The sequence below is a fragment of the Panthera uncia genome (assembly GCF_023721935.1).
Source record: "Panthera uncia isolate 11264 chromosome A3 unlocalized genomic scaffold, Puncia_PCG_1.0 HiC_scaffold_12, whole genome shotgun sequence".
Classification (NCBI taxonomy): Eukaryota; Metazoa; Chordata; class Mammalia; order Carnivora; family Felidae; genus Panthera; species Panthera uncia.
Window position 1 is genome coordinate 4,679,157 of NW_026057579.1, and position 72,089 is coordinate 4,751,245.

Here is a 72,089-nt window from a genome sequence, read left to right on the forward strand (position 1 = left end):
AGAGGTGGAAAATGCCCAGTGCTCACCCCACCCCCCCAGTTCCCCTGCAGCTAAGGCATTGGCAAGCTGCACAGTCCTAGCCAGTGAGACCTGAGAGGAATTTAGCGGAGGGCTTCCGCACAAGGTTTCTGGAATGTCCTCTAAGATGCAGATGAGACCACCCAGGAACCACTCCTGTCACTGGAGTTGAATGCTAGAAAGAGGCTTGGGCCTTAAGGACAAACAGGCCACTGAGTCAGCTCTCGGGTTACCATGGAGGATGATACACGTTCTTATGGTGTAGACCATGTTGGTGTGTATTCTATTACACCAGTGGGACTGGTGTATTCTATTACCAGTGGGACTGGTAGCCCCACTGGCAGCTGGGTCCAAGTTGAACTCCCTGACTAGTTTGCCCGTGTTCCCCTGTACAGGGCTGCTGCTGCTGTCCCAGGCCTTCTCAGCCCCATCCTCCAACCCTTGCCTCCCCTCCGGCTCCACACGCTCATATCTGCCCCTTGAGGCCAAGTTTCCCTGTAGTGCACCACACACGTGTCCAGCTTCTCCTGAAGTCCACCCCCTAACAACAACAAAATGTCCACTGTAGTTGGAAGAGATATTACTGGTACACTTATTTTCTTCTATTTAAAAGGTAAAGCAACTGGGGCGCCTGGGTGGCGCAGTCGGTTAAGCGTCCGACTTCAGCCAGGTCACGATCTCGCGGTCCGTGAGTTCGAGCCCCGCGTCAGGCTCTGGGCTGATGGCTCAGAGCCTGGAGCCTGTTTCCGATTCTGTGTCTCCCTCTCTCTCTGACCCTCCCCCGTTCATGCTCTGTCTCTCTCTGTCCCAAAAATAAAATAAAAGAAAAAAAATCTTTAAAAATAAAAGGTAAAGCAACTGAAGTTTTAAATCTGCAGCAAAAGAAATAAATGGGAATACGGAGAATGTTAAAACGAAACAAAAAAGAAACACTATGAAGTTTTCTACATCTTGAGTAAGGCACAAACCCCTTCTGAAGGAAAACAAGAATTCTCCTTAACCCCCAATGTTGACTTAAGTTGTTTCAAATTATAATGTTCCTTAAACATGTTCAAACATTTAACCAGATATAAACACCTTATGTTTGTGGCTCTTGTTCCATTATAAACTATGAAATGAAATACAAGCAAAACTATAAAACTAATGAGATTCACATCAACAGACCTAATAACATGTGGCAGACTGTTTTGCAGCATGAACTTGGCCCTCCCTGGCCGTGGGGGTTCCTATGGATGGGCTATGCCCCATGCCACTGGGGGCTGCGGGGAAAGGACCTTCTCCTTCCAGTCTCTGACTACGAAACCTTCCGTTAACAGCACATCATACCAACCCATTGGCCTTCACCTGGCACAAAGACCTTGTTTTAGTCATAGAAAACCTACACCGGTTCCTTCTTCGTTGGTTCCTGGTGACCAAGGTGAATGTTATTTGGTGCCAAAGGGCTTGCAAATATGAAGATGAAGGCCAGCATCCCCTGGCAGTCTCTGGTTTTGTGGTTGTTATCCAGACAACTGACATAACTCACTTAGATTATTTCTGTTTAGAGTATCATCAGAATTAAAACAAATAATTAACACATTCTTGTAAAGTACTCATAGATCCCAACTTGAAAAACAATGCCAAGACCAATCTCACTGTACAGAAAATGAAGTCACTTTGGGGAGCAGAGAAGGAAAGACAAACAAGTAGGCCAGATTCAGAAGGCTCCCTTTCTTCAAAATCTCACACGTGGGGTCCTTGAGGACAGGGTTCAATATTTAGCTGCTAAAACATCTGGTTTTGAAAAAAAATGATGCCAGCTTTGTGTATTGGTCATTGGATTTAAAAAAATAGAAAAACAGAATGCCTGTTCAAATTACTTTGGTTAGCTTTTCTAAGAGGGCATCGTCCCCAAGTCCCTCCAAGTTCCCCCTAATGATCACATTTTGTAAATACTTCATATCAGTTCTATCCCCTAAGCAGATCTTCAAGCTGTCCTCCTCACTCCATTTCAATGCCACCACCCTGGCCTGGGCACCACCACCTTCCTAGAGGGTGACACTTGGTCCCAACCCTACTCTTGGCTGCCCCACCCATAACCTTCACATCCTTCACTAGGCAGCCTCTGCCTGCCTCTCTGGTCTCATTTCATGCACTTCCCCTTAATTTTTACTGCTATCATCAGAGGTGATTCTGGGCACAACCCTATCTGCAGGTCTTGGGGAAGATCTCTTGAACCATTTGCCCCTGATTCTGCTGGGTCCAGCAGGCCCTCAGCCTACCCCTTTCTTCTTTCTCCCCAAGAGCCCTCAGAATAAGAAGGCAGCTGATCCTTCAGGTAAGCAGACGTGTTATCCACAGCCCCGTCAACCCCTGTACCAGCCGCTCCTTAGACCCCTGCTTTTGCCATCCAGATCTCAAGCCCTTTAGAACTGGTGCTCCATGACCCTGCAATTGGGTTTGAACCAAATTTCACCTTTGATTTTAGGGGTATCTGCACTTTTCTCCTTCTGTCATCTCAACCTCACCACCTGCTGCTCAGCTACAACCAGAAGGTTGGGACCCCAGAGAGAATGTTCTTTCCAGTTTACTGCATGGGTCCTTCCAGGAACAGGGGGAGTCCAGGTTCAGCCAATGCTCTATCCTCATCTAACATCATACTGGTCCCAAGGCCCCATTCTAACCCCCGAGGTCCCAGCTGTCTAGGAGAATGTGGAATTCTCTCCAGTGGTGGAGGGGGGGGAGAACACTAGGGCTGGAGGGTAAGGGGTGTGCATGCATGTGCGTGTGTGTGTGTGTGTGTGACAGAGAGAGAAACACACCGGCCTTTGTTCTCTCTCTCATAGAGGTCTTCCTTTTTTGTTACTCTTCATTCCTTCTCTTTCCTCACTTCTTATACTTAAAGGAGGGATTTTTTTTAATGGTTTTAAATATACCCAATTTTTAAACTTCAAGCCATACTAAGTGGTCTTAAGTAAAAAGTAAAAGTCTCTTGCCCAATCCCTTTTCTCTAGGGCCTCACTCCAAAAACAACCATTTTTAAGTGGGTTTTGTTCTGCTAGAAGGAGAAGCTTTCAAGTGTCAAGGTGAAACAGATTCTCATGTCATGTTTTAGTTTGCTTCGTATCTGGAGCATGCTTCTTTTGAGTGGTTTTATTTTTCCTGGAATCTTAATGGATTTCCCCCCACCCCATCACCTTGTTTCAAGAAGAAACATATGCCTTTTCCATCATATCACTAAGATCTTCCTATTTCTTAATCATTCTATTTGTTGAACCGAAATAATTTCCCTCTTGAAGCCATTCTTTTGATCCCTCTGACTTCCTGTTCTAATTTGGACTAATCGTGTTCCAGACTTGCCACACAACTACTATCCAGGTATTTCTTTATACATACTCCCCTGGGATTAGCTCCAGAAGGCACACATTTCTTTATAATTCTTAATTCCTTTTATGCTTTTCTGCAGTTCGTCGACAAGTAATACTTTTCAGGAAGTACATGGCAGGTAAACTTACTGAGCAACTGAATATCTATACGTCTTTATTTTGCTTCATATTTGATTAATAATGTGGCTACCTATGAAATTTTACATTCAGGATAACTTCATTCCAAATTCCTTTTTTTTTTTTTTTTTTTAAGAAATCTCTACACCCAACATGGAGCTCAAACAACCCCAAGACTGAGTCACATGCTCTACTGACTGAACCAGCCAGGAGCTCCACTTTCTTCCAAATTCTAAAAGCATTGTTTCATTTTATTTTAGACTCTTGCCACTCAAAATGTGGTCTGCAAGCCAGCAGTCTCAGCTCATACAGAACCCCAGACCCACCCCAGAATCTGAATGTCAACTGGATGTCTAGGGATGTGTGGCTGTGTTAGACTTGAGAAGTAATGTTTCAGCCTTCAGCACTGCTGCTAAGAGGACTGAGTCAATCTGCTCTCTTTTCTTGGTAAGTAACCTGAAGTGTTTTTCAGTCTAGGATTTAGGGACTTTCTCTTTGTCCTTACCTGGTGATCTGAAATTCTCCAGGCTGCTTTTAGGCTGTGACCTTTTCCATTAGGTCCTGCCAATTTCAAGACTTGTGCCTTTCTTCAGATCTGGGGGATTTTCTTCTTTTATTTCTCTAATTTTGTCTGCCTCTCTGTCTTCTCTTTCAGGAATGTCATTGATTTCTCTGTTTGATCATCCGTATCTTTTAGCCTTTCCCTTTTATTTCCCTTCACTGGTTTTTATGATCTTCATTCTGAAAAAAATGTTTTTTCAATTGATCCTTCAGCCCTTCTATTGGATTTTTAAAAATTTGCAAACATCTAACTTTAATTTACTGTGTTTCTCTGCACTGTGGTTACTATGGTTTAATGTAATGCTCATTTTTCATAGCAGGCTGTTCTTATTTCACGGATGCAGTGTTGTCGCACGTCTTTAAGGATACTAATTCATTTTCATTTTTCTGTTTTGTTTCTTCCAGTGCCAGCAGTTCTGTTTGTTGATCTTGCTCCTTCTTTATGATATTGTTGATTTTCCTTAAATGTCTGATCATCCTCATTAGATAATATCACAGAATTATTGTTCATTTGCTTAGGTATGATGATGGCATTGTGCTCATGTAAGTAACTGTATTTTAGAAAATGAATGTTGAAGTTTTTAGAGATGTCTGCAATTTACTTTCACAGGTTACACATGCGCGCACACACACACACACACACACACACACACAGAAGAGAGAAAGAGAGAACACTTAAATATAGCAAAGTATTAACACTTGGCAGTGGAGACTATACCCAAGTGGAGAATATAGTCCAAGAGTTACTGTACTAGTCTTTCAATTTTTCTCTTGAAATTTCTACTTGGAATTTTTCTAAGTAAAATTTGGAAATAATAAGAAAAACAAAAGAAAAATATCTGAATATGTTTGGGAGAACACCTCTGAGGGGGCCTAAAATCTCTAAGGAATCTGTTTTCCTATAGGAAACCAGAAGCTTACATGGTCTTTAAGCAAGTTAAACTACAAGTTATTTGCATTTTTGCATATTTGCTCTGCTTGCAGAGTAATGAACAATGTATGCAAAGCCTCTGAATGATAATCTTTAGGAAATCTGCCAGAGCGGATTAGGAAGGCACCTGTCCTGCTGTATCTCTAATGAAGCAAAGGAAGTTATAATGGGATTTCATGGGTGTGGGTAGTAATTGGATTTGGTGGAGGATGTAATTAAATTTCACCAAGGGCCTACAACCTCTGCCCCAGGAAAATGATGAAAGGGTCAGAGGACATTCCATCTTGCTTAAAGGGAAATATGTAAAGCCTGTAGAAACTCTATAGTGCATGCCTACTCTGTCCCCATCTCCTCAATCATGGGAGGGCAGCCCCACCATTTTCAAGATCACTAGAGTCTCACCTTCAGGCAGAGGGCTGAAAGCACTGTAGATAAGCCTGGTATACTGTAAAAGTCCCTGACCACTTTCTGCTGTCCCCTAGTCTCCTGAATTTTCTATTTCTACTTCAGGAAGTAGAATCAGAGCAAAATCCAGCCCAGAGGAAGGTAGCCTCCCCAATATGAGCAGATTCCAACACTCAAGTCGAAGGCGGTCAGGTTGACCACTGCAGGCAGCTAGAGCCACCTTCGCCATCATTGTGTGGTGCCAGGTAGCCTGAAAGCTCTGGGAACAAAACAGGACATGTCGATTGATAGGTTTCCTATAGGGTGTTTCAACTGGTGGCAAGCAGGCAGGCTGACCCTCTCCCTAGCACAGAGCTAATGTGCTTAGGGGTCTCAGTCTCTCACCCCAGGAGACCAAACCTTCCCTGGGAAGGCTATCAAGTGTTGTTTCCGGAGCAGGTTTCCAGAGTTGTGGCAGATGTTACTGGTGCAGTCAGGTGCTCTGATGTGGGAGCCTGGCCACCTTGCTGTGAGGCAGGCCTTTACAGAAATGCCTGGCTCTCTGCACCAACCCCTCTTCTGCTCTCAATCCCTGTGACTCAGTGTCTCTCCAAAGACACCCCAAAGTAACAGCTCTCACCTCAGGCCCTCTCCACTTCAGTTGACTCATCAATTCCATCCCATCTGCTTTCCATTTTGCAGAACTATGTCAAGTTCCTTAAAACGACCTGGTTTGAAGGTCATTGGCTATCTCCTTCCTAGCAGACTGAACCATTCCTGGCTTCCTTCCTCGGCCTGGACCTTGAAGTCTTTCTGTGGGTTCTTACTGCAAGGATACTCTGCCTCTTTGTGCTGGCACACAGCCTCCCTCTAGCGCAGCATCCCTGCGTTACTGCCCACTGTTGTCATCAGACCATCCCTCTCATTGCTCATGCACCCATTTACATGACAAATGGCAAGCAGTCCCTATTTCTACCTATGCTTCCACTTTCATTCATAGTGAGAAACTGTGATCATCCCATAAGTAAACTAAAACAACCTGTCCACGGTGCCCACAAGCTAAAGTTTGCAGTTAAAGCACTGAATCATAACTTCAGACTCAGGTGATGCTGAACCACATGCTAAGGTTTAAAACATACTCCCCAAAGAGAAGGTTGTTGAAAAACCTCACACACTTGGATCACCAGCTGAGATGGAGAATGTGGATTAGTGCAATGTCTGATTAGTGAATATTCTGAAGGAGAGGTTTGTTTTACTTTGTTTTGTTTTGTTTTTAAGCAATGTTTAGGTAGGAGGGAGAAAAAAAGAGCAGGGAACTGTCAGTCTATCCCAAATTAAATGGCAATTCTTAAATAATTCCCCCTAAATTATTTGCTTAACTATAGATATCTCTGAAAGCTAAAAGGGGGCAGGGGAGAGCTGCCAGTACGTATCCTGTAACATTTTAGTTTTCAACAGACTAAACTTATAACTGAATAGCATTCCAAAAACTTCTGCATTACTCTTTAAGTTAGCCATTTCTTCATTGTAAATTTTATTTATTATAAAAATTCATTTCAATATAAACAATTTTTCAATCATCCAGTGCCTTTACAACATAATGATCTCCAATATTTTTATTTCTTTTTAAACTTATTCATGCAGAGTTTTCTATTTGTTTTCTTCTTTCATTTTTTGTTTTTTCTTTACTTTCTATTGTCATGTAATTGTAAGAATGCAGTTGTAAGAAAGGATTCAGAGAGACCCCATGTACCCTTTATCATAACATCTTACAGAACACTGTATTGTTCACAGTTCAATATCACCAGGAAAAACGATGCTGGTACAATCCACAGAGGTCACTCAGTTTTTGCTACTTTTACATGCAGTTGTATGTGTGTGTATGCGTGTACGCATGCATGTGTGTGTGTGTGTGTGTGTGTAGTTCTATGCAGTTTTATCATGTATGTTGATCTATGTGACCACCACCACAAGCAAGATACAGAAAATTTCCATCCCAAAGATCCCTCATGCTACCTTTTTATAATTACAGCCACTTCCCTGTCTTTTCCCTCCCTCACCCCTGGCAACACTGACCTGATCTCCATCACTGTAACTTTGTCATTCCAAGAATGTTCTAGAAATGGGATCCGGGTGCCTGGGTGGCTAGGTCGGTTGAGCATATGACTTCGGTTCAGGTCATGATCTCATGGCTTGTGTGTTCAAGCCCTGCATCAGGCTCTATGCTGATAGCTTGGAGCCTGGAACCTGCTTAGGATTCTCTCTCTCCCTCTGTCTCAGCACCCCCCCTCCCCACCAAATAAATAAATGTTAAAAATTTAAAAAAAAGAAATGTTAAGAAATGGGATTATACAGTATGGGACCTTTTTGGATTGGTTTCTCTCACTCAGCATCCAAGTTGTTGAGAGTATTACAATTCTTTGTTTTTTTCTTGCTGAGTAGTACTCCATGAACATACCACTGTCAGTCTGACTGGTCACCCAGTGAAGGACATTTAGGTTGTTTCCAGTTTGGCATCACGACGAATACACTGTCTATGAGCACTCATGTGCAATGCAGGTTTTTGTGTAAACAGAAGTTTTCACTTCTCTGAGAGTAACTGCCCAAGAGTATCACTGCTGGGTTTTATGGTAAGTACATGTTTAGTTTCTTAAGAAACTGCATACTTTTCTAAAGTGGCTGTAACATTTCATGTACCCACTAGTAAATGGGTATATATGAGTGATCCAGTTTCTCTGCTTCTTTTGGCATTATAAAAATATTAATATTTTTAAGATATTAGCATTTTGATAGGTTTACCGTGGTATCTCATGGTGGTTTAAATGTGCAATTCCCTGATGGCTAAGGATGTTACCTATCTTTTCATGGTCCCATCTGTCATTGGCATTCCTCTTCAGTGAAATGTCTGTTCATGTCTTTTGTCTATTTCATAATTGGATTGGTTTTGGTTGTTGAGTTTTGAGGGCTCTTTCTATATTCCGGACCCAAGTCCTTTGTCAGATATATGGCTTGCAAATATTTTCTCCTAGTCTTTAGCTTGTCTTTTCATCCCTATTCCTAGTCTTTCACAAAGAAAAAGGTTTTAAGTTTGATAAAGTCTAGGGGTTTTTTTTTCTTCCATTTATGAATTGTGCTTTTGATGTCAAATCTAAGAATTTTTTCTGGTCTGAGCTCTCAAAGATTTTCTCTCACGTTTTTTTGGAGAAGTTTTTATAATTTTATGTTCTATATTTAAGTAGTTTATTTTGAGTCAAAACTTTTATAAGGTAGGAAACTTAGGCTGAGGTTCATCTTACTGCCTATGTATGCTCTATTTCTCTAGCACTAGTTTTTGAGAAGGCTATCATTCCTGCATTGATCTGTTTTTGCAACTTTGTTAAAAATCAGTAGGGCATATTTGCATGGATTGATCCATTGATGGGCACTTAGTTTCCATAACTTAGCTATTATGAATGATGCTACAATGAACATGGGTGTGCAGATGATCCCTTCGAGATACTGGTTTCAATTCCTTTGGACATATACACACGAGTGGGATTGCTGGATCATAGAGTGGTTCTATTTTTAATATTTTGAAGATCCTCCATACTATTTTCTATATTGGCTGTACCAACTTACATTCCTACCAACAGTGCACAAGTGTACAAGGGTTCTCTTTTTTTTGCATTCTTGCCAATATTTTTTATCTTTTTTTTTTTTTTAATAAAAGTCATCCTAACATGTGTAACCTGTTATCTCATTGTGGTTTTGATTTGCATTTCCCTGGTGATTAGTGATGTTAAGCACTTTTTATATATCTCCTGGCCACTTTTAGGTCTTCTTTAGAAAAATATCTATTCAGTATTTTGTCCATTTTTAAATTGGGTTATTTTTTTTTTTTTTTTGCCATTGAGTTGTACAGTTTCCTTGTGTATTTTGTATATTAACCCCTTATCCAATATATGGTTTGCAAATATTCCCTCCCATTCTATAGGTTGCCTTTTCATTTTGTTGATTGTTTCTTTCTGAGCACAAGCTTTTTAGAATGATGTAGTTCCATTTGTTTACTTTCACTTTTGTTGTGTTTTGGGTATCATACCCCAAAAATTGTTGCCAAGACCAATGTCTAGGAGACATTGGTTTTCTTCTGGAAGTTTTACAGTTTCGGGTCTTATGCTTACGTATCTAATCCATTTCAAGCTAATTTTTGTGAGTGGTGTAACACAGGGGTCCAATTTCATTCTTTTGTATGTCAATGTCCAGTTTTCCCAGCACCAGGTATTGAAGTGATTTTCCTTTCTCCACTGTGTGTTCTTAGCTCCCTTGTCAGATATTAGTTGACTGCACATGCATGGATTTACTTCTGGGCTCTTGATTCTGTTCCATTGGTCCACATGCCCTTCTTTATGCCAGTACCACCACCGTTTGACTATATTTGTAATAGAGTTGGAAATCAGGAAGTATGAGGCCTCCAGCTTTGTTCTTTCTCAGGACTGCTTTGCCTATTCGGGGTCCTTTGTGGTTCCCTACAAATCTTAGGATTGTTTTTTCTATCTGTGAAAAATAACATTGGAATTTTGATAGGAATTATGTAGAATGTATGGGTGGCTTTGGGTAGTATGAACATTTTAATAATATTAATTCTTCCAATCCACGAAATGGAATATTTTTCTATCTATTGTGCCTTCTTAAATTTCTTTCTTCAAAGCCTTATAGTTTTCAGTGTTCAGATCTTTCACCTCCTTGGTTATATTTAGTTTTAACTATTTTATTGTCTTTGATGCTGTTATAAATGGGATCGCTTTTCTTTATTTCTTTTTCAGATATTTTGTTGTTAATGTACAGAAATGCAACTGAATTTTGTATGTTGATTTTGCATTCTGTAACTTTACTAAATTCATTTATTGGTTCTAGAAATTTTTGGTGGATTCTTTAGGATTTCTATATACAAGATCATGTCATCTGCAAACAGAACAACGGTAATTCTTCCTTTCCAATTTAGATGCCCTTTCTTTTTCTTGCCTAATTTCTCTGGCAAGGACTTCCAGCACTATGTACAGTAGGAGTAGTGACAGTTTGCACCGTCTTGTTCCTGACATTAGAGGAAAAGCTCTCAACATTGCACTGTTGAGTATGTTATTGATTTTTAGTTTCATACAATTGTGGTTGGAAAAGATACATGGTAGGATCTCAATTTTCTGAAATTTGCTAAGATTTGTTTGTGACCTAACATGATCTATCCTGGAGAATGTTTCACGTGCATTTGAACAAAAAAATGTGCATTCTGCTGTTGTTGGCTGGAATGTTCTGTATATATCTGTTATATCCATTTGATCTAAAGTATACTTCAGGTCTAAAGTTTCCCTATTGCTTTTCTATCTGAATGACCTATGCATTATTAAAAGTGAGATGTTGAAGTCCCCTACAATTACTGCACTATTTCTCCCTTCAGATCTACTAGCATTTGCTTAATATACTTAGGTACTCCAATGTTGGGTCCATTATATTTACAATTGTGATAACCTCTTAATGACTTGACCCACTTATCATTACATAATGACCTTCTTGCCACCCATTAGATTTTGACTTAAATTCTATTTTGTCTGATATAAGCGTAGCTACCCCTGCTCCCTTTTGGTTTCTATCTGCATGGAATATCTTTTCCATCCTTTCATTTTGAGCCTTTATATGTCCTTAAAGTTGAAGTAAGTCTCTTATATGCAGCATGTACTTGGGTCTTGTGGGATTTATTTTAATCCATTCAGCCATTTTATGCCTTTTGACTAGAGAATGTAATCTGTTTACATTTAAATAATTATTTATATGTAAGGACTTACACCATCTTATTGTTTTCTGGATGTTTTGTAGTCTCCTTGCTCCTTTTTTCTTCTTGCCATCTTCCTTTGTGATTTGATGATTTTCCATACAGAAAATCACTTTGCTTCTCTTCTTCTTACCTTTCGTGTCTACTGTAGGTTTTTGCTTTGTAATTACCATGAGACCTACGTAAAATATTTTGAGCTAATAGCAACTTCAATCACACACAAAAATTCTACCTTTTTGCTTTACATTTTTTTAGAGAGAGAGAGAGAGAGAGAGAGAGAGAGAGAGAGAGAGAGAGAGGATCCCAACCAGGCTCCACACTCAGCGCTGAGCCTAACAAAGAGCTTGATCCCACAACCGTGAGATCATGACCTGAGCCTATATCAAGAGTTAGACGCTCATCTGACTGAACCACCCAGATGCCTCTACATCTTTTTATGTTGTGTATCTCTTAACAAATTATTGTAGTTATACTAGTTTTTAATACTTTGTCCTTTAATCTTTATACTAGGGTTGAATGATTAACATGCCACCATATTACAGTATCAGAATATTCTGAATCTGGCTATACGCTTACTTTTACTATTTTTATGTTTTATGTTTTCTTACTAATCATGTCCTTTCATTTCAGCTCAAAGAATTCCTTTCATCATCTCTTTTAAGGCAGGCCTAGTGGTGAAGAACTCTCTCGGCTTTGGTTGCTTGAGAAAGTCTATAGTTCTCCTTCATTTTTGAAGGACAACTTTGCTAGGTTAAATATTTCTGTTTAGCAGGGTTTTTTTCTTTCAGCATTTCAATATATCATCTCACTCTCTCCTGGCCTGCAAAGTTTCTGCTGAGAAATCCACTGACAGCCTTATGGGGGTCCCCTTGGATTTGAGGATTTTTTTTCTCTTGTTGCTTTTAAAATTATTTGTCTTTTAATTTAGACCATTTGAGGGGCGCCTGGGTGGCGCAGTCGGTTAAGCGTCCGACTTCAGCCAGGTCACGATCTCGCGGTCCGTGAGTTCGAGCCTCGCGTCAGGCTCTGGGCTGATGGCTCGGAGCCTGGAGCCTGTTTCCGATTCTGTGTCTCCCTCTCTCTCTGCCCCTCCCCCGTTCATGCTCTGTCTCTCTCTGTCCCAAAAATAAATAAAAAACGTTGAAAAAAATTTAATTTAGACCATTTGATTATAATATACATTGAAGAAGATCTCTTTGAGTTGAACGTCTTGGAGAGCTTATGAGCTTCTTGAACTTGGATATCCAAATCTCTCCCCAGATTTGGGACATTCTCAGCCATGATTTCTTTAATAAACTTTCTACCCTTATCTCCCTCTCTTCTCCTTTTGAGATTCCAATATGCATAGACTGTTCCTCTTGATGGTGGCCCATAGTTCATGTAGGCTTTCTTCACTTTTTTTCCTTCTTTTTTCCTTTGTTCTCCTCTGACTGGATAATTTCAAATGATCTGTAGTCCCCTTCACAAAATCTTTTTCTGCTCAATCAGGTCTGCTGTTGATGTTCTCTACTGCATCTTTCACTTTATTCATTGTATTTCCCAACTTTGTAATTCCTATTTGGTTCTTTTTAATGATTCATATATTTTTGTTAAATTTCTAATTTTTTTCATGTATTGCTTTACTTATGTCATTGAATTATCTTTCTGTGTTTTCTTGTAGCTCATTGAACTTCCTTAAAACAGCTATTTTGCATTGCTTATCAGGAAAATTGCAGATCTCCATTTCTTTGGGGTCAGTCACTAGAAAATCCGTATGTCCCTTTGGTGGTGTCATGTTTCCTTCATTTCTCGTGTTCCTTGAAGTCTTCCACTGCTGTCTTCACATTTGAAGAAGTTATCACCTCCTCTAGTCTTTACTGACTGGCTTTGGGAGAGAAATACCTTCCACCGGTCCTCTTATGAATTGAAGCTTTCTCAGACCTTCTATAGATACACATGTTCCACACCTCTTATTCCCTCTTAGGGAATAGTTCTTAAGACTGTATTACTTTTTTTGATCCTGCAAAACCAGGATTCGTGCTTATAGCTTCTCGTTTGCTCCCCCCTTGGGTGGTACTGAGGGCTCAAGTTTGTATGCTTTCTTCTAACCCCACAGGGTCAGGCTGGCTTTCTTCAGGCGCTCACTAGCTGTCTGCAGAGGCTGGCTCTTGCTGCCCTTGGGAATGTACACTGATAACTGGCCATGGAGTAGCAATGAGTGTGACTAGGCATGTAGAGTGTTGTGGGTGTCCGTGGACCAAGCTGGAAGATCTGTAAGTGAAGGGTCCCCAGTGGTTCATAAGTGGGTTTCCTGAAGGAGTCTGCAAAGCAGTTAGTAGGATCCATATCCGACTGATGTCAGCCCTGGCTGCTATTCTCCCAGCTACTCCTTGCAGTCCATGTCATGCAACACACCTCAGAAATCTGGGTAAGAGGAGAAAGAAATGGGTCTCTTGGGCAATGTCCCACACATCTGGGGAAGCTGGGTGTTCACTTACACACTCTCACTTTCCCCTGTGAGGAAAATCACAGGCCGAAAGATCTCTTTTGTCACTGAGCTGTGTTGCCTCAAGGGAGAGGTAACATGGCTAAAGTGAAACTGTTCCTCTTACTCTCTTCAATGCATCCAATCTCAGATTATTTTTTGCTCCAACAATGTGCTGGAACTTGGTGGACTCATGGACTTATACAAAGGCACTGTTACCCTTGGATGATTATCAAAATTGGTGTTCTCTGGGGGTAAGATGGCAGAAAACTCCTATTCCACTGTTTTGATGTCGTCAATAAACTTGTCTATGTCTACAAAAAACCTTTGTTGTGATTTTGATGGGGATTTCACTAAACCTATAGATCAATTTGGGCAGAACTGACATCTTCCTACACAGAGTCCTCTAACTGATGAATATAGTATATCTCTCCATTTATTTAGGATTTCTTTGATTTCTTTCAAGCATTTTGTAATTTTCAGCATATAGATCCTATGCATGTCAATTGAATTTAAACCTAAGTATTTCATTTTCTTTGGGATAATTGTAAATAATATTGTGTGATTAATTTCAGTTTTCATGCTTGTTATTAGTATATAGAAATGAAATTGATTTTTGTGTATTGATCTTATATGTTGCAGTCTTGCTGAACTCAGTTATAGGAGTTTGGGGATAGCTTCTCTGAATTTCCTATGTAGATAATCATATAATGTGGAAACAGGGACAGTTTTTATTTCTTCCTTTATAATATCTAGGTCTTTTATTTCTTTTTCTTGCCTTATTGCGCTGGTATAACTTCCAGCCCTATGTTGAATAACAGTGGTGTCAGTGGACATCCTTGACTTGTTCCTGACCTTAGGGGAAAAGCATCCAGTGATTCACCAGTAAGCATGATGTTGCTTATATTTTTTGTATACACTTCTTATCAAGTGAAAGAAGTTCCTTCCTAATCCTGGTTTGATAAGATTTTAAACTGTGATTTCGTCAAAAACTTTAACTGTGGAAACCAATATGTCCATGTGATTTTTTTCTCTTATAGTCTAATGATATGATGGACTAAAACAATTGATTTTTGAATGCTAAAGCAGTCTTGCATATAAAGAATAAATTCCATTTTGTAATGGTGTATAATTCATTTTATACACTGTTAGATTCAATCTGTTAATATTTTGTTGAAGATTCTTATATCTAAATTTACGAGACTTATTGATGTGTATTTTTCCCTTTTTCGTAATGTCTGCTTTTGGTTCCAGAGTAATACAAGCTATATAAAATGAGTTGGGAAGTGTTCCCTTCTTTCCTATTTTCTGGAAGAGATTGTGCAAAATTCTTCTTCAAATGTTTGACAGAATTCTTCAATGAAACCTAAGCCTGGAGACTTTTTGAGGAAGTATTTTATTATTAATAAAAATTCAATTTGTGAGATTATAGGACTATTCAGGTTGTCCATTTCAAGTTGGTGTTTGTGGTTTTTGAGGAATTGGTCAATTTGACTAAGTCATCAAATGTATTAATGTAAAGTTGTTTTCTAGTATTCCTTCATTATTCTTTTAATTCCTGCAAGATACCTAGTGACATATCCATGTTCATTCCTAATATTGGTTATTTGAATCTTCTTGGGTTTTTTTTTTTTTTTTATCACACCTCCTGGGTTAGTCTAGTTGATGACCTCCATTCTAGTTGTGGAAGGAGGGGCTCAACTCTCCACTGGATCCTGCTAACACTGGGGTACAGGGTTAAATCATACTGGTGATTTGCTTCATTTTACATCACCTCAAAGGGTCTTGCTGCTGCTGAGTAGAGGTGGAGGCTTAGCTCACCAATGGGCCCTGCTGACATTACCCTGATGTAAAAATCTGACTTCCAATTGCTTCCACTAGGCAGGGGATAGAATATTAGATCTCTGCCCAGCCCCACCAATAGCACCAGGTTGGGTAATGGCAGTGCTACCTGCTACCTGCTTCTGCCTACTTCCTTGGATCAGAGGTCAGGTGAAAGGTCAGTTCCTGCCAGGCCCTGCTGAAATAGGTGTGTGTGTGTGTGTGTGCGTGTGTGTGTGTGTGTGTTCAGTTTTTCTCTTTTGTTTGACTGATGTAGGGAGGGTATTTCTAGAAAGGTGTTTTTGTTTTTTTGGAGGGGGTTGGGGTTTTTTGTTTGTTTGTTTGTTTGTTCTGGTTTTGGTTTTGGTTTTGGTTTTGGTTTGTTTGATTATTATGACTGTTAGGCCACCATCTTCCCTATCCTTTGGCTGGGGAGAACAGGCTCTTCCTGGAGTTTGTGCCTGTTAGAGATTCAGGGCATACATATATGCCCTATCCAGGATTTAGGGGAGACAATAACGAAACCCAGAAAACTTACAGCCGTTGCCTTCCCCCAGCTCCAAGATCTCTAGGCAGCCTGCTTTCTTCCTTCTCCCTTTCAGAATTTTCTTACATTTGTTTGCTGTATTATGTATTAATTATGTATTAATTATGTATTTATGTATTAAATTTGTATTATGTATATGTATGTGTGTATATGTATATGTATATCATGTAATATGTATAATTATGTATTAATTATTAAGAGGGAGAACCTGGGAGGAATAGGGCCATTCCATCTTAGCAGAACCAGAAGTCCCTATTTTTCTTTTTTAAAAACACCAAATTACGATCACATTGTATATATAATTTTATATCATTTTTACTTACTATATCATAAGTTTTTAATTTCTGTAATAAACTCTTTGTAAGTACAATTTTAAAAGCTATATAATTCCCAACTGAGTGGCCAGAAGATGATTTACATAATCATTTTCCTATTGTTGAAAATTTAGATTCCAACATTATTGCTGTAATAAATAATGTACTAATGAAAACGTTTGTGCCTTAACGTTTTTCTGTATTTTAGGATTATTACCTTAGATAGTCCCAGAAGTAGAATCACACACAGCCTAATAGGAACATGGAAGAGTGCCTCTTTTGTTCTCAACAACACTGGGACTTCAATATACTCTTAAACATGAATCAGTCTGATAGAGAAAACAGTATTATAGTATGCCCTAATGTGCATTTCTCTGATCGCCAGTGAGGTTGATCAATTGCCCTCCTTTTGTAAATTGCCTTTTCATGTCTTTGTGCCTGTTCATCTTCTGGGTCTTCATATACTCTTTTGGAATAGCCTTCCCAGTACAAGAACTGACTAATTGTGTCTAAGAAGCTGTTTTCTTAAAGCAAAAAAGATATAGTTCAATGTCAACGATCAGCTAGGAGAGAAATAATTTTATCCCGTGTTCAACTACTGCAAAGATCAAGCGCTTAACAGGAAAACACCTACCAATTAAATGAAGACATCAGATGAAAATAAAACGTACGAAACACTTTAGATTTCTGGGTAACTCTTAATCTTGAAAGTTACACTGTTTAAGAAGAATAAACATTTCCAAGAGGCACCTAGGTGGCTCAGTTAAGCATCCGACTCTTTTTCTTTTCTTTTTTTTTTTTTTTTAGCTGTTTGTGCACAGGGACTTTATTAGCATTTTGAGTAATAATCAGAGGAGTCTTCCAGCCAACAAGTCCTTTCTTGTATGTCTATTTGCTTATTTTGTTTTTATTTTTTATTTTATTATTATTTTTTAATATGAAATTTATTGTCAAATTGGTTTCCATACAACACCCAATGCAATAAGTCATACAGAGAAAGACAGATACCATATGTTTTCACTCTTATGTGGATCCTGAGAAACTTAACAGAAGACCATAGGGGAGGGGAAGAGGAAAAAACAAAGAGAAGGAGGGAAGCAAACCATAAGAAACTCTTAAAAACTGAGAATAAACTGAGGGTTGATGGGGGTTGGAGGGACGGGTAAGTGGGTGATGGGCATTGAGGAGGGCACCTGCTGGGAGGAGCACTGACTCTTGATTTTAGCACAGGTTATGATCTCAAGGTTCATGAGATCAAGCCCCATGTCGGGCTCTGTCCTGACAGTGCAGAGCCTGCTTGGGATTCTCTCTCTCCCTCCAAATCTGCCCCTCCCCTACTAGCACTAACACACTCATGCATGCTCACTCTCTCTCTCAAAGTAAATAAATAAACTTTTTTTAAAAAAAAAAAGAATAGGGGCGCCTGGGTGGCTCGGTCGGTTAAGCGTCCGACTTCGTCTCAGGTCATGATCTCACGGTCCATGGGTTCGAGCCCCGCATCGGGCTCTGTGCTGACAGCTCAGAGCCTGGAGCCTGTTTCAGATTCTGTGTCTCCCTCTCTCTGTGACCCTCCCCCGTTCATGCTCTGTCTCTCTCTGTCTCAAAAATAAATAAACGTTAAAAAAAATTTTTTTTAAATAAATAAAAAGAAGAATAAACATTTCCTGAATCTTACCTGCAGCATAACAACATTGTCGCCTTCAAAAGTTACAAACACATCCGTGTCACATTTTAGGCCTGAGATTTGGTTTTCCATCATGTAACCCTATTGCAGAAAAAAGAAAAGAAATATATTTTAAATGTGCAATCCCATCATCATAAAAGACTAACCTTTTCTTTGAAATTATACAAAAATACAGAAAATGGAAAAGAATACAGTAACTATAGTTCTCCTGCCCAGAGTAACCATTCTAAGAGTTTTAAGCCATCACACTTGCTTTTGATCTATAAATATTATTTCAGATTTGCCTTCATTATTAGTAAAAACATTTGGACATAGTCATGTCACATTTTTCCCCCAAAATATTTCAACAAATTGTGCTGATTTTTTTCTACCTCTCTTCCAAATCTTATGAATTCTAATAAATGTCAAGAAATTAGTGATTGTGCCCTAAATATATGCAGGAGAATGATGCCTCCTCCACCCCAACCTTTTCGAAATTAGCAAATGTACCTGATTCTCAGGACACCACACAAAAATCCTAAATTGCCACTCTGCGTGTTAATATCATTAACTACTCTGAGTCATAAATTCACACCCCAGTTTCCAGCTAGTGTTTTTTCTTTTTTTATTTCCTGAAATCCTTATTTAAATGGCAGTAGCCTGCTGCTCATTTTCAAAGTGTTGACAGTAGTTCTGCACACAAACTGGGAGAAGCAGCTGCTCAGGAGAAAGTCGATCGGCCCCAGGCAAAACATAGAGCAGCAAAGTTTGCCTGTGTTTGGCCTCAGGCCCTTCCCCTTCTGAAGGCCCCTGCACGGTATTTCTTCCAGTTCCTTGCTCTCCCCATTAAATCTCTAGAATCTTTCCCACTCTCAAAATCGGCTTCCACAAATCAATCCTGCCTGAGTAAGTTATATCAGAGGTGACTGCCAGGCTACTTCTCCCAGGGCTATTTGCATTTAGCACTTCAGCTCTGGAGAGGGAATGACAAGATTCAGCCTCTGCTGAAATTTGCAAGCCGCACGGAGCAGCGAGCAGCGCAGAAGGGCGCTCCCGTGGGCAGCCATACGCTCCCATCTCAGGGTACCTTGCTTTCTTTCTGAAAATGGCCACTTGAGTCACAGAAGCCAGCACTTCCGGGGGGTTGCTGCCTGCAGAAGTCTGGAGCATCAGTCAGTGCTTCCTGACCCGGCAGCCGTCTTCGGATGCCCCTACTTTCCCAGACCCCCACCCAGGCCAGCATCACAGCGGTCTACGCAGGCCGAAGTGCACAGTGTAAGCATCTGCAGGACTCCTTAACAGTTACATAAACGTAAACAGGTTGTATTTACGGAGAAATAAATCAATAACATTGCGAACCTCCCCAGCCCCTGCCCCATAACCACAGGGATAAACCCGCCCCACAGGCAGACCACGTAAACTTAGGTGCCCACTGAATGTGACCAGGCTCCAGAATGTTTCCCTGCCACAAGGCCACAGCTGACTCACGTTCATCATTGTGACACCGCCATTCATCGAGTGCCCGCTACAACTAGGTTCTGGACTGGGTGCTCTACCCGAATTTCACTGGCTGTTTCACATAATCCTCTTTTTTTTCTCACAACAGCCACGTGAGACATCACCCCATCTCACAGGCGAAGAAAGTGAAGCTTGAGAGCCATGTTGGAATGTTCTTGAATAATCTCCTAAGTTCTGGTGTAGAAAAGATGAACACTACATATATCACCTCGGTATTAGGAAGAAGCCTTTGTACTTAAGAAGCTTAGCTGCTAAGTGCTCAAAAGAATGATTCTGAAGAAACAACATACTTTTTCTTTGAGGATTGTGCTCCGGTCTATCCCAGTAGGGGTGCAAGTGTCAAATTCTTTGCCGTTCTCTGACACTTCTGAATCTGTTCACACTCCGCTCCAGGAAGCCAGGCCACAAGGCTGTAAAATGACCTGAGAGATAATCTACTCAAGACGCAGCAGAATCAGCAAATGAATACTGACAGCCTCTCAGAGAAGGGGCAATAGAGTCCTGAGAACATGAAGATGCTCTATCTTATATATTAGTTCTTCCAACGCAGTATCATTTATTTCTCTTCCGGATGGCGAAACTCAACACTGAAATCCTCCGCATGTTTGAAACCCGAGTAAAACCGCGTCGCTGCTTCTCAATGATTCCAGACTCTCCAAGGCCTGGACAGAGCTGAGGTACAAGGCTCACAGCCCTCACAGAGCTTGCAGGCAGCTGAAGGAGAAACAGCACGGAGAAAACCCAAAGCCAACTGCGTGCAAGACACGGTTGTGGCCAGCACATCGCTTCCAATCTCCTGAAACTACCAAGGGCATAGTTCTGATCGAATTTCCTTAGACTAGGCCAGAGAGACCTACCCTCATAAAAATCTAAATCTTTGAAGTATCTGAGGTGACCCGTTGAGAAACTAACAAGGTTCAACAAATTCTAGGCAGCTGCGTTCTGTGTGAACACGCTCTCAAGTTTAAGGAGAGACACGCAATGCAGAGAAGTTACTCAATGCAGACTTGCAGCCGTCTTCTGGAGGGACTAAATTCTAAACTTGGGACCCTGAATTCTTTGGAGACAAATGATTATAACCACTGTGTGTGCGTGTGTGTGTGTGTGTGTGTGTGTGTGTGATTTTCTAATTAAAAATGAACTTGAGGTTTTTAATAAATGACTAAAAGCAATACATAAGCATTATTTTAAAAAACCAGAACACAGGAAAACCCAACAGAGAAAAAGATAAAGTCATCTGTAATCTCAGGATGTGGAGATAAAAGGGTGTCTGGGAAAGAAAGCCCCCAAGAAAAAGGCTTGGAATAGGAGCTGAGATTGCGAGGGCAGAGACAAGTGTTAGGAGGAGGAAAGTGGGGCGGGACTGGGAAACCAGCAGATCAGATCTGGGCAAAGGGAGCCATGGAGTGTTTTGGAGGGAGGGGGAACGTGACTGAGCATGTTACAGTTAGAGAAGGCTGAGGAGTGAGTTGGGTGTGAGGAAAGCCAGAACCCGGTGAGCAAGACAGGAAAGTAAGAGTGCTGGATTTGGGGAAGGAGGAAATATGTTAACCTCATAGTCACCTATATAGCACCCATCGGTGGCAAGCTGAGGGGCAGTCCTGGGCTCTGCAGCCTAAGATACTTTCCATGCCGGGTCATAACCCGGCACTTTGTACCTTCATCAGGATTTTTTTTATGTCTATTTATTTTTGAGAGACAGAGAGAGAGAGAGAGAGAGAGCATAAGCAGGGGAGGGGCAGAGAGAGAGAGAGAGAGACAGAATCTGAAGCAGGTCCCAGGCTCTGAGCTGTCAGCACAGAGCCCTACGTAGGGCTCGACCCCATGAACCGCATGATCATGACCTGAGCCAAAGTTGGATGCTTAACCCGCTGAGCCACCCAGGCGCCCCTCCAGGTGTCTTTCTAAGCAGAGGACACTGAGGCAGAGACACATAGAGGGAAGACCATGGAAGACATGTCATCTACAAACCACAGGGAGAAGCCTCAGAAGAAACCACCCCTGCCAAGAAAGAGCCTGGTGTTGGACTTTCAGCCTCCAGAATAAATTTCTGTTTTTTAAGGCATTCAGTCTGACATACGTGGTCACGGCAGACCAAGCAGACTGAGGCAGTGCAGGGGGCGTGTGCACACACACAGAGCAAGAAATCAACGTGAACTGCTTCTCCGACGTCAACATATCCTTTGGGAGTCCAAGGAAATCCTTCTCGAAGCCATCATCTCAAGGTACTCGACAGCATGTTGGGAAATGAAATGGTAGTCCCATGAATCTTCTTTTTTTTCCACACCGGACTCCTAAGTAGGGGCATTTTGCTTATACATTTCTGGTGGGGGGAGGCAGATGCGAGAAAGGAGGGAAGTGAGGGAAGAAACAGGTTTCATCTCCAAAAAAGTGAATAATATTTTCCATTAGCTTATTTCACTCTTAATTAAAAAAAGAAATATAGAATAGACAGAGGGAACTCTAAACTCCACGCTCCCAAAGCCAACAGAATCCTCAGGGGGCAATGTAGCCCGGAATCTGGTCTCCATGAAGAGAGAGCACGCTGGGTAGATGTGTTACTCTATCTCTGCCTTCTGGGTTACATCGAGCCTCTTAGCAAGTAATTGCGAATGTCATTAAGGTTGTGTCCCATTTCAGTAAGAGCCCCATGAAACATATTTTATGATTCAAGCTTTGTACACTGCAAGTTTAATATTTTCCTGCTGTTTTTAACATCTCTGAATTTTTTTACTATATGATTATATTTAATAAATGGATAAGAACAAATTAGAAACAGGCTTTCTTCCTTCCTTTTAAACAAATTGAGAGTAAATCTTGTTAATTTGAAGGAGAAGAAACAGACAGAAATCAATCTTATTTGTAAGAGGAGGGTCAATTGGAAATACAGGATGGACTGTTTCTTAGAGTTGTGTTAATTTATGCCTATGTATCTCCACACCTTGAATGGGGCAGAGCCCGTGTGCAAGGTCAGCCGATGTGTGTGAGATTCAATACAGCCTTTCCTGTGACAGCCGTGGTCTGAGTGGGATCTTCTGACAGCCAGAGTTCAACGCCCAGCAGATGACGGATGTTCCTATGGAGGTGACGACGAGTTGTCCCGCCCTGCCCTGTTTGCTTTGAGATGACCCTACAGTGTCAGGGCTTATAAACTGGGGAAACGGAGAGGAGGGAGTTCATTCATAGGTCCTGTCACCAAAGGTATAGTGAGGGTCTCACTTCGCAGGCCCTATGCTACCCACTGCAACCACAGACATGTGTTGCAGGAGAGAGATAGGTGTTGGTCAGGTAGACAAATAAAATAGGCAATTAAACAATCTCTGGGAAGTGCCAGAAAGGAGAAGATCTGGGTTCCATAGGGAAAAAATAACGAGAAAGACCTCTTCTAACCTAGATAGATGTTGAAGAATATTTTCAGAGGGCTTGTTTAACTTGGAAACTTAAAGAAGAGGAGTCAGCCACACCAGGAATGGAGAAAGCTTGCTCCCGGTGAAAGAACAGGGTGTGCAAACACCCTGAGGCCAAGAAGAAGCACAGAATGTTCAGGGACTAGGAAGAAGGCTGAGCTGGAGGTGGGTAGTTGGGGGAGAGTGGCCCAAAGTTAAGGTAGAAGAGGTAGATAGGGGTCAAGTGACTCGGGAGCCATCAGGAGTTCATTTTAGGTTAGTGTAGGTGCTAAGCCATAAAATAATTTTGAGCTTTGGAGTGAGATAACTTGTGACTTTACAAGTTGGCTCTAGCTGCTGCGTGAACACAGCCTAGAGAGAGAGAGAAGTTGGGCTAGTTGGTGGCATGGATGGGAGACATGGGGGCATGGAGGTGGAGGGAGAAGGGCTCGGAGAGGATTGAGAGTGGGCATGAGAACAAGGAAGCCTGGGCCACATGAACAATAGGTGTATGGTGTGGTGTCTACTGAGTTGGAGAATCCTGGGGCAGAAGGATATTTGAGGGAAAGATCAAATTTTCACGTCCGTCGGTGTGAGGTATGAGAGTCTGTGAGCGATGAAAGTCAGATACGAGACTCCGGACATGTGAAAAGGGGTCTGGGATGGAGATGTAAATTAGAAAGGCCTCACCATACAGGTCGTATTTAAAACCTCAGGAGAAGACGGGCTCATCAAGAGTGTGAATACACTCAGAATGTGTGAATACACACAGAAGAGAGGACTCAGGCTCACATTCTGAAAAATGCCAACATTCAGAGGTCACACAGAAGAACACTGGCAGAGGAGACTAAGAAGACAAAGAAGCCAGAAGAAAGCCAAAGGGTACTGTGTCCTGAAGGCTGAGAATGTGTACAGGAGGAACAGGCATGCTTTGGCGGGTGAGGACCGAGAAGTGTCCTTTGGACTAAGCCATGGGGAATCAATGGCAGCTGGACTAAAACTGTTTAGGGAGCATGGAGGAGGGGAAGTTAGATTTGTCTCTGGCAATACGGCAGGTTAGATATTCTTTTTTTTTTAATTCTCCAGTAGAAATCACAAAATCAGAGCCTGGCACAGGGCTCAATCCCACGGCCCTGGGATCATGGCCTGAGCCAAAATCAGGAGTCAGACACGCAACTGAGCCACCCAGGTGCCCTACTCATAAAATATTTTTAAAAAATCATTTTGAATGCATGGTTAAGCTAGTAAAGAGAAACCTTCACAGGCTGGACACAATGAGAGACCACGGACTCCAAGAGGGTACCATGTGTTGAGGCCAGATAAGAGGTTATGTAAAGACCCCTACATATACATAGTCTCCTGGAAAACAACACCTACCGTGGGTGAAATAAGAAAACACCACCCCTCACCCAAGAACATAATGAGGAACTTGGCTAGTCTTAGCTCTGGCTGTGGGGGGCAGGGGGGAGGGGGGCAGGTGCAGAAAACATCTTTCCTTAGAGTTTTCAACCATGGCTCTGTGGCTAGAATCCATACTTCCTATGAGGCCCCTCAAAGTCCCAAACAAAGGAGCCAGTTTAAAGTGGGTTGTTGAGATCATCGGGCAGCTGGCAGAGGTAAATATAGATCCTCACTGTCCTGAAAAAACTATCCAGATGAAGTTCCAAATATCACGGGATCAATTTAAAAAAAAATCACAAATCACAAGGGGAAATAAAGAATAATCAGAAGAGCTAGACCATAACAGAATCAAACCTGCAGAGGTAGCACACATAGATATTAGCCTAATATACCTAGAAGTGGATAAAATCAAGAACACGGAGATAACAATGACCTAAAATTTCCAAAATGATCAAGTGACACAAATCCACATATTTAGCAAACTCAAATAACCCCAAATAGTTGTATGGAAACCAATTTGACAGTAAATTTCATATATTGAAAAAAAAAAAACAACAATACTTAGGCACATTAAGTCAAATCACAGATCACCAAAAAATAAACTATCTTGAAAGAAGCAGAGATCCCCACCCCCCGCAATAGCTTGCCATGAAAAATTAGACAGATATCTGATTCCTCAGTGACAAGAGAATCCAGAATGATTGTAAAAACTTGAAAATACTGAGAGAAAATAGCTGCCAACCGTGAAATCTATACTTAATAGTACTTAATCTTTTAAGGTTGAGCATAAAAGGAAGACATTCAGACAAATAAAACTGAAGTTCACTACCCCAGACCCACACTAAATGGTATTCTGAACGCAGGGGTAAGGGCAATGGCTCAAGAGATGCCAGAAGGAATTGTAAGCAAAGACACTGGTAGAAGGCAAAAGTTCTAAAGAAACCGTGGTTCCATAGAATAATAAATACAAAGGCTAGTCGGTGGAATTAAAAAACATAGCGCTGAAGTAATGGACACAATAGCACAGAGGTGGGGAACTGGTATTTAGGGAAAGCAATCTAAGCCCTGTGTTGTTGGAAGAAAGATGATAATTAACTTTCAACTTCACATGCTAAATGTGCATAATAAAATTGCCAGATTGGGGGCATCTGGGTGGCTCAGCCAGTTGAGCGTCAAACTCTTGATTTTGACTCATGTCATGATCTCGCGGTTCATGAGATCAAGTCCCATGTCAGACTGCACTGACAGCAGGGAGCCTGCTTGGGATTCTCTCTCTCCCTCTCTCTCTGAACCTCCCCTGCTCTCTCTCTCTCAAAATAAAGAAATAAACATTAAAAAATTTTTGATTGCTAGGTTGACCACAAAATGAACATAATTAGAATGAAAACCAGACGAGGGAAGAGTGGAAAAGGGGCAGAAATAATAAATCTGAAAGAAAGTAAGAAGTCCAAACAAGCAGAGATAAGACACAAAAATAGCAAAGAGTAAGATGGAAGAAATGAATTCAAATATATCAGTGATGACAATAAATACTGAGACTAAAAAGATAAAAATGAGGTTGTCAGAGTAAATTAAATTTAAAAACCAGATATATGTTATTTATAAGAAACAATACAACACAATAACAGAAAAGTTTGAAGTGAAAGGATATAACAGATAAACACCAACCAAATAGAAGGCTCTGTCCTTGTATTACTATTGGGCAAAATACATTTTAAGGCCTTGCTAGAGCTAAAGAGAGTCACTGCAGCAGGACCAAACATTCAATTCAGGCGGAAGCTAGAACAATTCCAAAATTGTAAACATCAAATAACACAACTTGAAACTCATGAGACCAAAACTGGCAGAATTTTAAGGAGACACTGACAAATCTACCATGAAAGTGGGAGATTTTAGCCCACTCAGTATTTGATAGGTCAGACACACCAAAACCTCAGTAAGAATAGGGAATATTTGAATAATGCCATTAATAACCTTAATCTATTGGTCACATTTAAAACTCTGCATCCAATTACTGAATGCACATTCTTTTGAAGCACACATGGAAACTGTCCATGTTTCTAGGCCACAAAGTAGACCATAACAAATTTCAAAAAAATCTGTATCTCATTGGCCATTTCCTCTGGAATTAAGTGGAAAAATCAATATAATAATAATTATTACTATAACAACAAGATAATGAGAACATTTACTAAAAAGAAGGCGGTATTGCACAGTGGTTGTACCCTATAGCCCAACTGGATGGGTTTAGATCTGCCAATTCAGGAGCTGTGTAATTCTGGGCAAATTGCTTAAACTCTCAGTGCCTCATTCTTCACATACGCAACACTGGGATTGTAAGAGTCCTACTTTGTGGGGTTGTTGTGAGGATTATATAAAGGTTAGTTATTATTTTTTTAAAAAAACATTAGATATAGGAAATCTGAAAACATTCCTGGGTCAAATAAGTCACGATGGAAATTAAAATTTACTTAGAATTGATAAACAGAACTTTTTATTTATCAAATTATGGTTGATCCAGCCAAAGCAGTATTTAAAAAGAAATGTTACAACTTTAAATGTTTATAATAGAAAAGGAGAAACAACAAAAATTAATGAGCAATATCCAAGCTAAGGTACTAGAATAACAGCAGGAAAATAAACACACGAAAAGTAGGAGAAAATAAATAATAAAGATAAAAACCAATTAAATAGAAAAACCAGATACAATCTGGACAGGATCAAGTGAACCAAAAGTTTATTGTTTGAAAAAAATACAAAAATAGAGCACAAGATAAGGGGATGGGAAAAATAAACAATATTAGGAATGGCAAAGGGAGCATAACTATAGATACAGTGAGGACTGAAAAGATAAAAGGACATTATGAATTTATGCCAATAAATTTTAAAACTAAGAATAATTGGAAAAATTACTGGAAAGATATAAATGATGAAAACAGACTCAAGAGGAATAGAAAACCTGAGTAGCTATACCACTAAAGAAAGAGAATCAATCATCTTTAAATGTTCCCAGAAATAAACTATTAACCCTATACAGCTTTACAGGTATTTGTACCAAATATTCAAGGAGCAGATGATTTAATTTTATGTAAACTCTTTGAGCAAATAGAAAAAAAGAAACACTCCTTCCCCAAGTCATTTAATGAAAATGGTATAACTTTGATATCCAAATTGGACAAAGGCAGTGCTAGAAAGGAATAATACTCTTATTATTGAAGATGGAAAAATCCTCAATAAATCTTAGCAGACAGAATCTACAATGTATTACACACACACACACACACACACACGTACACTCACACACACTCATACACACCCCATGACTGTGTTTATATCCCCAAACTCAAGATTTGCTAAACAGTAGAAAATCTACTAATATAGGGGTGCCTGGGTGGCTCAGTCGGTTGAGCGTCCAACTTTGGCTCAGGTCATGATCTCGCAGTCTGTGAGTTCGAGCCCTGTGTTGGGCTCTGTGCTGACAGCTCAGAGCTTGGAGCCTGCTTCGGATTCTGTGTCTCCCTCTCTCTACCCCTTCCCCGCTCATGCTCTGTCTCTCTCTCTCTGTCAAAAATGAATAAACATTTAAAAATTTTTTTAAGAAAATCTAATATAAGTTCACTACATTAACAGACTAAAAGGAGGAAAAGGTACAATTATCTCAATAAAATAAATGCACATAATTCCCTAAGAGTCAAATCTGTTCATAATTTTAAAACCAGTAGAAAAATAAACATAAGTACACAAAAGCCTCCTCACAACTAAAGATAAAACAGACCTTCCTTGACATAACAAAGAATATTTGCAACTATAAACAACTATATGCCAACAAACCGGACATATAGAAGAAATGGAAAAATTCTTAGAAACATTCAAGTTACCAAGACTGAATCAGGAAGAAATAGAAAATCTGAATAGATCAGTTACTAGTAAGGAGACTAAATCAGTAATCAAAAATCCCCCAATAAAGAAAAACCTTGGAACAGATGGTTTCACTGATCAATTTTACAAAACATTTGGAGAAGAATTAACACCAATCCTTTTTAAATTCTTCCAAACATATCAAAGAGGAGGGAACCCTCCCAAACTCATTTTATGAGGCCTGTATTATCCTGATACCAAAACTAGAAAAAGCACACTACTAGCAAAGAAGACTGTAGACTAATATCTTGAATATGGTATAAAAATTCTCAATAAGATAGAAGCAAACTGAATTCAGCAGCACATGAGAAGAATTACTCACCATGATCAAGTGGGATTTATCCCTGGGATGCAAGGATGGTTCAACATATGCAAATCAATCAGAGTAATACATCACATTAATAGAATAAAGAAAAGAATCATATGACTATCTCATAGATGCAGAAAAATCGCTTGACAAAAGCCAACATTCATTCATGATAAACTCTTTTTTTAGATGTTTATTTATTTTGAGATAGAGCACAAGCAGGGTAGGGGCAGAGACAGAGGGTGAGAGAGAATCCTAAGCAGGCTCCACACTCAGCACAGAGCTTGATGTGGAGCTCAACATGGGGCTCAACGCAGGGCTTGATCTCATGACTGTAAGATCACAACCTGAGCCAAAACCAAGAGTCGGACACTTAACCGATTGAGCCACCCAGGTGCCCCCATGATAAAACTCTTAACAAATTAGGCATAGAAGGAACAAATCTTAACATAACAAAGGCCATATATGACAAGCCCACAGCTAACATCATACTCAACATATGATGAAAGGATGAAAGCATTTTTTCTAATACCAGGAGCAAGACAAAGGTGCCTACTCTCATCACTCCTACTCAACATAGTACTGGAAGTCCTAGATAGAGCAATCAGGCAAGAAAAAGAAATAAAAAGTATCAAAATTGAAAAGAAAGAAGTAAAATACTAATAACCAAATTTCTAAAAAAGCAATAAAAAATCAGTCACATTTACAACAGCATCAAAAACAATAAAATACTTAGGAATAAATTTAACTAAGGGGGTAAAAGGTCTCTATGCTGCAAATTATAAGACATTAATGCAAGAAATCAAAGAAGACATATATAAATAAAATAATATCCCATGTTCATGGATTGGAAGACATTTAATATTGTTAAAATGTCAATACTACCAAAAGCCATCTATAGATTCAGTGCAATCCCTACTAAGCTTCCAATGGTATTTTTTACAAAAGTAGAAAAAACACTCTTTTTATATAGAACAACAAAAGACCCCAAATAACCAAAGAAACCCCAAGGAAGAAGGACAAAGCATGAGGTATCACACTTCTTGATTTCAAGCTATACTATAATATTACATTCATCAAAATAGTATGGTTCTGACATAAAAACATACAAATAGATCAATGGAACAGAACTGAGAGCCCAGAAATTAACCCAAACATATACAGTCAACTAATATCTGACAAGGGAGCAAAGAATACTTAATGGAGAAAAGACAGTCTTTCCAATAAATGGTGCTGGGATAATTGGATATTCACATGTAAAGAATGAAACTGACCCACCATTCTGGAAGAAATTAACTGAAAATAGATTAAAGACTTAAATGTAAGACCAGAGACCATGATACTTCTAGAAGAAAATATAGGAACAAAGCTCCTCGACATGGGTTTTGGTAATGTATTTTTGGATATGATACCAAAGCACAAGCAACAAAATAAAAAATAAATAAGTGAGACTACATCAAACTAAAAAGACTCTGTACCATGAAAAAAACATTAACAAATGAAAAGACAACGTATGGAATGGGAAAAAATATTTGCAAACCATGTATCTGATAAGGGGCTAATATCTGACATATAAAACATAAAGAACTCATATATAACTCGACAGCAAAAAACTCCAACCCAAAACAATAGATAACCCAATTAAAAATGGGCAAAAGACTCGAATAGACATTTCACCAATGAAGATATAAAAAGACCAACAAGTACATGAAAAGATGCTCGACATCACTAGTCATTAGAGAAATGTGAGTTGAAATTACAATGAAACATCACCTCATGCCAGTTAAAATGGCCGTCATCACAAAGAAACAACAAATGCTGGTGTGAATGGAGAGAGAAAAGGGGGCCCTGTGCCCTGATGGTCGGATTATCTGTGGAAAACAGTATGGAAGACCCTCAAAAAATTAAAAATAAAACTACCAATTCCACTTCTGGGAATATATTCAAAGGTAATGAAAACACTAACTCAAGATATCTGCATCCTCAGGTGTGTAGCAGCATTGTTTACTGCTGCTTTACATTTACATTATAGTCAAGGTAAGAAAACAAGATGAGCATCAGTAGATGGATGAATGGATAAAGAAGCTGTGGTACACACACACCACACACACACACACACACACACACACACACACACAGAGAGAGAGGAATATTATTCAGCCATTAAAAAAACAAGGAAACCCTACCATTTGCAGCAACATGAATGGACACTGAAGGCGTTATGCTAAGTGAAATAAGTCAGACAAAGACATACTGTGTGATCTCATTGATACGTGGAATATTAAAAAAAAAAAAACTCTCACAGAAAAAGAGGCAAAACTTGTGGTTAGCAGAGGCAGGGAGGAAGGAGGAATTCCTGGAGAAAGGTTGTCAAAGGTTCAAACTTCCAGTTATAAAATAAATTAGTACTAGGGATGTGATATAAAACATGATGACTATAGCTAACACTGTTATATGATATATAGGAAAGAACGTAATTAAGAGTGTAAAATCTTGAGTTCTCATCACAAGGAGAAAGTTCTTTCCCTGTATTATTTTCTTCTTTCTTTACTTTTTATTTCATCTATATGAGAAGATTAATGTTAGCTGAACCTACTATGGTAATCATTTCATAATGTACACAAATCGAACTATCATGCTGGATGCCTTAAACTTATACAGTGATATATGTCAATTATTTCTCAATGAAACTGGGGGAAAAAGAATATTTGTAACATACCCACACCAAATAACATCCTTAATGGGGAAATAGTAAACACATGCCTTTTAAAGTCAAGAATAAAATTCATGTGCCTGTTATCAATCACTTGTTTTAACCATTGCACAGGAGGTCCTTGCCACTTTAATAATATGACAAAAAAATAAATGTAAATAATTGTAAAGGAAGAAACAAGCTATCGTTTTCCGCTGATGATATGATTATGTACATAGGAAATGCAAAAAAAAAAAAACTACAAACAGATTATTACTATTACAATTATTGTGACAGTACAACAAGGTTGCTGGATATAAGATCAATGTACAAAGTTGAGCTCCATATCTATACACCAGCCTGAAAGGATTAGTGAGAAAGTCTCTTAAAAGCTATCATATATACTTTAATAGATTTCTGCTCAGCTATTCTCTGAGAGCTGTCTCACCACCCATACAATCAAAGCATCAGTAGGCATGTTCATAATATGTGGCCCCATTCTCTAACCAAAAGCAACTGGGTTGGGAGGTACTGCAAATCATCTTAGATTTGAGTCAAATTGAGCCAGGAATTCAGTGCTAGATCTTTGAGACACCATCTTGGAGTACAGCTGGAATGGAGATGCTATAAACTTCATGGCCAAAGATCAGTCACAAATGCAGAGGAACAAGGAGAACGAGCAGACACTCAGCAAAGGCTGAGAATATGGGCATGAGAGAATGAGAGGCCAAGAGCAGACCTGCCTCCACTCCAGACCCCCTTCCCAGTCCCTGGTCCTTGGGAGACCTGGATTCCAGAACACATCTCTGTCTCACACTCTCGTTCTCACTCTCTCTTTCTCTCTCTCTATCTGTATTCTCCTTTCCTGATTGAGCAAGTCTGTAATGAGTCTCCCTAACTTGCCTCCAAAAGAATTTTAACTAAGATGATTACAAATTCAGAAGTCAACTTGTGAAACTTCATTCCCCAGCCCTTTATTTTCTTGATGTGATGAGTGAATCCTTGTGGCGAGTTATGAACCATCTCAAGGGAGGCTAAAATAAGAATACAGTAGATTCAAAATTTGGCAAATTGGCCTAGGATGGACGCCAGCTTTATCCATTATCCTCTCATATGTCTGAATGCTATCCATTTCATACAAAATTTATAATCGCCTTCTTTATGCCCTTAAGAAGTTTGGGCTGAGCTCTTCAAAGGAATGTTGCCAATGAAACGGATTGTCTTTGGGTCATTTTAGTAATCTCTCTTTTCTTTATCAATGATGAGGGTCAGTTTTACTGCCTGCTACTCTCCCACTCTAATTTACCTGACAAGATAAGACCTACTAACATAAGACACTCACAGATATGACATGTGGATTTTCTCACTGGGAGATTATTTTTTCCAATGACCACAGGTTGACAGCAAAACACAGAGGTTTTTATTTATTTATTTTATTTTATTTTATTTTTTATTTTTTTTAACATTTATTCATTTTTGAGACAGAGAGAGACAGAGCATGAACGGGGGAAGGTCAGAGAGAGAGGGAGACACAGAATCCAAAACAGGCTCCAGGCTCTGAGCTGTCAGCACAGAGCCCGGTGCGGGGCTCGAACTCACGGACCGCGAGATCATGACCTGAGTCGAAGTTGGACGTCCAACCGACTGAGCCACCCAGGCGCCCCAACACAGAGGTTTTTAAAATAGTGGGTTATGTTAAATGAAGGTTAAGCATAGAACATTGATTAAAATGGCACCCAGGCACCAGAAACAAAGTTATTATCCTCCCAAGGTCCTGAATTAGGAGTGAGAGCCTTGGATTTGGGAGACCTGAATCAGAACACGCCTCCATCTTCTATTAGATCTGGAGAAATAGCATCTCACCTCTGGTCTTAGTTCTTCAATCCATGGGAGAACCATAAGGATAATAATTCTTGCTCATAGGACTGTTGGAGGATTAAAGGTGGCAACATGTATACAGGCTCTGGCACCTTACCTAGCAGGGACTCAGAGGATGTTAGGGAGTCAAAAACAAAACTTTTCTGAAAAACAACCACAACAAAAAAGAGCTGAGTCCTCTAATCTTGGAGCAAGGGTCTTTCAAAGTTGAGAAACAATTTATCATCATAAAGCATTTTTATTGTGCTGTCTTTCTAAATCCCTACAATCAAACAGGTTGTTGTCTGCATAATGACCAGAAAGTGAGAGCAGCAATGAGGAGAAACCTAGGATTTTAATCCAGAGGCCCAAAATGTTGAGATTCTTCTTCAAGGCCCTAACTCTGTCCAGAGAAAGGATTCTCTGATCAATGAAATGTAAAGGGACTAAGTCGATCAGAGACCTACCGGTGTTCTAGAAAATTGGGTTGGGGCTGAGCAAAGAGTCTGACTGAAGAAGCTGTCGTAGTAGCACAGAGAGGGCCCTTCTACTGCGATCAGCATTTGGATCCTAGCCAGTCCCTCCTCAGGAGGTCTGCCAGATCCTTGCACCATTTCTGAGTGAGGGCCATGCATGAACCCCTTTCACTCTGTTACCCAGTCACTTGGCACTAGGGTGAAGCCCAACTCACCCCTACCCTGCCCACACATGCAATCCTAGCCAGCTGGACCCATGACGTCCATGCCTAGAATCCTCCACAAGGACGGCTAGTGCCACGTGGCCCAGGCACCAGCCAGGACTTTTCTTGGCTCTGTTTCTTCTTAAGATATTGGACGGGGAGTAAAATGGTCTCTGCCATATTAGATCCAAGTCAGGCTGACCTACTTATCTGTTTTGAGCAATCCACGTCCAGGGGATTACTATGAAAAGCTGAGCAGTTAAAGAACACCATCTATTTTGTTCCAGGGAATAGTAAATCTGCCGCATCGAGGACAGAGAGGGGACCCTCAAACAGCTATGTTCCTTGCACCAGCCTGCCTGCCTGCACAGAGCCCACTCTGCCTGAAGGACTTCATATTCCACAAGAGTTCCAATTCCTCCTCGGGCCTAAAGTGGGCCTACTCCACTCTTGTATTTTTGAGTCTGGTTTTTCTAGTTCTTCTGGCTCTTCTTTGGTCAGCAGCGCTCTTAGCTGCTTGCATTCAGATACCCTCTCTCCTTACTACTCTGCAGCACCCCCAGGAAATCAGGAACCATGTGTGAGAGTCAACAAGCATGACCAGGCTCCAGAGAAGCTGGCCAGGCTCCTTCGGGAACGAGTAAGGGCTTGAGCTTCAGCACATGGACTTCATGTCCTCTCTTTGGGATTCCCAGAGTTCTGTTTTGCTTATTTCAGGCCTTGGCTCTGTTCCAAGAAATGGTCAATGCCAGATAAATGAGGTGGTGTTGAATCTCCCTGAGGAATAAGTCTTGGGATTAAGTCTACTAAATAACCGAGGGGCTCCACATCACATCACTTTTTTTTTTTTTAATTTACAAACACTTGTAATTGTTTTAGTGTTCTCTTATGCAATCTTTAAAATATAACGATTCAGTCATTGCCCAGCTGGATGACATCTCCAAACAGCAAACAGCAGCTCTGTGTCTAACATGAAAGGAACGGTCAATGCATGTCTGCTGATAACCTTAGCATCACGCTGGGTCATAGATCTCTTCTGAGACTTTCCCCTGCTCCAATTTTGTACAGATATTTCTTTATTCTGCTTCAGCCAGTTCTGCTCTTTCATGCGGGATTCTGAAACACACTGAGGAGAAATGGAGCAGCCAGGGGCTGAGATGGGAAGGCTCTCACAAAGGGGCCCTGATGGAGGGGGTGGCATCTTCCACTGTTGATATCAAGGGGACCACACAGACAGCACAGCCCCCGGTCATGGGCATCCAGGTACAGGTAACAATCAAGGGCCAAAGGACATTGTAGCAGGCCCCTGTGAAGAATGTGGCTGTGTAGGGCCAAGGTCAACAGCCAGGGCTCCCGTTAAGTTCTACTCCAGTGGAAGAAACAGCAGGAACTATGCAGTTTCTAGGCCCCACACCTGTTTTTGCAGACCCTGATGATTTGGAGTCAGATCTGCTGAGAATGTGACTTGCTTCTACTCTCCAAGGCCGCACCCTGAGGAGCCCTAACCAGGCAGTTCCCACATGTGTCTAATGGGTCATGGTGGGAGGACGATGAGAGAGCTGGGATTCACATCCAGGAAAAAAAAGCAGAGGAGATTCTAGTATTTTCCTGAGTGCCTATCAGATGCTAGGTTTCAAGAGGTGAGGAAACTGAGGCTCCAAGTGGTAAGATCCAAGGTCACAGAGCCCTGACCAAAAGGTCCCACCCCTTCTGTGATGAGTGCTCCCCTCACCACCTCTCATACTGCCCCTCTTCATGATGCAGCCTCCTAAAAAGGTTCTGCAGTCCAGGGTTCTGCTTTGCTATTCCTCTCTCAGACAACGGTAGGAAATTCAATCTGAGTTTGCTTGGATATGGAGAAAAGAGACAATGCGTAAGGATAGTCGAATAGCAACAATCCTAAGAACTTGGTTGACCCTGTCAATCCTTAAAGAAAGAAGGTGGAAGCAAAGAGAAGCAGCTGAGGCCTGAGTCACGTGACTAACCAGAGCCCACAGAATTTGATTCTCGGTGTTCCCACATGGGCAGGTGAAGGGTTTTCATCATGTCCAAATGAGGCCAGTTGGGTTCTCCACTTACATATGGAGATTAAAAGCCAAAATGCAGAACACGTGTGAGCACAAAGCCCTGGCCGTTGGGAATGGTGCCCGGCTGCACGCCAGGAGTGGGCTTTGCTTTCCCAGCTCCTGTTCCAGCCCCTCCCTGACTTACCAAAGAGGTTTGGGGTGAGTAATCTAACCACATCCCGCCTCACCTCCCCCAGCCCTGTAACAGGGGGCAAGAGCAGAGAGTCACCTCAGAGGGTCTGATAGGAAGAGGGTCTGGTCCTGCCAGCCAACCTCCCCCATGATGGGAGGATCCGGTTTAATGCTAACTTCCGGGCAGTTCAGCAAGAGTCGTCTATAGGCTCAGGAAGGGGAGAGACCTGTCCAAGGTCACATAGCTGCGAAGTGGCATGCTAGATTCAAACTGCGCTCATCCCATTAACGTGAGCCCAGCTATCTTCTGGAGCATGGGGCACATCTGGTTTGCATATGGCACAGTGGTTTCGAGCATGGCCTCTGGAGACAGACTCTCTGGCTTTAAAGGCTAACTCTGCCACATTTTAGCTGCTTAACCGTGGGCCAGTTGTTTCATCCCGATCTGGCCTCAGTTTTCTCCTGTGGAAAGTTAGTCTGATTAATAGTACTCATCTAATTTGAGAGTTAGCTAAGTTACTACATGGAAAGCACTTATAAAGGTGCCTACATATATAGAAGGTGCTTAATGACTGTTAACTAAAACAAATACAAAGTAAAGAGACCCCACAGCCCCTGGATCCTGGGCCCCTGCATGTGTTGTGTCTGACATGGGAAGAGGCTGCCGTTCATCAGCATGAAGCATCAGTTGGAAGGGCAGGGCTGGAGTACCAGAGGCACTGAGCCCCATGGAGCTCAGACCTCATCTTTGGTTAAGTGTGGGCTTTGTAACATTCTGTTAAACTGAAGTAGGACCTGCGTGCAATGGGTGTCTCATTCACTCCGTGGCATTTGTTCACTCCACACAGAGAAGGTGAACTTCACCTCCTTGGCGAGCCTCCCAGGCAGCTCCGTGTGATTTCCCACTCCTGCTCAGGGCATTGCTTCACCACAGCAACATGGGCTCGGGGGTCAGACGAATCAGGCTTCAACTCCCCCGGCAGCCTGTGGGAGCTCGGGCAAGTCCAACTGCTCTGAGCCCCCACTTCCTCATCTGCAAAGTGGGGATAAGCAAAGTAGCCACCTGCAAAGGTCGTTATTGGGTTTAGGGTTATTACATCCTCTGGAATTGGCCCTCTGTCGTGATGAAATGGCCACGGCAGCGTTCTTGGCTCTGAAATCCATTTTCTCTGATATTAAGTCACTCCAGCTCTCCTTTGAGGAGTGTGTGCATGGCATCTCTTTTTCCACCTTTTTTACTTTTAACCTCTTTGTGTCTTTAAATTCGAAGTGTGTTTCTTGGAGGCATATAGTTTGGTCTTGCTTTTTCTATCCAATCTGGCAAGCTCTGCCTTTCAATTGGGGTATTTGCATTTAAAGCGTTTTCAAACATGGTTTGGCTTACATCTACCATACGGCTGTTTGTTTTCTACTTGAACAATCTCTTCATTCTCTGCTACTTCTTTTCCTGCCTTCTTTTGGATTGATTTAGGATTGCTGGATTCCATTTTAACTCCTTTGTTGGCCGATTAGCTATAACTCTTCATTATTTTAGTGGCGGCTTTAGGGTTTATAGTATAAATCTTCAACTTCCCACGGTCAGTCTCCTTCCAGGTGATGTGATACCACATTAGGTATAGCATAAAAACCTCACCATAGTATTACTGCCTTTTCTCCCTTCCGGCCTTTATGTGATTATTGTCACACATTTTGCTTTTACGTATGTTATAAACCTCACTCTACATGATTATTATGTTTTGTTGAGAGAGTCCATTACCTTTTAAAGAGATGTAAACACTAGGACAAATCTTCTACATTGGCCCAGAAAGTTACCATTTTGGGCACTTTTCATTGCTTTCTGCAGATCTACGTTTCTATCTTGTATCATTTTCCCTCTGTGTGAAGAACGTCCTCTAATATTTCTTATAGTGAAAGTCCCCTGGTGACGAATCCTTTCAACTCTGCCAAGACTGAATATGTCTTTATTATACCTTTTTTTTTTTGAAATATAATTTCGCTGAGTATAGATCTTTTTTTTTTTTTTTCCCTTTAGTACTTTGTAAAATGGTGGTCCACTATCTTCTTGCTTGTAATTTTTTTTCCGGTGAGAAATCTGCTATCAACCTGTATCTTTTTTCTTTCATACATAACATTTCTTTTTTTCTTAGGCTGAGCTTTAAGGTATTCCAGACTGGCCTGTGGGAAAAGGCGCTATTCTCAGTCCCATGTGAGGACCCGATACCTCTCCCTCCGTTCCTTCCACATGATTCTTTCCCTCACACACATGCAATAATCCGTGCTCAGCTGAACGGTCAAAGGGGACCACTGCAGACGCCCGAATTCTCTCTCTGACCGACCAGTTCTCTTCTGTCCCCTACCCTATTCTGTGAATTCCAGATGCTTTGGTTGCCCTGGAATCTCAGCATCTTCAAATCGGGGAGTTCGCTGCGCTCTGCCTCGGCTGCCCCACCTAAGGGATGGTGTGGAAACTCTCTCAAGGCAGTAAAATTGGGGCAAACGTAGGGCTCATCTGGCGCATTTCCTCGCTGTCAGAGATCACTGTCCCTCACTGCCTGATGTCCAGTGTCTTGAAAACCGTTTAGTTCACATATATCATCCACCTTCTGGCTGTTTCAGTCAGGAGGGTATACTTGCCACATGGAACTTCAACCTGGTCGGAGCGGGAGCCCCCAAATGCTCATTTGACAGAATTGTAGGGTCACGCAATTCCATGCACAGCATACAGTGTCCCCCCTCACATTATCTGGGCCTCAGGATAGGGAACGTGTACCTACTACACTGCTCCACACACAGAGACGGAACTTAGAAATACTTAGCAATGACTCCTAATCAGCAGTTGTTAAGGCAATGGTGTGCTTGCATGAACAGGAATTATGAAAATTCCAATCAGTATTGTTCACTTGATCTAATTGTGGGGAAAAAATGGTATGAAATGTCATTTATGTCAGGCTTTATGCACAAAAAGTGACAGACTACGCTTCCACTCGTGCTCTGCATTTGTCTACTTCATTGCTAAAAATGTTCTTTTAGCAACTAAATGTCACTCTTGCAACATTCAACCTATCACCCAAAGAAAGCGACAATTGTTGAGGCTCCTGTAGAAAGAGCCAACCTAAGGCTTTCTCATGGTTTCCTGACACACAGTGATAATATTATTAAAGGAGACCACCAAGTGCTATAGATATTAAATGTGGAGAGAAAGAACTTCAGAACCCACACGTTTGCACACACAGTTTAAGAGCAACTGTGCAGGGATGGTGAACTCTCTCCTAGACCAAACGTTGGAGGCCGCTGGGTCTTGAATCTTCCCCTCAGTCCCAAGAAAAGCCAAGCAGACAGGAAGAACTGATCACTTTTGTAAGTGTCAATGCTTGGGAGACATTATAATAGCCTTTTTCTCTTTCCCATTTGCAAATACATAATCTGAAATCCCAAAGAGCCAAATTAGTAACATTCCACTGAAACTAAATTATCAGAGATAATGAATGCACAGGGCAACAGTGCAATCAACGAGTCTGTCTGTTCATCATCCTATTTGCCATCAGTCCATCTGCCCATCAGTCCAGCTGTCCATCATTCTGTCTGTCCTTCAGGTCATCCAGGAGGTTATGAAGGCCCAGGGGCAGAAGGCCACTGGGCATGTCAGCCTATGAAATGCATCAAAGGGAATGAGCCAAGGGAGGAAGACTAGAAGACCACAGGTGGTTTTGAGCACACCTTCGGGTTGAGTCACCTGTCGGAAGCCACAATATCTGCATCTGCTCAATACTCCCGGCAGAGCCCTAACCCTCCCCTGTGTGGGCTACCTCTGCCTGAGGTGGCAGGGGGTCACTTCCGGTCTTACCTCCCACCTGCTAACCTAAATTTTCTTGCTGTACCCCACAATCCCTGTTCAAAGAGACAGCCACCTCCCTGGAGCTACAGGTGGAAACCAGCCATGTGGCAGGAGGCTTAAACCTTGTCGGGTCACTAAGGAATGTCACAATGAGCCACTGCACCTAGCTGCCTCAGAGGACCTCGGCTCCTGGTCCAGCTGTGCCCCGGGGCCAGCTGTTATTTTGTTCTCCATTCTCTTTCTTTCCATGTGGACTCCCACACAACAGCCCCACAGGAGCAAAGCAAGCATGCCCATCACCAATGTCACCACCACCACCATCGTGGACAGAGTGCACACCTACCTAACTGAGGCCTCCCTGCATCACGGGCACATCTTTACGTGGCTACCTTAAGAGAAATGATTACACTGGCTCTCAGATGAGAGAACGCAGGAGGCTCTCCTTCCCATCCACATGGTTCGTGTGGGACAAACCCTGGGGCTCTGCCTATTGTGAAGGTCCAGCCCTTCCTCACCTCTCTCCTTACCCCTCCAGAGGCCCCAGCTCTGATACACAGAGGCAGGGTGACAGGCTTTCTGGAAACTTAGCCTTTCCCTTTTGTTTCCCACCAACGTCCTTAACTTGCTCTTGAGCCCTTCGTTCTCACTGAGGCCAAAACTCTTCCTCTTCCTTCCCCTGCAAGTTCAGAGCTGCCGTCTGTAGGCCAATATTCAGCCAGATTCAGGATTAAACTCGGGCCAAAAACCCAGCAGGGGCTCCCTGTCCCCTCCTTCCTCCAGGAAGTGTTTTTTGGAGGCTCCAGCAGCACCTGCATCCTTCCTGCACGTGGAGGAAGCAACGCAGCCCCTGGGGGTCGCCAATGCAGGGCTGTCATCTGGGGATAAACCCCAGGCGCCACCGCAGCTGATGCCCGGAGCCCTGCCATGCCACCGTGTCACAGGTCCACAACCCCACACCACACCTGCCATGCCTTCACACACTCCCCCGTGGGTCCCCCTTCTCCCCAGCTCTGAACCCCCATAGGGTTGCAGAGACTCCCCATCTCCTATTTGTTTCCCCGAACCTCGCCGGCACCTGTGCTCTCAGGGTTGTGGGGGGATTGGGCACAGATTCTAGCTGTTCTCAACGTCCCCCTCAACTCTCCAAAGACTCATACTGACACTTCTCAACACCTCGTGCCCCTCACAGCACAATCCAGGCTGAGGCCCAGGGCTGGGGACATACTAAGCAGTCTCCAAATGCTCGGCACATCCCGGTCTGCCTTCTTCCCAGGGCTGGATAGCCCCGGGGTCACTTCCTGTATCCTCCGCAAGGGGGATTTCAAACACTGGAGCGGTGCTTTCATCAGCCGACCCTCATTGGCCCTTTCCCATACTGTCCACAGCGGCCACCGCAAGTTTAACGATATATAGACTGCGGGCCTCCACGGGCCAGGCCATCCGGCCAGCATTTTACAATTACCGTCCGCACCAGTCCTCGCAGCAGGGTAGGGGGCGGACACGCGTGATGCACCCCGGGTCACCCGGGCTCCGGGTTTCCTCCCGGCTCCGAAGCCGGTGCTCCGCTCGCTGGCGCACAGGGCTGGCCTGGCACGCGCACTGCAGCAGGGGGGACCTGCGGGGCTCACCATGCCTCTTGTGCACTCGGGGCAGTCCTGCAGGCAGCTGACGTTCTCCCACGTACTGTAGGCCTTCAGCCCCGCCACCAGAGCCTGCAAGGGGCGACTGTCCACGAGCTCCTTCCCACGGAAGACGTCCTTGTCCAGGAGGCCCCCGGCATACCTGTGAGAGGAGCGCAGGCCTGTGATGGAAGCAGCAGCCCCGCCCACCACCACAGCACCACGGCGCAGGCGCATCTGAGGCCGGGCGCAGGTGCCACCTGCTCCTTCCTCAAGACGCTCCCGAAGGCTCCATGTGCCCTTCAGAACTGTCACCCTGCACCCTGCCACCGTGAGGCTGCACCACGCCACCTCTCCTGGGAAATCTCCCTTGCCTTCTGTCCAGGTTCACTTTCCTGCCGGTCCCTCAGAGGCCCCATGGTTCACACTGACGTTTGTCTTCGCACCCCTCGACCCCACGAAAAGCAGGCACTCGGTTTCACGCTCTCCCTGTTTCGGTCTACCATATAGGATCATATTCTAAACTACCTCCCTCTGCCCTTCACACACAAAAGTTTTACATGTCTCTCGTATTTTTAATTTGTCTAATGCTACTGCCACTGAACGTGTGCTAGGTGGAATAAATAATGCCCCTCCCCCAAGATGTCCACGTCCTCGTCCCTGAAACCTGGAGTATGTTACCCCCACGTGGCAGAAGGGATTTTTCACTTGCGATTAAATCGAGGATCTTGCGCTCGCTCGGAAGATCATCCTGGATTATCCAGGGGAGCCCAGTGTAATCACGAGGTTCCTTATAAGCGAGAGGGAGGCCAGAGAAGATGTGACAACAAAGCAGTCAGGGAGACGCAGCGAGAGACTCGACTGGCCATTGCTGGTTTTGAAACGGGGGAAAGGGCCATGAGCCAAGTAATGAAGTGGCTTCCAGAAGCTAGAAAAGGCAAGGAAGCAGATTCTCCCCTAGAGTCTCCGGAAGGAGTGCAGCCTGCTAACGCTTTGATTTTTCATGGAGACCCACTCCAGACTTCTGATCTCCAGAGCTACAACAAATTTGTGTTATTTTAAGCCACCAAGTTTGTGCAATTTGTTTTAGCGCCGATAGGTATACAGAAATGAATAATTTCTTCCTTCAAAGTGGTAAAAGTCACTGTTTCCCTTCACCTCTCAGCCACCTGTGGCCACAACTGCTGCACAGTGCAATCTCTACGGGCCTCCTCCCTCCATCTGCACACCTCCCCCTCAGGTTTTCTTCTTTGTCATATTTCAAAATGCTGTAATGGAGAGTATAGGTTCCCCTCTCTCTCCCTGCTGAACACCTTCCTATTGACCTGTTTTTAAAGTCTCTTAAAATGAGTTATTGTTTGTAACAACTCCTGGGAACAAAATCCTTAGTGAACTCTTTCTCTCTATGCTCAACCAAACTCCAGGACCTAAAGTCAAGTGTGGTAAACACACTGGGGTGGGTACTTTCCTCTAAGCACCTCAAACTCATGGAAAGTACCATGAAGTATGGCCTTACTGGTCTTCTCAACTGAAGTCCCAGACTCAGGAGATTGATAAGAGTGTTTGCCGTTAGACGTGATGATTCACTGTTTTCTATCAACTGAGTGTCATCTGTTGAGATACTTACATGGTGTTTCTTGTTTATAAGGTGACTATGGTAAATCATACAAATTGATTTTCAAATGTTACACAAACCTAACACTCCTAGCATAAACCCCACATGTTTGCTATATATTATTTTACAGTAAAATATACGGATCTACTAACATTTTGTTCACAAGGGATATTAGTCTCACAGTGTCTTTGTCTGGTGTTTGATGTCAGGGTGATACTCCTAAAGTGAGTTAGAAAGGTTTCCCTTCTCTTTCATTTTCTGAAGGAGTTTGTGTAAAGTTAGTATGTTTTATTTTCTTAAGTATTTGGTAGATTTCACCAGCAATGCCAGATGAAGCTATTCAGATTTTTCAGTTCTTTCTGAGTCACTTAGTAACATGTATCTTTCATGAAATTTTCTATTTCATATCTGTTGTCAAACATATTGGCATTACATTGACATGACACCAATAATAATAATATTTAATTTTATCCTTTCAGTGTCTGTAGGATGTGTACTGATGTCATCTCATTTATTTCAGATCCTGACCATTTGTCTCTTTTTTTCTTAATGAATCTAGCTGAAGGTTTATCAATTTTATCTATCTTTTGAAAGAAAAAATAATTTTTGGCTTAATTAGGTTTATTTTTGGCTATTCTTTCAAAGTCTTCTCTCATTTTTCTTATTCTTTGTGCTTACTTTGAATTTGATTTGATCCTTTTTTTTATAACTTCTTACAATGGAAATTTATACCATTGGTTTTCCACTTCTCTTTTTTTCTTTCTTTTTTCTTTTTTTTTTTAAAGTAGGCTCCACGCCCAGTGTGGAGGCCAACTCAGAGCTTAAAGTCATGACCCTGAGATCAAGACCTGAGCTGAGATCAAGAGGTGGGTGCTTAACTGACTGAGCCACCCAGGTGCCCCTCTACCTTTCTTCTTTTCTAATGTAACTATTTAAATTATAAATTTTTGTCTAAGCACTGCGCTAGCTGTGTACCACATATTCTGATATGTTCTGTTTCATTTTCATTTTGTTCAAAATATTTTCTGATTTCCCTGTGATTTCTTTTTTGACCTATAAAGTATGTGTGTTGTCTAATTTCCTAATGTATGGAATTATTCCGGATGTTTTCATTATTAATTTCTAATTTAATTTCATTATAATCAGAAAACATATTTTGCATGATTTCAATCCTTTACATTTACATGGTCTGTCTTAATAAATGTTCTATGTGCACTCGAAAAGAATAGACATTTTCTCAAAGAAAGACATACAGATGGCTAACTACCATGAAAATATGCTCGACATCACAAATCATCAGGGAAATGCAAATTAAAACCACAATGAGATATCATCTCACACCTGTCAGAATGGCTAAAATAAAAAACACAAGAAATAACAAGTATTGGTGAGGATATGAAGAAAAAAAGGAACCCTTGTGCATGGTTGGTGGGAATGCACAGTGGTGCAGCCACTGTGGAAAACAGTATGGTGGTTTCTTAAAAAAATAAAAATAAAATTACCACATGATCCAGTAATTCCACTACTGGGCATTTATCCAAAGAAAATGAAAACACTAATTCAAAAAGATACATGTACCCCTACGTTTACTGTAGTATTATTTACAATAGCGAAGATATGGAAGCAATCCAAGTGTCCATTAATAGGTGAATGGATACAGAAGATCTGGTATATATACCTACAATAGAATATTATTCAGCCATAAAAAAAAAAGAATGAAATCTTGCCATTTGCAATAATATGGATGGACACAGAAGGTATAATGCTTAGTGAAATAAGTCAGCCAGAGAAAGACATATCCCATATGATTTCACTCATATGTGGAATTTAAGAAATGAAACAAGTGAACAAAGCAAAAAGAAAGAGAGAACAAAAAAACCCAGACTCTTAACTACAAAGAACAAACTGATGGTTACCAGAGGGGAGGTGGGTGGAGGGGGGACGGGTGAAATAGGTGAAGAGGATTAAGAATATGCATATCTTGGGGCGCCTGGGTGGCTCAGTCGGTTGGGCGTCCGACTTTCGGCTCAGTTCATGATCTCGCGGTCTGTGAGTTCGAGCCCCGCGTCGGGCTCTGCGCTGACAGCTCGGAGCCTGGAGCCTGCTTTGGATTCTGGGTCTCCCTCTCCCTCTGCCCCTCCCCCACTCACACTCTGTCTCTATCAAAAAATGAATAAACGTTAAAAAAATTTAAAAAAAGAATATGCATATCTTGATGAACACTGAGTAATGTACAGAATTGTTGAATCGGACATGTATTGTTCACCTGAAACTAATATAACCCTGTATATTAATTATACCTAAATAAAATAAATAAAATAAAAGAGAAAAGAGAAAAGAAAAGTGCATTATGTTGTTGGGTATTCTGTAAATGTCATTTAGGTCAGGCTCATTAGTAATATTGTTCATATGTTTTGTATCATTACTGTTTATTATATCGATTTTTAAATTGATTTTATTATATCACTTATTCAGAAGGACTGAGGTCTGCGACTTTAATTTTAGATTTGTCAATTTCTCCTTTCAATACTTGCCACTTTTGCTTCAAGTATTTTGAAGCTATTTTGTGAGTCCAAGTCCATACACATTTGATTTTTATGTCTTTCTGATGAGTAGACTGTTTATCATTATGAAGTGTTCCTCTTCATTTCTGGTAATATTATTTTTTCTGAGTCTACTTTATCTGATAATAATATATCCACTCCAGCTCTCTTACGGTTAATGTTTGCAGGTGTAAATGTTTTATTCTCACACTTCTAATCTCAGATTTTATATTTTAAGTGGGTTTCGTATAGAAAGCATCTAGTTCACTCTTGATTTTTTATCATGTCTAACAATCTGCAAATTAAAGAGGAGGGTTTAAACCATTTATACCTAATGTAATTATCAACATGATTAAGTATGAAACTATTATCTTGCAATATCCCCCTCTATTTATCCCATATGTTCTTTGTTCTCTTTTCCCTCTGCTTCCGTCTTCTTTTGATTAATGGAATCGGTTTTAGTATTCCACTGTTGTTCCAGCTTTAACTATGTTACTTTTATGTTTTTTAGTGATTTTTATGGTCTAACCTATGCGTCTTTAGCCTAACACATTCTTCTCTCAAATAACATTGCACCACTTCTCCGATAATGTAATAACTTTGTAATACAACAATACACTTCCATTTTATTCTCCCCCCCATTGTGCTACTTTTGAGATTATATATATATATATATATACATATTCTATGCATATATAGAGAATATATTCTATGCATATATAGAGAATATATTCTATATATTCTGCATGTTTTAAAATTCATTGCATTTTTGCTTTACATAATTTATCTTTCTTCCTTATCAACATCATTGAGGATAATTTATTTTACGACAGACTGCATTCATTCAAAGCATGCCATTTAAAGAGTTTTGACGACTGTAAATACCCATAATACTAGAGTCAAGCTACAGAACATTTCCAACACCTTCCAAAAAAAATGCTTCATGTCTTTTTGCGGTCCATCCTTTCCTTGATCCCCATTCTCCAGCCAACCACTAACCTGCTGCTTGTCGGTAAAGATTAGTTTACATTTTATGTAAATAAGATTATACAATATGTTATGTCTTGCTTCTTTCAATCAGTACGCTATTTTGAGATTCATCCTTACTGTAGCATTTGTTCCTTTTTATTGCTGACCAGAATTCCACTCTGTGCAATGCACAGATCACCCATCATTTTTGCATTCACGGTTGATGAACATTCTGGTTGTTTCCAGTTGAGGGCTGTTACAAAGAAAACACTATGGAAACTCATGTAAAAAATCTTAGAGGAGACATATGTCTTTATTTCTCTTTAGTAAATATGTAGGAGGGAAGTGACTGCGTCATATGGCAGATACATTTTCAACGTTTGAAGAAACTGCCAAACAGTTTTCCAAAGTGTTTGCGCAATTTTACATTCCTACCCGCAGTGCAGAATTCTAGTTGTTCCACGTCTGCCAATAGTTGGTCTTTTCAGTCTTTTTAATTTTAGTCAGTCTAGTGGATATGGAATGGCGTATCGTCATGGCTTTAATTTACATTTCCCTGATAACTAGCATCTTTTTATGTATGCATTGGCTCATCAGTCATACATTTGCTTTTGTTAAGCGTCTACTTGATTCTTTTGTGCATACTCTATTGGCTTGCCCCTCTTGTTTTTAGCTGAATTTTATTTTCCATGTTTTTACATGTCCCTTTCGTGTTCCCTTGTAAGATACATGTATGGCAAACATTTCCTCCCATTCTGGGGCTTGCCTCTTCATTTAAGTAATGACAAAATCAATTTTGGCTCAAGGTATTTACCTTTTTCCATCCACGGGATAATATTGCAATGTCTGAATATCCTTGTTTCCTCAGTGAAACCTGAACATGCAAAAGATGTTGCATTGGACCTCATTCTACAGCAAACAGGAAAGACTGCCATCCAACCTCAGAACTGAGACCAATAAGCTGGGACAAATGGAAATACAGGGAAATCATCATTTGTTTCATTGACACTTCATCTAACTTTGTCCTTTCAACAACCCCATGAAACAGGAAATTATATCCCCATTTTATAGATGGGGAAACAGAGGTCCGAGTGAGGCTACATACCTAAGTCTAGGTCTCCCAGAGCAGAGCGGTGCTAGGATTCAAGCCCAGGACTCTCTAGTCCTAAACATGCTCTTTTCATGATGAATAACGAGTTTGCCAGTGCCCTGAGGAAGTTAATAGCATTCTTGATCTGCTATAGTACCACCCCCCATGTCTTTCACTGTGACTGCCATATAATAATTCTCAGAGAATCCCAGAGCTGAGCATTTAAAAAAAAATGTATATATGACTCCCTGCTGACATCCCTAAACACACACACACACACACACACACACACACACACACACAGAGCCCTAGACATTCTCTAGGGTAGAAATGGGTGGGGAATAAGAAATAAATCTGCTTTAAGAAAAGAAAGACTCATGAGACTCTCTCCTAGCAGAGGTCTAGTGAGATTTCTTTCCAATGCTGGCCTGTGATTTTACTTAACATTGACAAGACATAGACCCCGCGGAGGGGAGCCTCTGTCTCCCAGACACAAAGGTGCACCCAGTGACTCTAATTCTTTAATATACTCTCATGTCTGCTTGCAAAGGGGAACTGAGAAGCCTCCCACGTGCAGGGTATGGTAGAGTCCAGAAGATGCGTATCTTGAGACTATCTGATACGAGAAACTCAGAGTGGCCCAGAGGATCAATTAGGATTTATGGGTTCTGTGGAAAAATTATTCCTCATTTCGAAATACGTTTATTTTATAGGCAATGCCTCTAGAAATGCAAGGTATTTGTTACAGCCACTTGAATTATTAGAACCCACCCACAGGGTGAGATTCCGGAGAAATGCAGAGTATCTCTAAAACTGTTAAGTCAGTGAGAGGGCAGGATTCAATTTACAAAAGTCTGTTTTACATAAAAACAGCAGACAAGACTTTTTGGCAATAAGGTTTCAGGATTATATTAAAAACACAGTTCAATGCACAAATGGTGGTGTTCATTTGCTGAGGAATATCCAAAGCACTTAAATATCCTGGACTCCATTCTTTGACAAGGACAGGACTTTGGTGAGTTTCTGAAGTCATAAAGTATCATTTCACCTTAATGAGATCTTATTTTGTGCCAGGCACTGTTCTAGGTATTATGGAAACATCAATTAAAAAACAAGGAGACACTTGGTGAGTTGTCTGAGGTGTTAAAGAAGTTACTAAGGACAGTATGTGATACATGATAAGCAATAGAATATGTTAGTTATTATTGTAATTTTATTCTTAAAGATGTTGGGTAGGGGTGCCTGGGTGGCTCAGTCAGTTAAGTGTCTGACTCTTAATTTCAACTCAGGTCATGATCATACGGTTTGTGAGATTGAGCCCCATGTTGGGCTCTGAGCTGACAGCGTGGAGCTTGCGCCAGATTCTCTCTCTCTCTCTCTCTCTCTCTCCCTCCCTCAAAAATAAATAAAAAGGGGCGCCTGGGTAGCTCAGTCGGTTGAGCGTCCAACTTCGGCTCAGGTCCCAATCTCTCGGTACATAAGTTTGAGCCCCACATCGGGTTCTGTGCTGACAGCTCAGAGCCTGGAGCCTACTTCAGATTCTATGTCTCCCTCTCTCTGCCCCTCCTGTGCTCGTGCTCTGTCTCTCAAAAATAAATAAACATTTTAAACAAATAAAAAAACAAACATTAAAAAAAAGATGTTGGGTAAGAAGAGACTGTGAGAGAAAATGAGAGAATCCCAGTGAAAGATAACAGCGATGGTGCTGTGACCCACCCCCCCACCACCCCCACTGGCCTGGAACCCAGCCTTGAATGAATAAGAGGTGAGGTGGGCCCAAAATACTCCTTTTGGCTGGTACACTTAAAATACTGAAATTAAAAGCTAGGAAATTCATTGTAGTAGCAAATCCCCCTAAACGACTCCCAGGAGAGGTATCAGCTACCAACTGCACTGGCCAGCGAGCTCTTGGACTAACTCCTTCCCGCCATATAACTGCTGCTTTAGGGACCAACAGAAAGTTGAAAAGCAAAGCTTCGAACAACTACGTGGCCAAGTGTGACGTAATTACACAAGGCAATTTCATTCAGTGCAGCGGAAGCAACCTGTGCAGAGAGCTAGGTACCTACCGTTAGGTGTGGAGATGCCAAATTAAGGACCCACAGCTTCTATGTGTGAAGCCTGCACAACCTCAGACCAATCATAATGGTGCAGTGACAAGAGGGGGCCCAGGCTGCTGCTCCAAGAAGCTTCTAAAGGGGCTCCTTATTCCAAGAGAGACTCAGAGAAGGTGTCCCGGAGGAGATGCCAGTCTGAACTGTATCTACGAACTGCCAGTGAGGAAAGACCAAGACGTGAGAGATGAATGTGGAGACAGGCTGAGGACGCTGCTTGCAGGGAAGGCCAAAGCAGGGCAGAGGCCGAGTACAGAACCTCAAGGTAGAGGAGAGAAGACACAGTGGGGTGGAGGCTGGCAAGGGGCCAGACAGAGGAAAGTGCCACAGGAGAGAGCTTAAGGGTATCCAGTACGGAAGGCTTTGGAGGGTTCTAGGAGGGTCCAGCAGTCAAGTGGAGTTCAGATTCTATTCAGGTTAGTTGCTTGTGGAGAATGTATCTGATGAGGCCAGGCTGCATGTGGGGGACAGGGTGCAGGAAGGGGAGCTGGGGAGGGTCCAGGTGAGATGATAAAGAGGGAGGGCCTTGAGTGATTTCCATGCAGGAGGAAACCTTGTCACAATGTGGCTATTGGTAAGGTGAGGGTAGGAAACTTGAGTTTCAGCGGTGATGGCAACAACAACAGCTGACATTTACTGAGCATTATGGCCACCTCAGGAGGGGTTCTGCCATCGCAGTCAGTGGATAAGAACATAGAGGGCATCAGCCGGGCGGTGCAAGACCCGCATGCCAAGATGCCCACCAGTGTGCCCCCGAGCCAGGAAGCATGCAGGGTGCCATCGGTACTCAGCAGTGGGAAGCCGGCTTGGGATGTCCTGGGCCCTATGGGAGGAGTTTAGTAAGAGACCCAAGGATAGCACCCATGGCCAAAGGCAGAAAACAGGAATCCTACCTGGCCACCCAGGCAGGGCTGTTGGTTGCCGGTCCTCAGGGGCTGGAAAGGTGCCTGACACACAGGTCGTGTGAAGAAGGGAGGAGGGAACACATCTGCCAGTTCTGGAGAGGGTAGGCAGGGAAAAAAGCCTTGGCAGGCTCTTCAGGAGCCCATCGTCTCTCTCAGAGGCCCCCACCCCACCAGCCCTTGCCTCATCAAGCCAGCCCCGCTAGCCAGCGGCTGACGAGCCGGTGGGGAGAAGGGTCCCATCTCTTCCTGAACTGAACAGGCTCCAAAGGACATCCTCTCCTTGTTAAAGGCAAGGGAATGTGAGTGATGCAGGGGGGGGTGGGGGTTGGGTAGTGGTACTCACTAAGGGCTAGACAGGTCCTCCCTGTCTCCAGACCTGTGAGGGCAATGGCGAAGAAAGGGGATAAGGAAGAGGGTAAGTGGCTTGCCCACCTGCTACTGCCAGACCCCAGACAAGGCATGGCATACTCCGTGCGGCAGGGACCGTGTCTGACTCGAGCCCTAGCACACGTCCAGGACCTAGCAAGGACCACCGCCAGATTTAACAAGTAGAAACAGGAGAATTTCAGTTAAGCAATGCATAAGTTTTAGTTCAGGTGCTGGGATGTACTTAGACTAAAAAATCATACATTGGACGTCTGAGATTCGAATTTGGGGGACTGTATTTTACCTGGTGAACCTACCAGCGAGGTCCCGTGTGCTTACTAAATATGTAAACGCACGTGCACTGACAGAAGCCATTCGACCTCATTTCTATTACCTACCTTTTAACTGTGAAGCGAAGCGCTAATTATTCATTTTTGTCACATTAGAAGGGAGGAGAGGCAGGGCCAGCTGACCTAGCCGGTGGTACTTTTCCTGCTCACTCAACTCCAGACCCAGACACTTAAGGTGTAGGCTACTCTCACGAGTGTTTCTCTGTGCTTGAGGAGGACCCAGCACATTGACTAAACATTGAACTCATCAAACCTGAGGTTACCCAGACCCTGAAACTTGAAGCCAGTTGACTGGCATCATTATACCCATGAGAATTAGGAGATGGGGGCTAGAAGCAAGGTCTGATAGCTTTCTTAAAAAATGGGTGTGAAGGGGCACCTGAGTGGCTCAGTCGGTTAAGCGTCCGACTTCGGCTCAGGTCATGATCTCACAGTCTGTGAGTTTGAGCCCCGTGTCAGGCTCTGTGCTGACAGCTCAGAGCCTGGAGCCTGCTTCGGATTCTGTGTCTCCCTCTCTCTCTGTCTCAAAAATAAATAAAAACATTTAAAAAATTTTTTAAAAATTAAAAAATGGGTGTGAAGTGGGGAGAGGTTCTTAGCATAAAGTTTTATCATGTTACAACCAGCTTCATTGAACTATTTCCTCACAAGTCAGAGAAGAGACAACAGGGGCTATAAACTAGAGAGAAACAAGAAAGCCAGGATATGTTACAGAAAACACCAGCTTCTCTCTGGGCTTGTTTTAAAACACAGACAGCCTTTTCCTCCACAGTTGAAGTGTTTCTTCCTGGAGATTCCAATAGCCAGATTTTCAGTGGGTCAACCCCTGCTGCAGTAGGTGGGTAGAGAGAAGGGTTGGGGGGGAGAGAGGTGGGAGGAGTAAGAGAGAGAGAGAGAGAGAGAGAGAGAGGGAAAGGAAAGGAAAGGAAGGGAAGGGAAGGGAAGGGAAGGGAAGGGAAGGGAAGGGAAGGGAAAGGAAAGGAAAGGAAAGGAAAGGAAAGGAAAGACAAGACAAGATGAAGGATCAACAGAGCCACAATGGAGACCCTGAGCAAGGCCAGAAACCAGAGTGTGTAAGGAGGTGAAGGTCAGGAAAGTCTGGAGGGTCTTGGGGTCAATTAGACTGACATCTTGATGAGGTGTGGACCTGACCCTGTCCTGTTCAGTACTATTACCCATGCATGGCATGGGATTTTTTTTTTTTTTTTAGGATTCCGTGATTTTTTACTAATTAATTAATTTCCATTAATCACCTTTTATTGCTCCCCTTGAAACCTTAAGCTAGAATTGTGACCTCTCTATTTCTCTGATCTTGGCATTTGTGGGGTGTCTCTCTAAAAATCAAGAGAAACTTTAATTTTTACTAATAGTATCGATACAGAGCTTATAAAATAAAGATAAATTAAGTTTAAACCAAGATAAAAAATAAATAGAGCTGAAGAAAAAGGAAACGTGTTGTACATATCACACTTCTGTTACACAGGTGCACATATATATGTGTATATATACACATATAAATGTGGAATATATAGCGGCTCTTCGTTATGTGATCTATTAACTTCATGGGCCATGGATTTGTAAATAGCGGACAGAGAAGTAAATGTGTAGATTCTCTTGCCTCTTTGTAATACTTACCAGTAACGCTGGGCAAAAAATTCAAAGATGAATTTTATTTTCCTTTGCTATACATGTGAAAAATTATCAGGTTTCATCATCAGATTACTTTGACCCAATGTAAATTTTCATGATAATTTAATGCTGCTGCCTTTTATCTGTTAGTGAAGTTTATTTTCAGGTCACACTAGGAAGCTCCCCAAAAAGCTCCTGTGGTTCTCAACTCTGTTGGCTCGCTAGAATCACCCTTAAAGGAGCTTAAATACACACACTCCAGATTCTTGGGGAAAAGAAAAAGCAAACAAGTACGGGTAAAAGCAGAGAGGAGATCATATGGAACTAAGAAATTACTCAATAACCCCCTAAAAAAGAAAGAATTACAGTCTTTTAAGTTTACATTATATATAAAGTGGTATAATGCCAATTCAAGGTGGATACTGGCAAGATAAGGATGCATATTACAATACTTACAGTATTCACAAGAAGAAGAAAGAGGGAATGAAGAAACCAAGAAAAGACAGGACAAGGCAAGTACCAAAACAGAAGACTTAACTATATTAGGAACTACGGTAAATAAAAATGAACTTAACATTCCAAATTAAAAGATTATCAAATTGTATAAAAAAGCAAGATCTCACCATGTGCTATTTATAAAAATCTTACCGTGACCCACATAGGTTGATACAATGACAGGTTAAAATAAAAGGTTGGGAAGAGATATACCACGAAAACACTAAGCATAAAAAACCAGTATGGTTGTATCAATACCAAAGAAAGTAGACTTCAAGACAAGAAAAATGACCAGAAATGAAGAGAAATATTAATGAATATAACAGGCTAACTTCCTCTAGAAGAAATAATAACCCCAAAATCTGTATGTGCTAAAAAACAAAGCTTAAAAATACACAAAATAAAATTAGCAGAAATTTTGTTAACAATACATTTTTATTTTATACAGAAAGGTTTTAGAGCAACAAGCTAGAAAAAAAGAGCAAATTAATTCCCAACTAAATAGAAAAGAGAACATAATAAAGACAAGAAATTAAATCAATAACAAAAAATGCATAAAAATATAACAAAAGCATTCAAGACAAAAGTATATTATTTGAAAAGATTAACAAAACTGATAAATGGCTGGCAAAATTGACCCCCCTCAAAAAGCCAAAAATTATATTAGGAATAAGGTCATCACTACAGATCCTATAGACATTAATATTATGATAAGAAAATATTATTGACAACTTAAAGTTTACAAATTAGCAGAAAAGGACAAACTCCTTGAAATACACAAAGTAACAAAACTAACACAGAAGAACTTGGTAATCTTTTTTTTTTTAATTAATTTATTTACTTTCAGAGAAAGAGAGAGAGAGCACGCAGGGAGGAGCAGAGAGGGAGAGAAAGAGAGAGAATCCCAAGCAGACTCCATGCTGCCAACACAGAGCCCAATGTGGGGCTCAAACTCACAAACCGTGATATCATGACCTGAACTTAAATCAAGCTTTGGATGCTTAACCAACTGAGCCATGCAGGTGCCCCTAAGAACTTGGTAATCTTAAGATTCATATTTGTTGAAGAAATTAATAGAGTAATCAAAAATCTTTGTATTAAAAAAAATGCCCAGATGGCTTCTTAGTAAACACTATCAAATTTAAGGAAGAAATAATACCAATCTTATAAAAACTCCTTGAGAAAATATAGAAGGGACCACTTTCTTATTCATGTTATGAGGACAGCAAACCCTTATACCAAAACCTAACAAGGATATTTCAAAGGAAAGAAAAGTATATTGTTCACAGATATAAACACAAAAATCCTTATCCAAACATGACCAATTTGAATCCAATAATATAAAAATATTATAATACATTATGACCAATTAAAGAATGCAAATCCAGCTCAATATTTGAAACGTAATCAATGTAACTCACTTCATTAATAGAATGAAGAAATCTCATATGATCAGCTAAATAGAAAAATTAAGTCAAAATCCAATATTCGTGATAAAAATATCCAGCCAACTAGGAGTAGAAAGGAACTTCCTCAGTCTAATAAAAGGCATTCCACAAAAACTCTTCAGTGAATGTTCACACTTAATAGGGAAATATGGAATACTTTTCTTACAAAATCAGGAACAAAATAAGAATGTCCACTCTCACCATTGTTATTCAATATTTTACTGTAGGTTTTCGCCAGTCCAACAAGACAAGAAAAAGAATTTTTAAAAGGCATAAATATTGGCAAGGAAGAAGTAAAACTCTCTTCATGTACATGTGACATGATGATATATATAGAAAATCCTAAAGAGTCTATAATGAAACTACTAAATTTACTAAGTGAATTCAGTGAGACTATAAGAGGTTAATATAAAAAATTCAATTATATTTTTACATGACATTAAGAAACATTTGATAACTAAATTTTAAAAGCAATTCTATTTGAATAAATTTAGTAAAAAATGTGAAAGACCTCTACACTGTAAATTATAAAACACTAAGAAAAATTAAATTCCTATATAAAGAGAGATAAACCATCTTCTTAGATTTGAAAGACCCAGAACTGCCCAAATTGCTTAATAGATTCCAGGCAAGGGGCATATGTACCCCAATGTTTATAGCAGCACTTTCAATAATAGCCAAATTATGAAAAAAAAAGCCTAAATGTCCATCAACTGATGAATGGATAGAGAAGATGTGGTTTATATATACAATGGAATACTACTTGGCGATGAGAAAGAATGAAATCTGTCCATTTGTAGCAACACAGATGGAACTGGAGGGTATTATTCTAAGTGAAATAAGTCAGTCAGAGAAAGACAGGTACCATATGTTTTCACTCATATGTGGATCCTGAGAAACTTAACAGAAGACCATGGGAGAGGGGGGCAAAAAAAAAGTTACAGAGAGGGAAGGAGGCAAACCATAAGAGACTCTTAAATACTGAGAACAAACTGAGGATTGATGGGGAGTGGGAGAGAGGGGAAAGTGGGTGATGGGCATTGAGGAGGACACCTATTGGGATGAGCACTGGGTCTTGTATGGAAACCAATTTGACAAATTATATTTAATAAAAAAAAAATAGATTCCATGCAATCTCAAATAAATCCAATCAGGCTTTGTGTTCAAAAAAACAAAAACTAAAAACCTGGTAAGCAGATCCAAAATTGTATACGGAAATACAAAGTGCCCAGACGAGTCAAAACACCCAAGAAAATTTTGAAAAAGAACAGACTTAGATGACTCATACAACCTGATTTTTTTTGCAACAGTTTTGAGACACCAAACAGTTTTTATCTCAGAATAGAGTAACCAGGACTCTCATGCATTGCTGAAATGAATATAAAATGGTACTACCTCTCTGAAAAATGGCAGTTTCTATAAATTTAGACATACACATATGCAATTACCCTGCAAGTAAATACCCTAAGAAAAATGAAAACCTTGGATGAGAATATTCACTGGTGTCTTAGTCACAGTAGCTAAAAGATTAGACACAACCCAAATGCCCAGCCCTGGGAGAATGTATTAAAAAATTGTGGTTTATTTATTTAATGTTACTAACTCAGCACTAAAAATTAATAAACTATCAACAACATTGAGGAACATTAAGACATTATGTTGGATGAAATAAACTGGACACACGCAAAAAATATATACTGTATGTTTCCATTTACAGGAAGCTCAAGAACTGACAAAATTAAGCTCTGGGAGTAGAACTCAGAAAGGTGGTTGTCTCTCGAGGTGAGGGCCAACTGTAAAGAGGGAAATTTTTTTTTAATTTAATTTTTAAAAATGTTAATGTTTATTTATTTTTGAGAGAGAGACAGAGACAGAGACAGAAAGTGTGTGGGGGAGAGGCAGAGAGTGAGGGAGGCACGTAATGCAAAGCAGGCTCCAGGCTGAGCTGTCAGCACAGAGCCTGACGTGGGACTTGAACCCACCAGCCGTGAGATCATGACCTGAGTGAAGCTGGACGCTTAACTGATTGAGCGAGCCACCCAGGTGCCCCAAAGAGGGAAATGTTGCATATTTGGTTTGAGCATTCATTACACAAGGGTATATGCTTGTCATTGAACTATACCCTAAAATCTGTGCATTTTACCATGTGCAAATTAAATCTCAAAAACCACTGAAAAATATTTTAAGTAAGATGTTGGGTGTGAGTGATTTACATTTATTTTCTTCTGGGTGGCTTGGATTGATTGATCTTAGTGGTACCTGAAGCTCAGTCTGTAGGATTTGCTGTTCGAGAACCGTGGAATGCCAGGCTTGAGTGCAGTAAGAGCAGAGGTGTGCCCGCTCATGCCCCTCCCAGCCAGGCAGCCCCACAAGCTAGCTGCACACCAGACTGGCAGGGCCCTCCGATTACCCTCCTTTTGTAAAGCCTGGCACCAGCCTACCCATCGGTACAGTAAATTTCAAACACACACCGATTCTCAATTACTCAGAAATTAATTCCCTAAGAAGCAGGATTGCATAGGGAGGAAAGAACACAGGATAAAGGTCCAAAGTGTGGAGTTATATTCCCAGTGCATCTGCTCCCAGACCCTGTGATCTTAGGCAAATCCCCAATTTTCTGACCTTCAGAAGGTGGTGATAGCACACAACTGCCCAGGCAACATTCCAGGGCTTTGCGGAGGAATAGCTGAGAGGCATAGATGGAAGCCTGCTATAAAATGCAAAGCTCCGTGTGAATTTACAGGACTATCACCATTATTTTATTCAGTAGCCTGACTCCGACCCCCCTCCCCAATCCTACATGTGCACACAACCTTGACCTATTTTTGAAAAATTTAAATTAGAACCTTTATCAGAGGTAGAGAAATTTTAACAGCCAAGTCTGTTTCTTTTCGAAAATATGGAGAAACGTTGGTTCAAGGTTTTTCAAATCCTCTGTGGATCCCATCCACCCAGATATACAGACAATCAAGATTCAGACATCACTTTTAACCTGAACATCAGATTTTAGCCACAGACTTTCCTGTCCCCACTTAGAAAATGAAGTCCCCACCTGCCTCTCCCCTCACTCCTTACTAATGCCAGGCAGGACCTCACACTCATTTTTACAGAGCAAACCCTAAGAGCCATCTCACCTGCTGGCGAAGGTCAAGGTCAAGGCTGTGGCCAGGTGAGGCATCAGCCTGAAGGGTCTGTGTTTGGTGCTCAATGATCTTGACTTCTTTCTTGGCTTTAGACCCAAACTGCCTCCGGCTAGAGAGAATCAAGCAGGCACAAATTTTATCAAAATTCAATAGGCAACTTCATTTCCAGAGCTAAAAGTGCTAAGCAGCCATTTGCCTTTAAAACACTTCAGAATACAGAATGCCCGGGTCTCCTAAACTGTGGTTGAGATAATTAGATATCAAAAGTTTCTTAGGATAGTCCAACAGAAAAGCTTTTTGGCTCTTCTGGAAATTAATCTTCCCACCATGGACTATTTTTAAAGCAGCCTATCTGTTTAATTAATACACAGAGTAATTTTTACTCCTTAACATTTACATGGCATTTTATAGTTCCGGGTGCCCCGCGATCATTAATTATTCAGCTTTGCTAAGTTTGTGACATAATTAATAGGACGGGAGCAATATCTTAGAATGTATTTCAAAAGGACATTCTCAACAAGGAGGCAACTCTAACCCCGCTGCTCCCGTCAGATTCACAGGCAGGTCATTACTTTCAGCCCACCTAAATCCCCCTGCAGTTCCACACAGAAAGGTGTTCACATCCCGCCGCAAGTACTGTGCTTTATGAACAGCTGCTGCTCTAAGGCAGTGGTGTCCGGGCAAATCGAGGCCTTCCTTAGAGCAGTTCGTGAGTGGGGGGCGGGGTGGAGGGGGGGATTATCCCCACAGGCAACACCCAGGGTCTAATCCTACAGAATCCCTCCGCCGCAGACTGCAAAAAGCCTGGCCTGTCGGAAGTCACCTCCCTCCCCAGCCCTGTGATGGCTCTACAGCCCTGGGTTCGGCAGCCTCGCCTCTGAACATCTCTGATCTTCACGCTGATTTTTGAAAGGACACCTCACGCACGTGCACATGCATACACACACACACACACACACACACACACACACACGCGCACGTAATGCTATATTATCAAACCGGCAGAGCAAAACTCGTGCTTCAGACACCGGTGAGGTGAGGGTATCTATGAGTCACAAGGAGAGAAGGGAAACGGGAGTTTTTAAACATTTTTATACTCGATAGACTTTCTTAAACATAATTTGATGCTTTCCTGTTGCCTTTGTTTGTTCTTAAAAGACCACCATGATCGTGTAGTGCATATGGTGGTCTAGAATTCATAACCCGTTCCTGTTGTGTGGGTGGGGGGGTGGTAAGGGCGACCAGACGCTCGCACGGGGAGAACCGCTCTTAAGTACCGTGAGCACAGGCTTGTTTTCTAGGCGCACAGACCTCCCCGGGCACGGCCTAACCACCCTGCAGCTGCTTGTCCAAGGATCGCTACCCAACTCTGCCCTCCGTCCACACCGGCGGACCCCAACGCCTGCAGGCCCTGGTGCCAAACGAGGCCAGACGGCCTGCAGGGAAACGTCTCAGCTTTTGCTGGATCACTACAAAACCAGCAAGGAAATCACAGATCCAATAATGGTGTCATCATAATGTCGGGGCATTTTAAATTCCATTTGTCCCCACTCTCTCAATTTCCATTTTTAAGTGCTATGATTATACTGTATCTTTTCTCTACGGTCACTGTGGCTAAAACGTTTGTCTGCTGAAGGTAGACACTGCCACACGACACTGGGGGACATCCGCAATGCCTGCTCTGTGCAGGCATCCCCTAAGGTGCTGGGCGTCCACCAGGGTCAAGGAGGCCCGGCCCAGCTGCTGAGCCCCCAGCCCTGGACACGGAGAGAACAAGACCAAGCGACGTGGGCAGGACAGCCTTGTGCAGACCCCCATGACCCCAACCCTGTACCCCGCTCACCCTGCCCTGTCAATCACCTGTCGTCCTTATGTGCTCCTAGAACATCACTGCAGGGAACTTCTCCACACAGCCAGGAAAAGAAGCCGCTGATCGCAGCACCTTTTAGCTTTTGTTTTGCTATAAAATAATTTCAGTAGCAATACCACTTTGGACAGCATCCCATCAAAACCTCTGTTTTTGTGTGTGAAGCGTTTGTCTTGGCCTCCCACACAGCAAGAATGAATGAAAGAATGAATGAATGGATTTTGCCAGTGAGGAAATGCAGACGAAGCACCACAGAGTGGCTGACTCAAGACCTCAGGGAAGGTCTTCGGGTGACAGATCCGACCCCTGACCTGGTGTGCCTCAGTTTCCCAGGTTAGGCCATACCTTATAACCATCCCATTTCCTCTTTGACCCTCACGGTAAAATTAGGGTGACAGGTGCAGAGCAAAAAGAGGCCACCAGGAGCCCATGTGGCAGGCCTCGCCGTGCCTTTCTTTGTGCTCTGTGGGAGTAAAGAGTGTCACTAATGAGCTGCCACAGACTTGCCAGGCAATGTCACAAAACTCGGGACATTACACAAGACTCTGAATTTCCAGCTTTCCTTGAAAACTAGGAAGATCTGGCAATTCTGGACCCCATTCCCGTGATCTGTTCCACTGGAGCTCAGAAGCTGCTGACTTCTCTGTCTGGGGCATGGCTGTTCCCCGTGGTCCCCAGGGTCCTTTCCGCTCACTGCAGGCCTGGGAGGCACTGAGTTTTCAACCCCTGCCGCGGGGGATTTCTTTTTTTCATCCAGAATACATTTACATCAGCATCCTTACTTGTTAATTAAGTTCTGAGATTATGATATACGGCCAAGCGTAGGCATTCTCTGCGGCTATGAATTCATTAACAGAACTAGAGGGCAAAAGAGAACAGCTCTGGACAGCTCACACAGCATGGAATCCAAATGCTTTGGCTTGGCATTCAACAGACTACTTTGGCCTTGTTTGAGTGTCCCAACTGGTTTTCCTGCTAAGCCCCTTCAGACACTTCCCATCCTGGGCCTCTGTCCAGGCAGGGCTCTCCGCCAATCTCATTCGGCTGCCACACGTCATATTTCTGGTGGCTTAGCCGAATGCCCTCTCCTCCCACTGACACGTTCTCCTATTCGTGACATGCCCCCTTCGAAACCCAAACCAGACCAATCAAAGCAGGAAGCTACTTCTCCTCAGGGTGCCCTGGGCACTTCCCCTGTTATTCCTGCCCCCCTGGGAACGCTTCTCCCTTTTAGGCTGGTGTGAGGGACACCTGTACTGACCACATGTCTTCTCGCACTGCCATCTGGGGCCCTGCTGACTGGCCCTTGGGCGGGCCAGTGCCTAAGGAGAACAAAGGACTACTCTGCTTGAGTAGTGTTTCCATCTTTCATATGCACACTAACCAGTTCAAAGCCCACACCCCCAGCCACCTCCTTTACCAGACTTTTTTTTACTCTGGGCCGCTATCCCCCCAGGCCAGGTACCAGACAACTAGGGACAGCCCCTATGCCCCAGAACCTTCTGAAATTATTCAAACTAGCCAAACCTAAACGTGCTTAGCCTGCTTGCCCTGCCTCCCCCATTCCTTCTCACAGAAACCACAGTAAAGGTTCTTGTCCCTGCTTCCCCCTTGCTCCCTCTGCCTCTTAACCATCCCTGCTGCTTCCCCATATGGCCCGCATGGCACAGCACCCCCCCTCCCCTTGGGAACTGTGAGTTAACAGCTATCTTTTCAATGGCGGTCACCCCCTGCTCTGTTGGCCTCACCGGACCCCAACAATAGTAAAACCCAAGAGGCCAGCCTATTCCGTCTTGACATGCCCCAGGCTGGCCAAGTGTGCGTTCTTGGGAAAGAGAAGGCAGGTGAAATGTCCCACCATCCCCCAGCAGCTCCACACCCAACTCCGCGCCCACCTCCAGGTCTCCTTGGAATGTTCACGAGTTGCTAGATGTGAACATCTAGTTGCTAGATGCCGACAAAAGGCCAACGGTCAGACACTGGAGTGCCAAATGGGAGCCAGGGGCAGTTAGGACAGGGATGGAAGAAGCAAATAAGATGAGGAATCCACTCCGCTTTTATGCCCAACAACCCACCCCACCGCTGCTTTGTTTTGTCTGCTTTTGTTTTTTGTTTTTTGCTAGGGACCAGAAGGAAAGACATGAGCGGGGGAGAAAGCACAGCACCCGCCCTCTCTCCCTCCCTCCCTCTGGCCCAAGACAGTGACAGTCCCCAAAGCTTTGGGCTGAGGGTTCCTGCTGGCTTCTCACCCATCAGATATGTTCTTTGGCAGGACAAAAGTGATACTAAAGTCAAGTGACCCTTCTCCTGCCCAGAGACCCGGCCAGAGGTCACCCCTATGACTGCCACTATCAGCCTCCAAACTGGTAGCCTGGCTCCTTCAGAGGCAGCAGAGAGAAGGCGCCTCATGTCTCTGTGCTCTGAGAGGGTGTGGTCAGTGCAGGAACCCTGCCATGCCGCTGTGTGGTCACCCTCCTATTTATGCTCTCAGACCTAGCAATGGCACTGCGGGTCATGATGGTCCAGGCCCGACTTCTGGTTGCCAGTGTCCTGGCGGGCTGCCCTGAACACAGCTCACAGGACTGTAATCCCTGCAGCTGACCAGCAATTACTGCCTGCCAGACGTTTTTACTGCTCCAGTATGATCTATATGGGCACAATCCTCTTCCTGTCCTTTTCCTCCGCTGGGTTACTATTTTTCCTTAAAAACACATGTAAAGGCTGTATTTTTCTCTGTAATCATAATTTTTATTTCAGTGCCAAGAAAACCTCAAAGTCACTGAGCTCAAATCTTTGGTGCTTTTTAAAAACGAAAAGTGATGCATGTGCGTGTACACACGACAACATCCATGTGAAAATAAAGCCACGGCCCTGAGGATGCTGTGAACGGTGCCATTTAAAATTACAGATTTGAAAGGCTATTTCTGGATTGTAGCAACTCATCAGGAAGAGAGGAAATATCTATTTTGGGGTGTTTTATTTCATTCCCTCTCCATTTTGAACACGGCTGCTTAAAGCAACATTCATGGAAAGTGACACGGCTATTAATCACCAGCTCGGCTACTGCGCGCGCAGCCTCTGGGGGTGGCTGAGCTGCCCGCCTTCCCATCTCCCTCTGGTCTCTTCTCCCAAAGGAGGCCAGTGACCTACTAAAAAGATAATTGCTTCACATGTTTCCTGCTCTGCAGCATCATTGCATCAGTATACTCTGAATGACATCCAGTCAAATTGGAAGAAGGAGAGGAGCTTTGTGGCTGGGGCTCGCCCTTGACCCTGAGACTTCTTGGTGCAAGCTGGTTCACGGGCATCCCTGCTGCCGGAGGGAGGAAGGACAAGACCTTCCTCCTTCACTGTCAAAGTGCTGACCTCTGCAGACAAAAGCTGAGCAAATTCCTGGGCCCCGGCCACACTCCCTGTGGCCACCTTCCCTCATTAATCTCGGCCACAGACAGGCTTCAAGTGAACCTGTGAATGCCCCACAGATGGACCACTGCAGCCCCACTGGCCCCCAACAGAGACCCTCCAACCACTCAGAGAGCCCACAGCCCATCTATCCCTTTCTCCCCTTCTCTGGGATGCTCCTGAACATAGAAACCCACAGAGAAAATAAGTTACAAAGCAGGATATTTTAACACCACTGGTTGGACCCGGCAGATTTGGTTCAGCTGTCCAGCCAGGATGTAAAAACCTGGCTTCTTATTATCAAGTAATGTCAACAGACACCTTGATTCCCAGCACCAAGCCTCACCACACCCAACCCCAACTAACCCCACCCTGGGGTCAAGCAAGCTTGGGATCATGGAAGGGGCCTGGCTACACACAACCCTTGCTATTTTTTTTTTTTTTTTTTTTTGAAGCTGAGCATTTAAATAGCGTGTCCTCGGGTTCTGACAAAGCAATCCTGCATTCAAACATCAGGCTCAAGATGTTACATTACCATGTTTTCACTGCAATTCTTCAAATGGCATCTTTAAATCTGTCTGTAGGAAAGATAGACGGTGTATTTGCATGCATGTGTGTGTGTGTGTGTGCGCGTGTGTGTGTAGCATAAAAGTACATGCTTTTTTAACAGTAGCCTTGATTGTCACGAAGTGTGCAAAATGACCTCAAGAAAGAGTTCTTAAAGCACCCCCCGATCCCGTGGAAATCCCAAATAACTTTCGCACCTTCCAGACACTTTATTTCTCTGACCCCTCCACAGTCTCTCACTCCAACCACCACAGAATAGAATAGGTGATCCTTAATGGTTGTGATGGAGTCCATGACGATGGCAATTTATAAACATGAAAATATTTCCGACATGAAAAGAAATGAGGGTGCTTTGTTGTCAGGGTCGAAGTCTACACAGAGAGGGCAGAGACAGCCACCCCAAGCCCATAAGCAGACAGTAGAGCCCATGTTCTCTTGGCCAGAGAACACAGAGAGGAAGAGCCTTTGCCATACCTTCTTCCCCTTTCTCAAAGGTCACACCGTATCAAATCCCCAGGAATACAAAGGCCCTCCCCAACAGGAAACTTGTGGTTCTAAGGTCATGGCCAGTGCCAGGTGGGGACTGACATCCTGCCACCCGGGGCTGCAAAGACTGTCCACCTTGTAAATTCGCATTGGAAGAGAAGTGCCAAGTGGAGCAGGCTGCAGGAACCATAAGGGATTAGGATCAGGCCACTCCTCCCACCAGTGGATGGATGACCCCAGTGGAGATGCCAGCAACCCTTCAGATAAGAGGCAACACAAGGCAGAGTAAACCTGCAGTGCTCATATTTCCGTTGAGTGGGCCACTTCTGGTCAACATTATAATCCTGGAATATAACCACTATAAGCCTGACCATGAAGGCCTAGTAGAGAGCAAGGCTTGGGTCACTCTGAATCTGAAGATTGGCCAACTCCAGGTTCTTCTGTGAGGATTCAGTTACACAAACACCAGTGGGTCTGACCTGACACACAAAGGTTCAAACCCCTTCAAATTAAACACCCATGAATCTGGCTGCCTCTCCACTGAATTTGTTCTTACCCTCTTCCAGTGCCTCATGCTGCCCACGGGAGGCTATCCTGGGACCAAGTCAACATCCCATCACCCCAGGCATCACCAGAGGGGAGGCAGGAAATAGTGGTTAAACCCCAGGCTCTGGATCAGACAAATCTGGTTTGCATACAGATCCTGACATTTGCTATGTTAACCTGAGTGAGTTACACAAACTCGTTGAGCCCATTAAATAAGGCTGACGATGATGGTAAAGACTAAGTGAGATAGTGCTCATATGTGTTTAGTATCACGCCTGACACATAGTAGGTCTTCAAGGCATGTCTTCATCAACATAGTCATTACCATTATCCTGAGTCCCTAAAATTACCCTCTCTTCTACTCAGCGTTGATCTAGAAAAAATCATTTTGATATTTCCCAAAAGAAGTCCCCCTTTTATTCCTTTAACCCAAACAAAGCACCAATGTATTCTGCATCACTAAAACTGTTGTAAAAAAAAAGTTAGAGGGGCGCCTGGGTGGCGCAGTCGGTTAAGCGTCCGACTTCAGCCAGGTCACGATCTCGCGGTCCGTGAGTTCGAGCCCCGCGTCAGGCTCCGGGCTGATGGCTCGGAGCCTGGAGCCTGTTTCCGATTCTGTGTCTCCCTCTCTCTCTGCCCCTCCCCCGTTCATGCTCTGTCTCTCTCTGTCCCAAAAATAAATAAAAAACGTTGAAAAAAAATTAAAAAAAAAAAAAAAGTTAGAGTCAAGGGGAAAGTCTCTTCCACCCAATCTTAAATTAAAGATAATGAAATTACAGAAAAGAAGATAAGCTGTTTACTGCTGTGTTAGAAAAATTGTGTGTGTGTGCGTGTGTGTGTGTGTGTGTGTGTGTGTGTACTGGAAAGCAATATGAAGCGTTCTAAAAGCACCTGACACTTCTATGTATCCAAGAACACCAGCCAAATTTTCTTCTTCCCAAATTTCAGGGAAGGACAAAAGGGTGGACAAAATAAAGCCAGAGAAGTTGGGGTGGGCAGAGCCTTCCAGTACATCATGTTGCCATAGAAGCAGCAGGTTCTTTCCAGAGTCAATCAGCCCACCCTAGAGAGGAATGTGAATGTTATTCAGATGGTTCCCACACAAGGGAAATTAATTTACTTTTCAGAATAACAGCCTCAGCAATATCTATGAGTGACATGGTGGTTAATGTTAGTCGTCAGAACTATGATTCCTTGAGATTGTTCTTTAAAAAAAAATCATATCCTAATGAATGCAAAACAAAATTACAATGGTGGGAGATGCGGAGCCCTAAATTATAGCTGAGACTGCCTGGGGTGGGCTAATAATTTCACTATTGAATTATTTTCATATTTTAAAAAATTATACAGAGAGAGAGAAAGTCTTCCATCATCAACACCACTGCAGAGATACCACAGAAGCCCCCAGCACCTCAGCCGTTAGAGTCAGGAAGCAAGAGGGCCAACCACCTTGGGATCCAGCCTTCCTCTCCACTGTATGGCAGGTGCAGGGTATATGTGCATCCTGCCTTGCCCCAAGAGCCGTCCAGAGCCTGCTGTCATCCTGGAGACAGCAAACCAGGCCACCATGTGTGTTCAGTGAAGGAAAGGAGACAAATACTGAGCTGCCACACTCTCCAGGTAACCCCTTCACTGAGGTTGATTGTCAAAAAATGAAAACCAAGCAGTGAAGTACTCTTTAGGGGCTGGCATCCATTTAGTAATGCTTTAGTCTGGCTTTAGACTGTTCTTGGCAATGGGACATTACCCAAGTAGCTTAAGGACTGGCTACTGCCTCTGCTTTCCCTCTCAATCCATAGTCTTAAAGTAAAGGGTACCCATAGGTTCTTAAAACAACACCAGAGTCTTTCAATTTATAAACATAGTATGTCTTTCCATTTATTTAGATCTTTGATTTCTTTCATCAGTGTTCTGCAGTTTTCAGAATATAAGCCCTACACATGTTCTGTTAAATTTGCCCATAAGTATTTCAATTTTTATAAGCAATTGTAAACGGTATCATATTTTAAATTCTGGTACTCTTGCATTCATTGCTGGTAGATAAAAACTACAATTGATTTGTGCATATTTATGTTGTATCCTGTGACCTTGTTCAATTCACTTCTTAGTTCTAGGACTTTTTTGTAAACACTTTGAGATTTTCTTTTTTTTTTTTTTTTTTTAAGTAGGCTTCATGCCCAGCACAGAGCCAAAAGTGGGGCTTGGACTCATGATCCTGAGAACGGGACCTAAGCTGAGATCAAGAATCAGACGTTCAACCAACTGGGCCACCCAGGTACCCCTTTGAGATTTTCTATATAAACAATCATATCATCTGAATGTAGAAACAACTGTTTTACTTGCTTCCCAATCTGTATGGTTTTTATTTCCTTTTCCTGTCTTATTGCACTGGCTATAACTTCCATCACTCTATTGAATGACAGTGATAAGAGCAGATATTCTTGCCTTATTCCCAATCTTAGGAGGAAAGCATTCAGTCTTTTACCATTAAGTACGCGGACTGTACTTTTTTTATAGATGGTCTTTATCAGGTTTAGCACATTTCTTGGTATTTCTGTTTGAATGAGAATTTTTGTGAAGAATGTATATTGAATTTTACAAATGCTTTTTCTGCACCAATTGATAATGATTATGTGATTTTTCTAGTTTTATTTGTTAACATTTTGTATTACATGGATTTTTAAATATTAAACCAGCATCCAGCATTATATACCTGGAATAAATCCCATTTGCTCATGTGTGTAATTCTTTTTACATATTGCTAAATTCTATTTCCCAATATTTTGCTAAGAATTCTTGTGTTTATATTCAGAAGAATATTGTGCTGTATTGTCTTAATTTGTTTTGGGGATCAGGATATGACTGGTTTCATAAGGTGAATTGGAAAGCATTTCTTCCTCTTCCACTTTCTAGAAGAGTTATATAGAATTATTGTTAATTCTTCTTTAAATGTTTGGCAGAATTCTCCAATAAAATCATCTGGCCTGAGATTTTTTTAGGAGTTTTAAAATTACTGATTCAATTTCCTTAATAATTATAGAGTTATTCAAATTGTCTTATATATTGGGTAAAATATGGTATTTCATGTTTTTTTGAAACATTGGTCCATTTCATCAAAATTTTCAAATTTATGTATACGAAGCTGTTCCTAATATGCCCTTATTACCCTTTTGATATTTTCAGTGTCTGTAGTAATATCCCACCTCATTCCTAATATTAGTAATTTGCGCTTTCTCTCTTTTTTCTTTGACAGTCTTGCTAGAGGTTTGTCAAGTTTACTGATCTTTTCAAAGAACCAGCTCTTTGCTTCATTGGTATTCTCTATTTTTCTGTCTTCAGTTTCATTGATTTCTGCTCTTAATTTTATTATTTCATTCCTTCTGCCTCCTTTCAGTTTTGTTCTTTTTCTAGGTTAAAAGGGGGTGCTTAGATATTAATTTGAGGTGGAGCTTAGATATTGATTTAAGACTTTCCTCAATGTATGCATTTGGTGCTATAACTTTCCCTCTCAGAATTGCCTTAGCTGCGCCCCACAAATTTTGATACATTGTATTTTCATTTCTATCTGGTTCAGTGTATTTTTTTAAAGTTTATTTATTTACTTTGAGAGAGCACACACAGTCAAGCTGGGGAGGGAAAGAGAGAGAGAGGGAGAGAGAGAATCCCAAGCAGGCTCCATGCTGTCAGCACAGAGCCCAGTGCAGTGCTCGATCTCACAACAGTGAGACAACAACCCCAGCAGAAATCAAGAGTCAGATGATTAACCAACTGAGCCACCCAGGCACCCTTTCTTCAGTGTATTTTTAAAAAACTGCTTGAGAGTTCTTCTTTTTATTCTAGTCACTTAAGTAACTTTTACTTCATTACTTACGTGACTTTTACTTACACTTACTTAAGTCTATTGTTTAGTTTGCAAGTTTTTAGAGGTCCTTCCTGTTATCTTTCTGTTACAGATTCCTAGTTTGAATACACTCCAGTCAGAAAACACTCTGTATAACTTCAACATTTAAAAATTTGTTGCAGTTTCTTTTATGGCACATGTTATATGGTCTATCTTGGCAATGTTAGGCACTCGAAAAGAAAATGTATTCTGCTTTTGTTTGATGGAGTGTCTTATAAATGTTGATTAGATCTTACTGCTTGAAAGTATTGTAGAGTTTTTCTATACCTTTGCTGATTTCCTGTCTAGTCACATGAGTTGTGAAAAGAAGGATGCTGAAATCTCCCACTATAATTGTGAATTGGTCTATTTCTCCTTTCAGTTCTATCAGCTTTTACTTTATGTATTTTTCAGCCTGTTGTGTTTTACATGCACATTTAGGATTGTTATAACTTTTTGATGGATTGACTCTTTTTATCATTATTAAATGTCCTTGTCCTTGATAATTTCCTTTGCTCCGAAGCCTACTTTATATGAAATTTATGGAGCCACTCCTGCTTTTCTTTAGTTAATCTTTGCATAATGTATCTTTTTTTCATTCTTTCACATTCAGTGTGCCTGTATGACTTTACATGAAGTGAGTTTCTTACAGAGGACATAGGGTTTGGTCATGTTTTAAAATCTACTTTGCCAAGTTCTGTTTTTTAACTGAGTTATTTAGACTAGTTAAATTTAATGTAGTTATTTTTTAATGTTTATTTATTTATTTTGCAAGAGAGACAGAGAATGCACGTGTACATGTGTGAGCAGGGCAGGGGCAGAGAGAGAAGGAGACAAACAATCTCAGCAGGCTCCATGCTATCAGCACAGAGCCCATCACAGGGCTCAGACTGTGAGATCATGACCTGAGCCAAAATCAAGAGTTGGACATTTAACAACCTGAGCCACCCAGGTGCCCCTAATGTAATTACTGATACATTAGGGCTTAAGTCTGACTTTTTTGTTGTTGTTCCCTCTGTTTTTAATTTCTGCTTTATTTTTCCTAATTTTCTGTAGATTACTTAAACATTTTAAAAAATTCTTTGTTATCTATTTGTACAGTTTTGTTTTGTTTTTTTCCAGATTGGGTGATTTCCATTGCCTTATCTTCTAGTTCACCAGTTCTCTGTCCCTTCCATTCTTCTGTTAAGACCATCGACTGAGTGTTTTGCTTAGGTTATTATATTTTTCTGTTCTAAAACTTCCACCTGGTTCCCCTGTATATTTTCTGTCTCTTTGCTTAGACTCTATTTCTTTGTCAAGACTTCCTTTTTCTTCCCCCCATGCTTCCAGTGTACTTGTAATTGATGTTTCAAGCATTTTTATGATGGCTACCTTAAAGTGCTTTTCAGACTGCCTAACATCTTTGTTATCTCAGTGTTGGCAACTATTTCTTACCTTTTGTCATTTGGTTTGAGCTCTTCGCGGTCGTTGGTATGACATGCAGTTTTTTTAATGAAACAGATACATTACATTTTCACATTATATTGCAAGACTCTGGATCTTAAACCTTTGGGATTTCTCTGACGCTACTGTGGCGGGGAAAGGAGTCACTACTTTCAAGTGGAGGTAGAAGTCCAGATTCGCCACATGGCTTCCACTGACACCCAAATGATGGGCGAGCTCTTCTTGTTGCTGTGTCGGGATGGGAGTTCTAGCTCCCCATGTAGTCTCCACCGACATGGCAGTAGGTGCGGTGTCATTATTGCTGAGTAGTAGTGAAAGTCCTAACCTTCCATTCAGCTTCCCCTACATCACTACAGCAGGAGGTGGAAAGAGGTGATGGGTAGGGGTAGATGTCTGGGCTCTCCACATGGTCTCTACTGACAACACAGGGGTAGGGCCTGTTTCTTTCTTGAAGGAATAAAATTTCCAGCTCTCTGCTTGGCCTTCTCTGATACCACCATGGTGGCAGAGTTGATGCAACTCTAGGCTCCGCATTTAGCCTTTGCTGGCATGTGTGGGGTGGGACCACAGAGGAAGCAGACTTGGATGGGCATTTTACTTTTCTTTTGCTTGTTTGTTCTCATTGGCGTTTCTGGATCGTCAGCCTCATCAGTATGCAATTTGGGATATATGAGGCCAAAGGAAACAAGGGAACTCCCTACTGTGTCATTCCTCAGGTCTCAAGGTCCTAGTTGGTCTGCTTTCTTGTCTCCATCTTTCAAGGTCTTCTTATGTTTGTTTCATATGTGATGTCCAGGCTTTTCCATTGTCCTTAGTGGGAAGATTAGAGAAGAGCACATCTACTCATCTCTCCAGAAGTGAACGTCCTATTGCAAATTTCTAAACATGACGTGTTTAGATTTGAATTTCAGTAAGTTTGTCTGTTAAAAGTGTACTAATTGACTGATAACATTAGATTTATTTAGTTTCCATATACGTAAAGAGACAGTGAGAGAGATCATGTATAGATGTTAGTATATGATATAAGTGTCATATTTCCTCCAATAAAAAATCTCTTAAAGATATACTGCTAATTTAATAATAATTGATCTGTAAATAAGGAAATATTACATGGTTAATGTGTGCCAAATTACAGATACATCAATGTCAGAAAAAAATAAAGTGAACAGGTGTGTGTTTTGCAATCAAGGGATAATTTCTATCTCCAATGCATATTAATATATTTGATTAGTAGTATAGATGGAGAGTTCTACATCCTGATTTTCTGTTTACCTAATACTTCACTGTATGCAACTTCTCGTGTTATTCAATATCCTTGAAGTCACATCTTAATGATTACTTCCATAGGGTAACTTTCTATAAAAAAAAAAAAAGTACTGGATTGAAAAATGTGAACCTTTTGAATAGTTCCTGTCACGTATCACCAACTCACTTTCCAAAAGGATTGTGGCGATTTTCATTCCTTCTCCCAGTGTACAAGCTTGCCCATCTTATACATTTCTTCCAGATCTGAGTATTGCCCTTTCAAAGTCTTTGCTAATTTAACAAAGTAAAAAATTATCTTACTTTTACTGGGCTTTCTTTGATTACTAATAATGTAATTAATTTGTTCATGTATTTACTGTCTATAGTTAGGTCTTCTTCAAAATGTTATATACCATGTACCCATTTATAGACTGTGATACTAGTATTTTTTCTTATTTATTTATAGAGGTTCTTTATATATTAAGGAAATTAAACCACTGTCAGTGCTATTTATTTAGCTATTTTTCTACCGTGTCCTGTTTTTAGCATTGCTTTTGAAATATGTACATCTCTCCATTTTTATAT

General features: G+C 41.8%; 1 long non-coding RNA gene across 1 annotated transcript; it reads right to left on the reverse strand.

Annotated features, from left to right (window-relative positions):
* Window positions 1-17,090: 17,090 nt before the first annotated feature.
* On the reverse strand, window positions 17,091-58,177 carry LOC125937466 (uncharacterized). The gene is made up of 3 exons (XR_007462388.1): window positions 58,057-58,177; window positions 19,797-19,928; window positions 17,091-18,090 (listed from the first exon to the last, which is right to left on the reverse strand). It is a non-coding gene; the product is annotated as an uncharacterized LOC125937466 (long non-coding RNA).
* Between the last annotated feature and the right edge of the window lie 13,912 nt (window positions 58,178-72,089).